Source organism: Nymphaea colorata, chromosome 6, assembly GCF_008831285.2.
Source record: "Nymphaea colorata isolate Beijing-Zhang1983 chromosome 6, ASM883128v2, whole genome shotgun sequence".
Classification (NCBI taxonomy): Eukaryota; Viridiplantae; Streptophyta; class Magnoliopsida; order Nymphaeales; family Nymphaeaceae; genus Nymphaea; species Nymphaea colorata.
Genome location: NC_045143.1, coordinates 5,581,214 through 5,640,559, shown reverse-complemented (window position 1 = coordinate 5,640,559; position 59,346 = coordinate 5,581,214). Strand labels below are relative to the sequence as shown.

General features: G+C 39.3%; 8 protein-coding genes, 3 non-coding genes and 1 pseudogene across 18 annotated transcripts in view; 2 read left to right on the top strand and 10 right to left on the bottom strand.

Moving 5' to 3' along the window:
• Positions 1-1,534: 1,534 nt before the first annotated feature.
• On the bottom strand, positions 1,535-8,033 carry LOC116255529 (uncharacterized). Its single transcript, XM_031631385.2, has 13 exons — positions 7,663-8,033; positions 7,487-7,560; positions 7,265-7,345; positions 6,643-6,768; positions 6,480-6,566; positions 5,939-5,992; positions 4,807-4,897; positions 4,646-4,716; positions 4,480-4,549; positions 3,526-3,578; positions 3,308-3,401; positions 2,977-3,074; positions 1,535-1,867 (listed from the first exon to the last, which is right to left on the bottom strand). Exons 1-13 carry the CDS (start codon positions 7,928-7,930, stop codon positions 1,772-1,774), a joined length of 1,263 nt encoding a protein of 420 aa, XP_031487245.1. The 5' UTR covers positions 7,931-8,033; the 3' UTR covers positions 1,535-1,771.
• Positions 8,034-11,002: 2,969 nt separating this feature from the next.
• On the bottom strand, positions 11,003-19,506 carry LOC116256507 (protein tesmin/TSO1-like CXC 5). Its single transcript, XM_031632888.2, has 8 exons — positions 19,021-19,506; positions 17,315-17,428; positions 15,751-15,928; positions 14,475-14,834; positions 12,718-12,827; positions 12,515-12,609; positions 11,866-12,267; positions 11,003-11,744 (listed from the first exon to the last, which is right to left on the bottom strand). Exons 1-8 carry the CDS (start codon positions 19,152-19,154, stop codon positions 11,530-11,532), a joined length of 1,608 nt encoding a protein of 535 aa, XP_031488748.1. The 5' UTR covers positions 19,155-19,506; the 3' UTR covers positions 11,003-11,529.
• Positions 19,507-21,765: 2,259 nt separating this feature from the next.
• Positions 21,766-24,809, top strand: LOC116256401 (uncharacterized). The gene is made up of 3 exons (XM_031632760.2): positions 21,766-21,982; positions 22,055-22,173; positions 24,617-24,809. Exons 1-3 carry the CDS (start codon positions 21,846-21,848, stop codon positions 24,634-24,636), a joined length of 276 nt encoding a protein of 91 aa, XP_031488620.1. The 5' UTR covers positions 21,766-21,845; the 3' UTR covers positions 24,637-24,809.
• Positions 24,810-24,973: 164 nt separating this feature from the next.
• LOC116256087 (TOM1-like protein 9) lies at positions 24,974-29,248 on the bottom strand. 2 transcript variants are annotated; one of them, XM_050078238.1, is made up of 6 exons: positions 29,215-29,248; positions 28,334-29,140; positions 27,140-27,221; positions 26,870-26,958; positions 26,495-26,680; positions 24,974-25,791 (listed from the first exon to the last, which is right to left on the bottom strand). In XM_050078238.1, the coding sequence occupies exons 2-6, from the start codon at positions 28,519-28,521 to the stop codon at positions 25,689-25,691; spliced, it is 648 nt and encodes a 215-aa protein (XP_049934195.1). In that variant the 5' UTR covers positions 28,522-29,140; positions 29,215-29,248; the 3' UTR covers positions 24,974-25,688. The 2 variants fall into 2 exon arrangements, with proteins under 2 accessions (XP_049934195.1, XP_031488118.2); XM_031632258.2 differs by lacking the exon at positions 29,215-29,248 and having other exon boundaries at positions 28,334-28,480; positions 29,027-29,141.
• On the bottom strand, positions 25,036-25,135 carry LOC116256935 (U6 spliceosomal RNA). The gene has a single exon (XR_004173255.1). It is a non-coding gene; the product is annotated as a U6 spliceosomal RNA (small nuclear RNA).
• A 1,544-nt stretch (positions 29,249-30,792) lies between the features above and the next one.
• Positions 30,793-41,149, bottom strand: LOC116256086 (inositol polyphosphate multikinase beta-like). Of its 4 annotated transcripts, none has more exons than XM_031632255.2 (3): positions 32,443-32,627; positions 32,286-32,348; positions 30,793-31,944 (listed from the first exon to the last, which is right to left on the bottom strand). In XM_031632255.2, the coding sequence occupies exon 3, from the start codon at positions 31,887-31,889 to the stop codon at positions 31,005-31,007; it is 885 nt and encodes a 294-aa protein (XP_031488115.1). In that variant the 5' UTR covers positions 31,890-31,944; positions 32,286-32,348; positions 32,443-32,627; the 3' UTR covers positions 30,793-31,004. The 4 variants fall into 4 exon arrangements, with proteins under 4 accessions (XP_031488115.1, XP_031488116.1, XP_049934194.1 ...); XM_031632256.2 differs by having other exon boundaries at positions 32,447-32,627; XM_050078237.1 differs by lacking the exons at positions 32,286-32,348; positions 32,443-32,627 and adding an exon at positions 41,106-41,149.
• LOC116256947 (U6 spliceosomal RNA) lies at positions 35,144-35,245 on the bottom strand. The gene has a single exon (XR_004173266.1). It is a non-coding gene; the product is annotated as a U6 spliceosomal RNA (small nuclear RNA).
• On the top strand, positions 37,146-38,682 carry LOC116256088 (uncharacterized). The gene has a single exon (XM_031632259.1). It carries the CDS (start codon positions 37,904-37,906, stop codon positions 38,396-38,398), a length of 495 nt encoding a protein of 164 aa, XP_031488119.1. The 5' UTR covers positions 37,146-37,903; the 3' UTR covers positions 38,399-38,682.
• On the bottom strand, positions 39,460-40,551 carry LOC116256089 (inositol polyphosphate multikinase beta-like; annotated as a pseudogene).
• A 3,429-nt stretch (positions 41,150-44,578) lies between the features above and the next one.
• LOC116256948 (U6 spliceosomal RNA) lies at positions 44,579-44,678 on the bottom strand. Its single transcript, XR_004173267.1, has one exon. It is a non-coding gene; the product is annotated as a U6 spliceosomal RNA (small nuclear RNA).
• A 174-nt stretch (positions 44,679-44,852) lies between these two features.
• On the bottom strand, positions 44,853-54,188 carry LOC116256085 (TOM1-like protein 9). Of its 2 annotated transcripts, none has more exons than XM_050078235.1 (10): positions 54,121-54,188; positions 51,984-52,062; positions 50,868-50,966; positions 50,671-50,784; positions 50,001-50,146; positions 48,788-48,869; positions 48,516-48,604; positions 48,141-48,326; positions 45,479-46,185; positions 44,853-45,342 (listed from the first exon to the last, which is right to left on the bottom strand). In XM_050078235.1, exons 1-10 carry the CDS (start codon positions 54,141-54,143, stop codon positions 45,029-45,031), a joined length of 1,839 nt encoding a protein of 612 aa, XP_049934192.1. In that variant the 5' UTR covers positions 54,144-54,188; the 3' UTR covers positions 44,853-45,028. The 2 variants fall into 2 exon arrangements, with proteins under 2 accessions (XP_049934192.1, XP_031488114.1); XM_031632254.2 differs by lacking the exon at positions 54,121-54,188 and adding an exon at positions 53,357-53,855.
• Positions 54,189-57,350: 3,162 nt separating this feature from the next.
• LOC116256191 (D-amino-acid transaminase, chloroplastic) overlaps positions 57,351-59,346 on the bottom strand; it is a 6,126-nt gene continuing 4,130 nt past the window's right edge. For all 3 annotated transcript variants that reach the window (XM_031632465.2, XM_031632468.2, XM_031632467.2), the window contains exons 5-6: positions 58,644-59,317; positions 57,351-57,847 (exon numbers count right to left, since the gene is read on the bottom strand). In XM_031632465.2, coding sequence (XP_031488325.1) covers positions 57,753-57,847; positions 58,644-59,317 — 769 coding nt within the window. In that variant the 3' untranslated portion in view covers positions 57,351-57,752. The remainder of the gene's footprint in view (positions 57,848-58,643; positions 59,318-59,346) is intronic.

Here is a 59,346-nt window from a genome sequence, read left to right as displayed (position 1 = left end):
ACGAGAAGTTCCCAAGCAACCCAAAAAGATGAAGAGAGTTACGATCTTAACTTTAACTTTATGAATTGAAAAAATACGAGAATCGGTTTCCTTTTGGAATATTTGATTATCCCGGAGCTTAGATCTGATAGTCTTTGACAAGGAATTCACTATAAAAGCATGGTTCTAATAAATTGTAGATTTGAGAATAGTGGATTTAAGAACACCATTATGCCTCCTCCATAGATCTCAAGTCAGATGGAAGGGAGTTTGACTTGAGCTCATGGATTTCAAGATGCAAAACCTTATAAATCTTTAATGTAATGTTACATCTTTCAACCACTAAATCTCAGTTGGATCTAACATTATAAGATCTAATATCCCAAGATCTTAGATCACCTCGAAGCATAGCTAGTTCCAGTATATACTGGATTTTAAGTCGCCAAATCCAACGTGTATCATGGTCTGTTTATAAACCAAGTATAAATAGCCGAAATGCATCAAATTTAGGATAAAGAAATACGTTATTTAAATTAATAACATAAAATAAACAGACGATTTTAAGTCCATTTACGAGATTGGGTATAACCGACCCTATGTGTGTATGAGCAACTCACTTGTAGATCGAAAAAAGCCAACTGAATGACTACAATATTACAATCTTCAATGCTGGGGCCTTTTCTGCTGGAGAAAACATTATATAATCCAAAATTTTGAATTTTTTCCAATGTAAAAACACTCAGTTCAATATATAAAACGCCTTCAAACTAAGGTTGGGCACCGGGCCAGACTACCGACGAGTACCCGGTACTCGGCCCGACTCGAGTCTGAGCCCGAAAAAAAAGGCACCAAGTCGGCCCAACAATTTATCGGGCCATTACGGGTGGCCCAATAAGTCTTGGTGGGCTTGATAATTTATTTTATTAATTTATATATATATAAATATAATATTTTATTACAATTAATTATATTTATATATTATTTTATATTAAAATTATATACTTTTAAATTTAATAGAGTCAAACCCAAACCAAACCCGGGTTTTAATAGTTGGGTCGAACCCGAGACCAAGTTTTAGGTGTCGGGCCGGCCCGGCCCGATGCCCAGACTTCAAAGACTTCAAATTAAAATGGTGAGATATTGGTTGAGAGCCATTACGGTTCACACAAAATGCAAAACCTTACTTTTCCCAAATGCATGGCTACATTTTCAAGCGTTCTACAATACTATTCACCATCGTAAATCACACAACTGTACTTTTGCTTCGCGGAAAGAGCAAAACCAAACTCGGATTTGATAAAGAAGTAATGACCTGCCTAGAACCAATTATCTTTTGGAAAACCACGTCCAAACTTTTCAGCGAAGGCTTGAAAATCAAAGCGGTTCTCTTCCAGTAGAAGTGCTGGAATCAAGAGACTGTTTTGAGGCGCAATTCACAATTTAGTGGCTTCGAAAGGCAAAAAACCTTGTAAGAAGCACAAATTTTGCTATTTGATAACATGCGGGCAACACGAAAAATGCTATCCTTACAACATAACATGGCAGTAGTTTGAAATGAAAAAAAACAAGGTCTTACACGTAGTTTTTTATTTCTTCATTTATTTCCTCATGACATAAATAAAGCACTAGCCACCTCATTATTACAGCCACTAGAATTTTGTATAGTTATTCAGGTGGACTAGCCAATTCAAGCTGCGGTGAGTATATAAATAAACGCCACAAACCAAGGGCGACTTACATTCATATTCCAGTTTGACAAAGACAAGCCTAACCAGCTTCAAGAGAGAGTAGGCTACCAACTTACATTGAGAAACTTATCAAACCAATTGCTTGCTTCTTTAACCATCTCCACTGTCATGAGATGCTCAATTCCTGGTTGAGCTATGAACTGGCAAAAGCAAGAGAAAGAAGGAAGACATGTTATGCCTTAAGCCTCACATGAACTAGAAGATTTTGAACTCACTTTTGGGATGTATATATATATATAAGAGAGAGAGAGAGAGAGAGAGAAACTGAACCATGAATCCGGCATTTATTTGTCGAAATGACAGTTGATCTGAGTCGTCCGATCTTGAGATGGGATGGCTGAGATGCTGGCTTCTTTTATATATATATATATATATATTTTTTAACATTCCCTCTCTCCCCAATGCCTCATTTCATCTACAAGTACCAGCAGCCGCCAGCCCCTTTCCTCGACATAGACAGGCCCACCGGTGAGGCGTAGTGCGGTGGTGGTGGAGATGGGTGGAATAATCCACCCATCTGTTTCCTCCCTCCCTCTTCCCACTAGATTTGGGAAGGAGAGGGAGGTGGCCTCCAACGCCTTTCCCCAACGGTGTCAGGGAAAGGCGCCAGTGCTTGTGGATGAGGGAGCGAGGGAAGGATTGATAAAATCATGCCGCCGAGGAGGGGGGTGAGGAGATGTTAAAAAATATTAAAAAAAAACACATAAGACAAGAGCCAGCATCTGAGCCAGATCGGATGGCTCAAATCAGCTGTCATTTTGACAAATAAATGCCAGAGTCATGGTTCAGGTTTTTTTCTTCTTCTCTCTCTCTCTTTACATATATATATATATTACATATACATATACATATAAGAAAATGATCTACTAAATCCTCATATACAAGCTAGGCCATTGATTGCAAGGAGATCACTTAGTGGAGATTAAGTTACAAACATAGAAGGCAAACTGTTTTTTTAAGAATCCATATACCCCTCAAAAAAAGACAAGGAATTTTGTTTTTTGTTTCCATCTCTCTCTCTCTCTCTCATCTTTTGAAGGGTATTTTGGACTCTTTCAAAAGCAGTTTGCCTTCTTTATTTGCAATTGAACCTCCATCATCCGATTTCTTGAATTGACAGCCTAGATGATTTCCATCAAGTCCACATATAAGGGTTCGATAGCTCTCTCTCTCTCTCTCTCTCTATCTATATATATATATATATATATATATGTATGTATGTATGTATGTATGTATGTATATGCACAACCTTGAAATTATGTGGCAACTTTGCATCCTCATAAGCCTTAATGGTCCTTGAGATAGGCTCTTGTAAGCCTCCAATAGGGCACCGTGGATCGTCTTGACCTGCCACAGGCATAAAACCAAATTCACAAGGAAGTGACCACCTTTTCACCTATTTCTATGGTGTCTTTGATTAAATAAACAATTTCACAACCATCAAAGTGGTTGAAGAAGAAGGAATATTGATCTTCTGCCTAATTATCGTAGACTTTTTTTGAAAAGGAGAAGAAAATGAAAGGATCTTTCAACTGTCTGCATCCTTGTACAAAGAAGCAAAAAGATTTGAAAATAGATACCATTTAGAATGAGTAGAGGCCGTGGTGCAATAACTGGAACAGAATCAGGTGCATCAAATTGATGAGCTAGACCTGGTGCAATTCGGTCCCATACCTGAAAGGGGAAACAGGATGGTCATCCAGAACCCAGAAATGAAAGTCAAACACAATTTGATAATCGACATGAATGAAAGCATAACGAAATAAATATGCTTGCATCATCTTCAGTGAGAACATACCTTCTCCACCACTCCCCTATCAATTGAAGGTTTACCTAAGTCAACACGTGCTTCTGCAACCAGGAAAAGTGGCAGATTAGATTTCCTGAAGCTAAGAGTCCAAGTATATTGATACCTAGTTTGGAATGCATGCACCTAACAGATCTTTTTGGGTACAGATATCTATCATTTGGGAAAGAAACCAAGAATGACAGACAGAAGTCTGAAGCACACATAGAAATGATGATATTATCAACAATGAAAAGGAATAAGTGAACAAAGAAAGAGAAATACATGAGAAAAACTTAAATTGCAAGCTTCAGCAACTACCATGTTGCATCCTCAATTACAAGCATTAAAGGTTTTCTCTTGCAGACTTGTTTTCTGAATAAGAGTACGTGAAGAAAAAACCAACCAGTTCTAAGCAACAGCAATTATGGATCCTGCATGGTTAGTTGAATAACGTACAGGAAAAACAATGAATGTCAACATGAACCAAGAACCAAGTCATGCATCTTCTTCGTATCCATGAAAGATGAACAAGAAAAACAATGAGCAACAACATGAACCAAGAACCAAGTCATGCATTTTCTTTGTATCCAGTAAAGGATAATTGGATAAATGTAAAAGAACATCATACTTAAAATTCAGCATCATGATAAAGAACAGTAAAGAAGAAAGAAAAGTAAATTCAATGAGCTGGAGATATCCTATGATAAATATTTTGAAAAATCATGGTGAAAAATGTCACCAACAACCGCAAAAAAATAACTAGAAAATTATTTTCCTGAGTTATTAGATAAGAACAAGACAAAAACTCCTACAGTAGGCAACCTTCCAATATATAATCATGTTCAATAACAGTTAACAGATTAAAAGCTAAGGCATGCAAGATTTTGGAGAAAAAACTGAACTTATGCTCATGCAACTTAACACCCATTGGAGCTAAGAATTAGCAAGAATACACAAGCACACCTTCAAAAACAGGCTTTATACTATCAACTCGGGCTTGCCATTTGTCATTTTCCAATGCCCAATGAAATCCCTGTGTATTCCTGGAAAAGTGTTAGCATTGTCTGGAATACAGTGTGACCGGCAAACTATTGCAGACATATATAGGAAGAAAAACAAGGGTTTTCACCTGAATACCAATTATTGGCACAACCACAGAGTACCTGGAATCAACTGCAGCAGCAAACCATGCATGCATTCCTGTAGCCTCAAATCAATGTATAAGTGGTATATTTTAATTGCAAATGGTCAATAAAATATTAACAAACTCCAAAAAGGATCATGGTCTACCTCCAAGTGATTCACCAGTAATGCCAATCTTAGATGAGTCAACATCTACCCTCTGGGTTAGATAGTCTGCCAATTTTATCAAGTCCCAGACCTTCGTTCATAAACACAAAAATGCAGATGAGACGTGGAAGCATAAAGAATATCATGCAATAAATGGACTAAATACTTGTATAATGTCCTGGGTGAGATATTGTTAAAACCAAAGGAAATTAATTCTTCTTTAGCGGGCCCGTAAGCAGGAAAGTTTAGTCCATTGTGATACAAGGGATGTATGACATAATTCTGTCCTGAAGAGTCATACAACTCTACCACTACTACTTTAAATGCAAGCCCTTGACCAACTTTCAGACCAATGTTGCATTGACATTAGGAGTTTCCATATCCACAAAATAGATAACAGTTAGGCACCACATCACTTGAGAAAAAATTTAGAGCCTGAAGTTTATTGTATGTACTTTGTTTCTGTTCCACATAGTACCACTATCATCATTCAAATTGTTCTTTTCTCCCTTCAAGATGACATTTTAGTTTTCCCTGTAGCTGAAGCTAGCAGCCCATCAAACCCAGCACTTAACTTGAATCCTTCATTGTTGGCATTCTTTCCTGTATTAACTGTATTTCATGGTCTCTGCATGAACCATATAAAATTCTTCTTCTTACTTTCATGGGTCAAAAGGGGCCTGAGCATGTTGTGATGCACAACTCGTCCTACTATCATATCAATTTACAAGGTTTTATTTCAGCAAAGGTAAACCTAATTTATTGACATTGTGCCAGATAATGGACACCAGTCACAAATATTAAAGTCAAGAGAACCAGCAATGGGCTGGCTTACAAGGCTTCCAACAAATCCCATGAGGATTTGGCAGGTTTCTGGCATTTTAACAAACTAAGACTTTGAAGGATGTAAAATACTGCCATCACTCCCCAGTCCCAAATTTTTTTACTTTAATGGGCTAAGCAACCATTGAAGGCCAGTTTAATTTTGATATATAAGTATATAACTATTTGTGTCAGTATAACATAACTCTATGCATCACTTCCCACGGTCAAACTTGTAACAGAAGAACAACAAGAACAGCCGCAAAAGGGAAGAAATATAGACAAAGCCATTATAAAAACATTTCTATACCGTGTCAAACAAGAAAGGCATGGTGTCACCATGTTTCCAAGCAGATATAAGTGCCTGCATGAAGGAGCATATGAATTGAGGGGAGATAAAGGAAAAATATACTCTATGCACATTTAAATTATAGATCTGCATAGACAGTGCAAGAAATGACACTTTTGTAGTCTTTTACGAGCGTTATGCCTCTGCAGATACATTTAGCAGGGTACATTTCTCAGAAAAACCTGTTTTTTCTTTGAGAAAATCTAACAGAAAAAGCACGACTTTGGAAACCTTAAAATTTATGAATTTTTGGTCATTTTTATTTGAATTACATAAATGGCTAAAAATTCACTGATAAATTAGTTCATGACCCCTATAAAATAAATCCCACAAACTGTACCTGCATGGTCGATTTTTGAATAAAATGGTAACTGAGAAAGAGACTGCAGTTTCATCCACATAAAGAACTGGCAACGCCAACTCAATAAAAATTCTGCTCCATCAGAATCAGCAGGCATCCATAGGAAACCAATGGAGGAATAAAAGATAAAGAATACCATACATCTCGGTAATAAGTTAAAGTCTTCGCCCTTTCACCATGATAGCGTGCATCCACGGCAACAGCAACATAGCCCCGTGAAGCATAAGCCTAAGCATGCACACGGAATAAATGGCCATACTACTAAACCATATAAAGAACACCAAATCAAAGGGAGGAAATTTACCTCCAGAAGCGGTCGCACCCATTCCTTGGTTTTGTAAGAGCTATGAAGAATCACAATAGCGGGCATTTTCTCCGTCTTATCCCTCAGTTTCAGAACCAGCACTGGCATTTTCCCCTGTTCACCTGCCTAACTACCAGAACAAAAGCAACGCTTTTGTCCATGAGCATGACATAGCAACAAATAGCAAGGAACCTTTCCATTTTTTAGCAAAAAGGACAGCAAAAACCCCCTCCGGAAGATGGACAGCACTCAAAAACATTATGGAATAAAATTGACCATATATGCAGCATATCCATCCCACATTGAAGACGCTGGTTATAGATGAAAAATTGAACTCACTTAGACCATTTTCACTTAGATATGTTGCAAAAAGACCAAATGTATCACATTGGAAACTGAACTGAAGAAGTCGAATATAGATTGGATTGAAACCTCAATGCGATAACACGATCGAGATCAAACAGCAGAAAGTAAACTCTACCTTGTAAGCTCGTCTTGAAATCGGGCCAGCTTAAGTAAAATCAATAAACTAACCATCTACCTTAAGAAAGTTCACCTCAATTTCTTCAGTATTTTAAAAAGTCCATCAGTGAATAAGGCGCGTCCGAGTTAGGAACTTTACCTCCGTGAACAAGTAAAAATTTTCTTCCACAAGCGCAATCTTTGGGTCTCCCACGTCCTTCCTAGGACAAGACTCCATTGCCTGCAAATCATCATTGATTTCTTAAGCAAATACAGGAAAGTATGCGATGAACGAAATAAGAGGACCACAAAAAAATTTGAAATCTCGAAGACTCGAACAATGCACAACAATTTCCAGGTCTAAAGAAAAATAATTTCCTACCACCCGTGGAAACTGAAAGCTCCCCTGGTAGTTCGGATCAGTCACGGGAGCAGCGCGCTCTACATGAAGAGGAACTAAGAACAAACAAAAAATAAAAGTTTCAGCAATTTAGATAATAAAATATGATGAACTTCATGATAGAAATTCTGGGTTTTGTGAGAGAGACAAGGAATTGCCTTCTCCAGTACGTCTGGTGCGCAGCATTTCCATGAAGTCCGTTCGGAAGCTTTCAGGACTCAACGCCTCCATCGTATGGGCTAGGCAGACCAGTAGAGCAAGTCTGGGTAAGAGAAGCGACCTCGAACCAAACTTGAGGCTGAAAGATCCCGGACGGAGAATTCTGCAGAAGCGGCGGCCGGCGGTGAACGAAGGGAGGGACGCTATGGTGCGCACGGTGCCTCCCGAGAGGGACTTGGAGAAGGAGAGGAAACCGAATGCTTGCATGACTTCTTTCCGTCGTTTCTCTGCGCTCTTCCCGAGAGGGAAGGAATCGCGGGAGAGCTCGAATCCCAACCGTTGCTTGTCCAAAATGAACGGTTTAGCTGGTAAACTCGCTTATCCAAGTCATCTAAGATCGGACCGACCGTCAACCACTTACATATTTTTTAAAACAATTGCATACCGCCGCACACAATTTGGTCTAATAGCAAATCGCCTCCCAAAGTTTTTCCATCTATAAATCACCACTCATCTGTTCCCCAAACCTCTCAAAAACCCTCCTTCAATTGCCGCCGTTATTGTAACCAAGGTTAAACACAAGTTAGCATAACGTTTCAAGGTGGCGTTTGATTTCTTATAGATCTTAGATCCGTGGGGATTTAAAATCCACGATAACTGAAATCCACAGTTGTATCACACTTTAGATTTCAGCATCTACTTGCAACAACACTATACTGTAAAAAGCATAAATTTGAGAGTTATGGTGAAATGCGGAGGCTTGATTTGTGGAGGAGCAATCTTTTTGCGGTGTTATGTTATTTGTCCAAACGTTGATCTGTGATATGTAATTTTTTGTATTCTTTTATCGCATGTTGCTGAATGATTTGTTATTTTTAAATTGTGAAATACCATTGAACTTTAGGGAATATACGTAAATACTCATTTTTTTTTTTTAGTTGGTGAAAAAATATCTTATGAGATACACTATAAAAAAATTATGACCTAACTCTATGGAGTTGCCAAGTTATCTTTGATCCAGTGACCCAGTCTTCATCAAGTCGAGTTACGACTTTGCCAATCACCAAAGTGAACTTTTCGTGTTTGGTCACATAAACGGAATAGTGGATTGGCTCGGGTATATATATATATATATATATTGTTGGTTAGTGAGAGAGAGATAAGGAGATGGAAAAGCACAATCCAAGGTTTTAATACCAGATTTCAGTGTCTACTTCCCACAGTTTTACATTGATTGGAAACCAATATTAGATAGAGCACGTTAAAATAATGTAGCAAGTTCCTCTACCTAGATTAGCCTTTTCATTACTAAAGGCCAAAATGTTGCTTTAGCCGAAAATAAAGAAAAAACTAAAAACATAAAGTGGTTTTCTTCTTTGGAATTGAAAAACTTAGTAAGTTGGTGATAGAAGCAACCATCGTCCAATTGTGAATTTTGTATACTACTTGCAGGTGCCCTTATTTTGCATACTGGTGCTTTCTTTTTGTAGCACAGAAAGTGAACGCCGCAAGTTCGAAGCAAACACTGACTGCCTATCGACCTATGCCCCATCCATTGCGCCTATATCCTTAATGATAAATACGTATACCATCATTATGGAAAAGCAAGGGCCTCTAGTGCGTCTCTCAGTGGCTTAATCGCATCGTCTTTCATTTTTATTGTCTCTCGATGATACTTTATGAAATGACTTTGTGAAAACTAGGATTTATGACTTGGTTTCACAACTATTTTTTTGTGCAGTTTCTGTGAATTCTTCACTCCTTTTTTCAAAACGTTTTGTCGAAACTGAATCTTTCACAAACTCAGATCTGACCATCATCAAGAGACGTTTTAAATGCCATTTGGGAGACAAAACGACCTTCGTCCTCCAAAACAGCATTTGGTTGGAAGATTCAAACTCAAAAGGAACAAAACTGAGGATTACCCAAAAAAAAAAAAAAAAAGTTCACCGAATTTCCTTGTTCTTGTAAATTCAATCTCACTTTTCAACTCTTGGTATGTTTGTTCTAATCATCAACAGAATTTCCATCTCACCCACAGGATGATCCGACATTCAACGCTGACATCAGTATTCTTAGAAGAAAATTAAGGTCGCAGCCGTGTCACAAGTATTGGGCAGATATTGTTTATTGTGGGACAACTGGGACGCGCTGACGAGGAATGCAGTGGTTCCATCACATGACCTGCGCGAACCAATAGATAGCACGCCCCTGTTCACTAATCTCAGAGAACTCATGGCTGAGATAGCCTCATCACGCGAGGGGGTTTGAGTTTCCTATTGTGGTAGTGGACAGCGCCTGTTTGACAGACATAGTCCCACACTCGTGAGAATCCCCACTCCAGTAATGCTGAAAACGTCATAGCCGTCGTAAGTTCAGGGGTTTAGGCCACCCAGGCCTTGGTGCAATTCCTTCTTGTTGCTAAAAACTGAAAAAAGAATCAATGCAATGGCCACACCTATCGGATCCAGTTCACTCTAACAAGAAGCACGCTGTACTACAGATTTCTTAATGGCAGCTTGTATAAGACCTGAGATTTATATTTTAAAGCTAAGTTCGGTAAGACCTTGTTTCATGCTCGAAATAAATGGAACCCTTAAAGTTAATATTCGCTCCAATGGAAAACTTCAAATAGAAGCAGACACAGAAGAGATGGTGATGCAAAGTTTCTCCACGTGGTGCATATGACAAACCTAAGAGCAACTATGCTTGGCAATACGCGAAGAATTTACTTCTAGCAAGTGTATCTGCCGTCCCCCGAAGCCAATTCGTGGTAGCTGCTGACTTCAAGAAATCTTCAAATTAACCGACAGAAAGTTCGCACCTTGGTCTTAATCAAGTTGCTTGGCTTCCATGATATGACCAAGTGAAGAACAGGCTGAAAGGTGTCAAAAGGCCGGAGTTTCCAACTAAAACTGCCGTGGCCCAGACGTTTAAGCGGCGGTTCATGTTTTTTTTCATCCGCATCAAGTTTTCGGAGAGTTCATTCTAAGACTTGTGCGAAAGGTTAGTAATCAGAAACTAAAGGCTCTGGTTTCCCCAGCATATGCATAGAATAAGACAAAAAAAAAAAACCCTTCATCATTTGTGGATGACGGGCATAAAACCGCGTGAATTGGGAACTTTATATCTGATTGATACATAATCTGCGGAAGAAACAGCTGCTTCTTAGAGTGTACGTCTGCCGTAACTAAGAAAAGGAACAAAGTTCCATTGCAGGAAGGGGAAGAATTCTACCTCCATATTCCTGTCCTGTACCCATGGCGCCAGAAAACTTGCATAATTGACCTTAAAATCAACACCCATCCTGTTTGCCTGTTTGCGAACCAAGCAAACTGATGGGAAAAATCTAGAAAATTTGGAGAATTTCGACCGAAAGTAATTACATCTGGTGCTTAGATTTCTCACCAATTACAACAAAATCGAGGTAATATATATCTACTCTTTTGGCGCCTACAAGAGCTATGAATGACCAGCTGGGAAAAGCCTCTGAGCAGATAATGAATCTCAGATAATGTACATATATGGTCATGGTTGCCGTGGAGGGTTCACCTGCACGTCCATGGTCAGCGTTGCAACTCAAGACACTGTCCTGCCCAGAAATGCGATACTTCCGGAGGCCAAAATTAACCTCTCAGCAATTTTGATCCAGCACCTTAGCTAAGTTTATTCAAGTAGCAGCCTAGCAGGTGAAGATTGAAATGTAAACCCTGAAAGAACCACATAAATACATTCATGATGATGATGGGAGAAAAAATGGCGCCCGAAAGCCTTCAGAAATATCATTGGCTTATCCTGTGTCAGTTGCTGAAAACCTCTGCAGCTTTAGCTAACAGGAGACCGCAACAAAATTGATTAACAGATCCTCATTGCTCCATAGTCTCCACTTTTATGTGAGCCTCGCCATTTTCAACAGGATGCCCAACCTTAATGGGCAAACCATTACTGTGAACTGCCGTAGCAACTGAATTTGCTGTTTGGGGAAATCCAGCACTTGTTGGTGGCGCAGCTCTTGTGTTCCCTGATTCTTGATGACTCCCATGCTGCTCCGACTTATCCATGTTCATGGAGTACTGTATCTCTGAACAAAAGTAGTAAGGTGATATCTGAGCAACTATTGCCTAAGACAAGAACCACTCCAAGCCAAAATAATTTCAAAGCAAATCGTCTTTGCAATTTTACAAAGCATTACTGTGTTTTACCTCTCATTGTCCCAAGCGTTATCAGCCTCCGAAGGCAATCTCGGAGCTCAGTCAACACACACCTCTCCTGCTCCATGTACAGTTCTGATACTCCAGAGTTGCACGGAAATCTTGAAGCCATCCTACTGCTACAGCCTGGAACTCCAGATGGGGATGCTGATGCCATCAACATTGTATCTTGCTCATCACACATAAGTGCTAGCGTTCCTGGCGACATAGGCCTACTCCTTTCCACATCCGCATCCTCTGAGACTGACTTATTTGCTCCCATTTTATCTGGTTGGCTTTCATTTGAGACTTCTGCGGATTCGGAACAACCATCCTGTGTTTCCATGGCCAATTCCTGGGGCTTCTCAGACTGACCACCTATCTCTATCTTTTCTTCCTTTTGGCTATTTTTCCCTGGAAGAAAGAGATTAATTAGTAACTTGCAAGACTATGACATAGCTTGAACAACCATCAAGGAAAACTAGCACAATTTTATAGAAAGTTCAGCATTACATTGCAAAATTATCAGTTTTTTTTGTAGTAAAGGCAAAAAAAAAGCCCTTTTCTAAATTATATAAAAAATATTAAGCTCTTCTGCACATTTTTCAGTATTCAAACAATCACATTTTTAAGATGAACCTACAAAGAGCACCCAAAGTACCTCTAAATGCTTTATCAGCTTCTGCTGAAACTACCACCAGGAGCTTACAAAGCTCCTTCACGTCCTCTGGCTGCACAACGTCTGCTAGCAGAGACCTTGATTACAGGCCAAGACAAACCACATTTAAGATAGCATAAGAAGAGATATGAACCTCAGGATCAAAATTTTCCAAAATTATAACATGGACGGAAAAACTAAGCTACCTGTATGAAAATTTCGAAGAACCCAAAGCTGTTGGCACCACTGAATGAGAAACAGAAAGGGAAGCTAACGAAGATGATGGCACTGAAGATGAAGCTTTCAGTTGACTTGCCTGAATAAGTTAAAAAAAAGAAAGAAATAACTTGCCAGAATCTTAAACAAATTGATGACTCAGACATTCTGATAACAAAGGAAGGTCATTTGAGAAATGAGTGCTTATCAGGTCACTTGGGGTTGTTGCTAAGCTTAGCAATGTGAAACATCAGCAGAACTACTCATTTCATGGTCAACAAGCATCAGTGTGGTGACAAAACCACCAAGTCGTAAATAAATAGGCATCATAACTGAGTCTCTGGCAAAGCAATTCTGCTTAAATAAAAAACTTCACTCTCCTGTATGCAGAAGACACATTCATTGATTCAGTGCCTATTGCAAAGATCTGGCTGGTATGAGGTGGCATGGCAGTCTCACAAATGCACACGCGCTACTAAATCAAGGAGTTATGGACAAGTGTTTCAGCTACATTGAATTACCACCAGTTATGCTCCAGATATTTAACGTCAGCATAGAAAAATAATTAAGAGAGAGAGAAAATCCTCATATGCATGTTGGCAGTCGATCTAAATGACAACATAAAACAAGATACAAGAAGGCACATCATCATTCCAATCATTCCTAAGACAAAAATCTTGCATTTTCAGGCAACTATCTAAACAGTGGAATACAACTTGATGACTTTGGGCATGATGAAAATGCTAATAATCTTCAAAGGATGAGCACTTTAACAAGATTCTTGGTTGAGTTAGATAAAGCTTGCTTCCAACATGCAACATCTATACCAAACTACCAATGGGGCCATAGGCTTTAGAACAAGGTGATTGTCATTCATGAGCCTTCTAAATTGTTTGACAAGTTTACCAAGTTGATATCAACAATGTGGACCAAAAGAGAAAAAAAAAAGGAAACCTGACTTAATATAGCATGTCAAATTGAAAAGATCCTGTTTTGTTGGGTACAAGGTACAGTACAGACGATATGAAGGAAAAGCCAATCACCATACGCTTCTTCTGCTCCAGAAATGTTTCTGGAAAAAGGTCTACCCACAGTAAAAACAATGTTACGGTACATGTGCCATTCAGAGGCAGTGGGCTTACTGTAAAGCAAATTATCAAATTAGTACAACTAAATCCTGATTTCATGTTTTCAGTAAGTGCAAATTTTGCAGCCACTATTCTCTGCAAAAAGGACAAAACAGACTGCCGGTCCTTTTCAAGAACAAAAATACACTTCCATCACATAGTATATTTAAATTTCCTATCAGCATCTAAGATAGCAAACACCATATTGAGCGGACGCTTGGTAGATTGCTAGGTCATTGCCATCTAAATCTGAAACTTTTTCCCTTCCCTTAGAACCTTTTGTGCAACTAATTTCTTCCAAAACTTGCTTCATGCTTGATGCACCAGAAAAGGAAGGTAAGACAAATAAAAAAACTGAAATCACCCCTCAATATGCAACACTTTTTCAAAAGAATGGGGATTTTGAAAGATTTTCTTAATAGAGAAATTTTCATAATATTTGAATGGGACCATGAGGATTAGGAGAGAGACCTAGCTGTCCCATTTGTTGGAAAAGGAAGTCAACCTCAGGCCATTCAGTTTCCTAATTACTAATTGGCCAACTTTTAAAGATAACAACATCAACAAAGAAAAGACAAAAGAATTCATACATACGTCCGTGAGGGGCAGCAGGCTCATACCTGAGGAAACTGAGGAATCCTTTGACTTGAAGGATCCTTAGCAGCCATGGTATAGAAAATTTCTTGGTTTCTCCTTTTCTTGTTCAGTGGAGGAGACGCAAAACCTGATGATCCAATAGCTCCGTTTATGGCAGCATTTGCTGCTTGCTGGATATAGTTCAATGCAATGCTAGGATCAGAATGGCAGAGAGCTCTTCTCTCTTCACTACCTTCAAAGTTCTTACAGTCAATGCATTTGCAGTTCTCAGAGCACAGAACACTGGCTTGGAAGCACTCACAGTACTTTTTCAGACAACCTGACTTTTTGCAATGGCAACCTTTGTTATGCTTTCCCACTAGGGGCAGCTCCCCTGTTTCTTCCTGGATTGATAACAGTCCACGAAGCATCTCAGTGCAATAACATTGATGACCAATGTTTGATACATGTCAAGTAATACCTCTATTTGATAATTAGAGTTACATGGTATCACAATACAAATATAATAACAAGCACAAACAATAAACAAAACAGACACCTGGGTCTTTAGGAGGATGAGATGGGTATGCCACAAGTAGGCAGGTTGGCTGAAATACAGGTTTTATGCAGTTAAGCATCTTATTCTCTATGCAGCATTTCAGTGTATGATGGATTTACAATGTTTCACTTACTATTACAATTTGTATCAAAGAAATTTAGTTATAAAATGTATTTTTAGAAGCAGAAGAAAGTGAAAGTTCAAATTGCACAGTAGTATCTAGGCATCTTACACCAAATTTTCAAGCAAAACACTTTCTTACCTTTAGTACATAAATCTAGTAAATTCCTTATTGTTGGTCTACTAGAAAATATCTTCCTAACAACTGACAATGTATCATCAACGCCAGTTGCTTAAGCACATATGCAAATGCCCATGCAGACATGGGAAAGTGCACAACGCACATGCATAGTGGCCAACAGTAATGTTGTAAATGGCAGAATCAGTGCCATATTGGTTTGTCAACCGATACATCTTTATCATCGACTCATATCGCACTGTTTTATTATCTTCTAAATTAAACAAATAATTATTTCAACTTGAGTTTAAAAAGAATAAAATATAAACAAATAACCTGTATGTGTATTGTATTGGTGAGGAGCCAATTACGTGTCAGCCAATAAGCTCCAATCTGAAGTGTCTTTCACAACACTGGCCAGTATATATATGTGTGTGTGTGTGTTGTGTATGTCTTGCTACAGAAAAAGAGAGTTAAGCAATTATCACTGATAATATTTTGAAATTTTGAATATGAGGAATACCCGACTATCCCTAGATGCAACAGGACTGCTGGCAATCTTTGGTCTAAATGCATGTGGGTTACGCTCCAGTGTAGCTTCAACAGCTTCAAGTCTGACAGCTTCATTTTCAACATTATTGCAACAGTTAACACAGTTGCATCCATCACAATATATACCTGCTGCAAAGCACTCACAGTACCTGCCCATGGGAGAAAGTTATAGATCAGACTCAGTCCATATATAATTCAATAAGCCTAAGGCAACACCACACTGACATTCCAAATTAATAACAAGACAGGAATCAAAAAGAACACATGACTAAATCTCTCGGAACATAAAAGCAGTAGCAGCCAAATGCTTCACGTGGAAAAAGAACACAGAACTGATATTTCATCAATTGGTAGCTAAGTCACATGGGTAAGGGTAAGGGGAAGTGGGTATCGGTACAGCAAATTTAGAAAATTTGGGTATGTTGGTACGGCAAAAAAAGGTATGCATGAACAAGATATATATATATATATATATATATATATATATACACACACACACACACACAAGAATGAGTGTGTGCGTGTGTATGCAAAATTCCACAAAAACACAAACATAAAACAAAAATCATACTCTGATACATCATGAAGACAATGTTTAGAACTTAACAAAAGAAAAAATAGTGTTTTGGATCGGTTCCAACTTGAAACCGATCCAAACATACCATGGACATACCCACGTACCAGTACCGCCATATTGCTACTGGTACTTGGGCAAAACTGTTGTACTTATGTGACTTAGACTGACAGACAATGTCAATTATACTTACCACATATTCGATATACAATTTTCCAGCGCTACGATGGACTTGACAAAGATTAGTCTACCAGAGAATCATGAGTAGAGGGTAGACCACTCCTGAATATGCATAATCAAGGGAATAACATAAAAGCATACCTAGTGGTTGCAAATGAACATACTATAGAATGCACTGGACTCACACGGATAACAACCACAACTAGCATACTTGGACGAAATATGGAAAGTATAAGTTATCCAAAAGAATTAGCAACTGCACTAACTTTACATGTACTTCAACTCACAAGCACATTAATGCAAAAGGAGAAAGAATTGGCAAGGTTTAAAAGTTAGATTCTGCAATGCGAAAAATGTGACCATAAAAAGAACAGCATGTCTCTAAATGAAATTATCTCTCACAAAATTGAAAAATGCCTCTATTGAACAAGTCTGCATCCTGAAGGGTGAATGAATCCAGTTCCTTCCTGAATCCCCATTCCTGTGACATGTCTTGTTGCATTGAACAAACCAGGTTTTCCAAATCTTTCTTGAATATGAAACCCAAGGGCCGAGGTCATCAAATGATATCTCAAAAGAAGATTAAGAAGAATACGGATTAACTCTCAAGTCCCAAATAGTCAGATTCCGTGGCCTCTAAATTCTCTCACTTTCTCACATGCAGCATCTTCAACTGCTTGTCTTTCAAAATTTTCACAGGGAAAAATAACCTATATCTTCATAAAATGACAAACACCACAAAAACAAATTGAACAAACATATCAACTCATATGGCACTTACAATTTCAAGCATTTTGAATGCTTGCAGTTGCACTGCTTTGGTTTCTTAGGAGTGCCATCTTTTGAATCAAAAATTGAGCGGGGAGGTCTTGAAGACCTTGGTGATTCTGGCTTTCTGTATATAAAAAAAAACAAAAAAAACAAAACAAACAAACAAACAAACAAAAATCAGACAACAATACCAAATGATAGGTTCATGAATATCAAACAAAAAGAGAAACATCAAGAAAATAGCAATTCTTTTTTTTCACTTAGTAAGCAAAGAAATTAACTGTTAACATCTTCTAAGTTCTATCTTAGTTCCAGGAAGAAAACAACCAACAGCCGGCTACTCAGGGAAAAGGAAATAACATTCACCTTCAAATTTCAATGCAGCATTACGTAAAAAACTTATGAGATAAGTAGCACGGAGAGTATGACCCCGGCAATCAGATAGCATTTTATGTACTCCACCAAACAAATCAAGTGAAATATGATGCAGTTTAAACTGCAGAATAACGTCCAAACCTTAGAACCTTATCGCTTAAGACTGTGAAACGTATTCTGTATTTTCTCTTTATAGAAATCCGACAACTGTGTACCGGGATCGTGGAAAAAGAACAGACTAAAGATGTACGAAATGTAACACCTAAAAATAAAACAATATTAAAAATAAATATAAAACTTATGTAAAAGATACAATGTAAAAAATCATCTCCTCTTTGCCCAGACATAAAAAAAAGACCAATAAATATATATTTAAGAAATAATTATATAATTCAAGTAAACTATAATTTAAAAAAAAAACTCCCTCCCCCTTTTCATGCATTCACTCAATAGATACTCATTGATCTTTGTAGGTCAACTACGATAGAATATTTCAACTGTATCATAGTTATAAATAAGTGGGTGTTTCTTTTTCTACATATGGTTCCGACGCATGTATAGGAAGTATACTGCGTATAGTTTTAGTAAAGAAACTGTAACCGAAGAAGGCAAAAAGCGACAATAATAAAGAAATCATTTCTAAACAGGACATGTTCATACAGTTACAATCTCCAGGTGCACTGCTGCATAATTCACCATGCATTTTAATCATTTAGGAAATGCGTTGTTTAGTTAAAAAACAAAAACAAAATGAGAAACAACAAGGAAGAATGCTTGCAACTAAAAAATAAGTCATTTAAAACTCATACCAAAAGAAGACCGAAAAGAACCGTTTTGCCCAGATAGAAGACCAAAGCCTTCTGAAATTGGCTAACTCTTAAGTCTTAGCGCAATAATTTCCAATACAAAAGAAAAAAATTAAAGAAAGAAATTTTCACACAGTAAAACGGAGAACGTAACGGAAGAACAAAGATCTTCGTCCAAAACGCAAGCTTTAGGAAATTTAACAACAAATTTCCGTCAGTCAGTTTCAAATTTAAAGCCAAGAAGAAACTACTGAAATTAAAATTGTATTCTACAGACGAAATCGCCATTATATACAAGAAATCGGACTACAAATCCACGATCCTGAAACGCCTGTAGATCAAAAACGTTTAAAATTTAAATTTTCTCCCAAAAAAAAAAAGAACTCGGAAAGGTAACCAAGACATGCATCTTTGGAGGACTTGCGCAACAATTTTTTGAATCGGAAAAATTATAAAGGAGTTCCCGTGAACCGAAGAATTGAAGACACAAGCAACAAATTGAGCGGGATGAAGCCGGGATGATCTTGACACTCACAAGACAGGAATCGCTGAGGGGCGGGGCAGACTCTCGGCCACAGCTGCGGAGGTGCTGCATATTCCGGTGAAATCTAGCTGTCTAGCGGCCAGCTTCTTCCCTGCAAAATCCGCCTGCTGGAGCCCTTGCTCCATCACCGCCTCAGCGGGTCCAAATTTTCATACCAGGAGCAACGATTCTCCTGAACGTTGAGGAGAATTTACCGCTCAAAGCTCAGGAACCTAAACACGTCAAGCGATTCCACGGAGCGATCTCCTCAAAAGTACGAGGTCGATGTAGGCAACAAAATTCCAGCGGAACAGCTAAAGCCCTTCACCGGAATCAATGAGGACTGAGGCCGGAAACGGGCGAGAAATAGCGGAAGCTGAGGGGTTCCGATCGAGGGAGGGGCGTGGCGGGAACGAAAGCGAGGCGATTTCGCTTCAAGAGGTGGGTAGGGGAAACAAAGAAAATAAAAAGAGGAACGAGAGAGAAAGCAGCATCAGAGCGTGCCTTCTCTCCTCCCTCTCTGCCTTTTGAAATTGAATTCGTAATATTCTACGGTGGGATCGCGGTCCTAGTGCCCATCGGACGGTAGCGCTTGCTGGAATCGATCCGACGGTCAGAATTCAATGGTTCTCCCGGTGGTGAACCCTCCGCCGTCGGTCTCGGCACGACATCTTCCGCTCAGAGAGGGTGACACCGTGACTGGATCGAGTTTATGTTTATCCGGATCGAGTCGATCTCTCGAGTCGGTTAAACCCGTCCAAGATGGGTTCTCGGGTCCGGGTCAGTATCTAAACTTTATTATTTAAAAATCGAGCTGGTTCTTCGGATCTTCTAATCTTAAACCTGGACCTGTTTCTTTCCTACCCGAATTTTATTTTATATCCGATCCATATGTATCGATCCGTTTTATGTCCGATTTGCGTTCAAAACTTCATTTTTCAACCACCCTGAAACGGTCACATCTGATTTGTGTTGCATTTAAAGTAGGAAACAGAAAATGAGTTGCATCTCACAAGAGTTTTGAAAAGATTATGAACAAAATACTGTTTAAAAAAGTGTTTGGCTTGTGTCTTTGGGATACATGTTCTTAAAATACATGACACCATGTTTCTATTTCACAAAACTTTTTTTGTGGAAGTCCCTTTTCGCTTGGTTTTGTGAATGTTGTCGCTTAGACCTGGGCATCGGGCTGGCTCGGCCCAGTAAGAGCCGTGTTTGGGCCGGCTGATGTCCCAAACCCGAGTTCGGGCCTGATACGCAAAACCTGAGCCTGGTCCCAACCCAGTTACAATAAAAAAATACTTTTTTAATATAAAATATACTTTTAATAATAAAATATATATTGTTAATAGAATTAAAAAAAAAATAAAAATTATGGGGTCGAATCGAGCCCCGTTCCAACGAGCCCAATCCAGCCCATTACATTATCGAGCTGAGTACCAGGTACCCGTGGGGTACCCGGCCCGATGCCCAGGCCTATTGTCGCTTGACCGAGTATATCAAAATATTTGCTCCTTGAGCGCAGATCAAGTCATATCCTAATTTTGATGAATTTTATCATTTATCATTTATGGGGTTCATATTGTTGAGTGTGTTAAACAAAATATGGTTTCGCGCCAAAATTTTCACTTAATTTGCTTTGTATTTAGCTTTATGCCCTATTTCGATAGAGAGGAAGGAAATGAAAGAAATAGATAGAAAGGAAGGAAAGGAAATAAAAGAAAAATGAATGAGGAGAGAAATTGGAGGAAAGAAAATGAAAGACCACACGTCTAAGTCGGATCATATTCATATTCAAAAAAATGATATCCGATCACATTTGGGTTCAATTTGAATTCAATAAATAATCAAATTAGGATTTGAATTTGATCCTGTAGAAATATCCGATTAAATTTGAACTCACATACAATTTCAAATGATATCACATATAACATCCATATATTTCGATGGTCAGTTTTTAACATATCACAATATGGTTCGCGATCAATTGAGTATTTAAAAGTAAGTCCAAATTCAGATGCGAACATCAAAGTCAAATTCTGATTGTGAATTTTAAAATTTGATTCCAATAAAGTATTAGACCCTCTTTTATTTGTAATCGAATTTAAATCAAATCAGAATATATGACATTCAATAAATCTACATTCAATTCGAAGAAACCATTGGCATCCCTATTAAATGTACATGTAAATTTTAAAAAAAAAATCACTCATCGTATATAAAAATTTTGAAAAATGATATTTTGATTATTATTAAAATTTATAAACATTAATTCAGCCCCACTCATAAAAAATTTTTATAGTCTTTCACACTCATCCCTCTTATGGGGTAACACACAATTCGATTTTGGAACAAAACAACCTACAATAAAAAGGCGACTAGATGTTAAAGGATATTATATCGTCACAAGTAACATAGCAATAGCAAGAGTGATGTTCGTCTCAAATGTTGATAGAGTTAGAATTTTTTTGTTGAAGGATCAAATTATAGTTTCAAAATTTTAACATGACCCAAAATATCATTTTTAAATATTTTTATATAGATTAAACTAATTTTTTTAAAATTATTATTATTATTATTTTTAAAGTATGAGAGGAGGGAGGGGGAGGGCTGACCACTGCCTCCGCCCCTGGATGTGCACTTCATTTTCTGTGGTCTTGGGCAAATGCTGCGCATTGGAAGCACCATAAAGAATTCTGGACCTCTGAAAACAAGGCTGTTTCAGCTATTTCAGGTATAAAACAGGCCCAGATTGTAATTTTCTGTCACTGGGAAACCCCTAAGTCTCACTCAACTCGACTCTCTCTCTCCCGTCTTGTTCCCTTTCTCCGGCAGCCATGGCGACCACCATGCTCTTCAGGAGAGCAGCCGCTAGATTGAGCTCTTCCGGGCTCGTCCTCTTCTCAAAGACAGCAAAACCCGTTTCCCCAGCTCGAACCTCTATGTGCCGATCCCACTTCTCCTGCATTTCGAGGTGAACTACCCACCATTTTTTTTTTCTTGTGGGATCTTTTGGTTCTGACTTGACATAATTTGTATGCGGTAGATTACCGGTGGAGTTGAGCTGCTCGGGCTCGATGATGCCTCTGCATAATGCAATCGCGTCTGCGCTGTTGAGATCGAGACTGGCTTCGGAGTCGCAGAGTTGGGGATTGGTCCCACAAGGTGAACAGACTCCCACCCATTTTATTCCCGTTTCCTTGTTCTACTTGAAATATGAAGAAACTGAGCTTACTTGATCTTTCGTTATTCTGGTTTCATGGTTCATGGTAGTTTTCGCTTCTTATTCCAAAATTTTCGGTATTTTCTTAGTATCAGCTTTAAGAATTGCCGGATTTATTACAGTTCATATGCTGGCGCTCATTTTCAATTTTCCATCACTTGTTGATATCTGTGTAGTCAGCAACAGCAGTCGATTCGTTTTTTGGGTTTCAAATGATGGATTTTGGTACGTGGCCTTAGCAGGCGTCTGTAATTTGTTTAGATTTTGTTAGGTGAAAATCATTCCATTCCAATTGTCCATTAGTCAGTACTAATGGCATTGGTTGATGGACAGCACATTTTCTTCCCTTTTCCAATTCATGTGCAAAATTCCATGCTTCCTTGGGAATAGCAACGGGGTAATGTTAGCGATAATCGTCGTCTCCCAGTAATGTATACATGGCGCGTTCATTTTTTTTCTCTTCCAGTTTAGTATATGATGCTCTATACATTTACAATGTAATTGCAACAAAACTTATCTACGATAGCATACAATGGGTACTCCATCTAGAACAAAGTTAAAAAACTATAAGTTGACCGCTTACTGTTGCAATCTAATTTAGATATCTCAAGGAGGGAAAAGATTTGAACTAGAGAGATGCTTGGCTTAACAGTTAAAAGGATCTAAAGTGTTAAACCAACAAGATCCTTCCCTCACACTTATGTGCTGGCAATTGGGCTAAGACGATGAACACGTTCCCAGGCCTGAAGTGAAGATCAGGGCGTAAACCATGCCCTATTGGACTATTCTGGACTTGCAGTCCACCATGTTCTTCAATTTGGAACTTGGCATTTGCTGACCAAAAGCATGAGTAAATCATCAATTAGGTCCTTTTTTATGTGCATCTGTATTTGTCTATGAGATTCAATAACATAACAGAGCATCTTACATACTGGTAGAGCAAAAACCACAACTGTACATTGTTTTAACAGCAAACCTGACCAAAGATGCCTTGTGACAGGAACTATAATCTAGTCAATCAACTCTAGTCAATCAATGGTAAAATAAATTCTTGATTGAATCAATGATATCAACAAGCTTACGTTGTCTTGTCTCTTGTCTGCATTGAGCTCAAGGACATCCATGACATATTGCATCACCTTAGGGGTTGCAAAGGTCAGTTGGCATGCATTCTTCTGCACACATTAGCACTTTGTCTGTCTGATTACATCTCACTGTAATGAGAATGTACATAAATTGTCGAGCCCTGCCATCCACATCTTTAAATTTGGAAATACATGCATGTCCACTTGTCCAGCTGGTCATATTGTTGAAAAAAATATGAGCTAATAAATAATCGTAACTTTATTTGCTGACCACAGAGCAGAGTAATTCCTATTTGAGAGCAATTAATGGACAATTTACTCTTCTGAGAATTATACAAATAAGCTTGAATCAGTTTGATTTGGTCATTTGAACCTTGTGCAACTGTGTACATGTTCTCCTTAAGTCGCATGAGTGTGGGTGCAGATGCATGTGCAAGTGCACACACACACACACATATATGTATATATATATATATATATATATATATATATATAATTAAACACATTCAAGCAGTCCCATATTGAGGTTGGTTTTACCAAACATCATTTTAAACATTTTTTGCTCATTTTTTCTGTCAGCTTTCTTATAGTTGTGATCTTAACATCCAAAAAGTTAATAATCTATTCTAAAATCAACAGTCTGAAATGTTTTAGCTTCTCAAACTCATCTTAAATATTAAAAAAAACTGATTTTATGTTGATTTATGTGTTTTTAGACATGCATATTGTATCTGTATGGCTATTTTAAAAATGAACTCTAAATGAAGGGCATAGTCAACCAGTTTAAAATCGGATTGGTTTCACACATTTCTTTTGTATGAATAAAGTTCCCGACTTCTCCAAATCTTGTTAACTGGCTTCTGTCCGTATCTCTCTCCTTGTTCTCTCCATTCAAATCATATTTTTGATAAGAGAGATAAAGATAGAAGCCAAGGTTGTCAAAATTGGTCGTTGTGAAAATATTATGTCCCATACCTTATATGTACAATCTGAAATGAAATTTATGCATTTCATTAAAGCCTAAGTTAACAACTGCACCAGCAGTACATCTATTCATGAATGTGTGCAAGCTACTACTAGCGCCATTTGGGATTATGCATGTGTGCTTACACATCTTCTAAAGCTTCTTCACTTGCATAGCGGCAAACTCTGAATGCATTGGCTTGTTTGTTTCCATGGGTGTTGACTATTATCCGCTGTGTGTCTTTTTCTTCATCCTACCTTCTCTGAGCAGTGGTACGATTGCAAGTTGTTGGAAGATTTTTGATATATTTCCCCTTTTTTTTGATGTTTTTGGCAGGTCTTTCATTGCCTTTATGACCATCAACGAGCAGAATAACAACCTTATTTGAATGGCAAACGAAATTTTGATTAGCCTTCGATTACTGTTCCTTAAGCCTTAAATGTAAACTTCTGGGGCGTTGTCTCTGTTCCTTTTCCAGCGTTTCTGTTCTTGTATCGACAAAAGATCAATTCAATTCTCTCTCTCTCTCCATCTCTCCCACCTATATAATATATATGGCTTGCACATCACCATCTCTTTTACAGTTTGAGCCTGCCAGACTCTGTTCATGCTAGAAGATGATAAATGTTGCCAGGTCGAATCTAGGCGTGCTTGGCCGAACCGTCTCCCTCTTCAAAGCCATAAAAGTTAATGAGGCGGCATCCAGATTGCCTCCTTCCTATCTATTCGGCATCAACGTCAACGTTACGTCCTGTGTACCTCTTGTAAGTTTAATATTTGTGTCATCCTTATGCAAGGGTCATGCTAATTTTCTCTCCATATCGTTCCAATTTTATTGGATGTCTCCAAAGAGACCTAAGTTCCATATCAGCTAATCATGTTGCTTGAAACTTTGGGACACTGAGGACAGTGATGGAAGTTCACGCCTAGACCAAAAATTACATCAGGTGGAAAAAGACGCCTGGCTGCACCCAACTACACACTTGAACAAAACAAAGTCCAGAAACCAGCTCGACGAAATGAAACAAAAGCTGCACTCTGACTTTACAAGGAACGGTTACTAAAATTTTAAAAGAGTATATGGGAAAAGAATATACATCGCTTCAATAAGTGGACATATGAATGGAAGGCACAATAGGCCACCAGAACCAGGAACTAGAAGCTGCATGTCATTCAAAAGTAACATGAGCTTTCCAGTCAACTAACAGAAGCAGAGGGTTTGGATTTTGTCTTCGCAATGTTTACAAGATCACCAAAGAGTTTGTCCTCAGGCTTAGCTTGATTCTTGGGCTGCAAGTAAGATTCAGAAGTCTGGTAAGGACTCGCGTATCTATTATCTTGGAGTGAAAGGCCTCGTGCCCTTTGAGATAAGTGCTGCGCTGTAGCAAACTAGTATGCAGTCCTCTGGTCAGGAAACTGCAACCCTGGCTGCTGGATAAAAGCAATGGCCGTAGCTTGAGTCTGGATGGGCTGGACATCCCAGGGTGCTGGAGGAAGCCTCTGTGGGGCGCCTGTGAAATCGTACAAAAGGAGTAAATCAATGAGACATAAGCACACATCATCTACTTTGTAAGATGACAAAACTAAAGAGTTGGAAAGAGATGGAATCCTCGAATTTCTATCAAAACAGAAAGACGCTTATCATGCCATAAATGGCATTCTGCTGATGCGGGCTCAAGTTTGCAAACTGTGTGCTCCAGGCAGTTTGATTTACATTCACCCTTTGTAAGTAACCGCCTGATCATAGTGGGGTGATCCCATGTTTGGCATACCCCCATTTGGATATACCGCAGGCTGCATCTGTGCCTGCAGCTGTTGAGGTGCTCCCATTGCTGTTGAGACTAGTAATCAGTATAAGTTCAGCTAAATCAAAGTAAGTGACTGGATAATAATAGAGATAGGTTTATGGGAATCCTCATTCAAGGTTTACGGGAATCCTCATTTCAAGGCATGCAAACAACTGCTCGGAATTGAAAAAACAACTTGGATCCCGATGGACTTGGTCATTGTCCTGACCAGGATGCTACAAAGACACTATTCAAAGTCATGAACTCATGGCTAAGTGCACATTGTTCATGCACATGAATGGCCCTAAAAAATCATTTGGTCACGTGCCATTAAATCACCGCATACAATAACAAGGCAAAGAGAAGACAATAGCACTGCATCATCAAAAAGCTGGAAAAGACAGAAATTCAAGAAGTATCATATTACCCCTTGTTCATCTTTGCTGAACTAGTGTTACTGACACCTGACCCATCACCAATGCCTAAAAATGCTGAAGTAGTTTTTTTCGTCTCAGGATGAACTGCAATACCAGAAGAAATTACATCATGCTTAGAGAGAAGCCTTTCCAAATCATCATTCAGTGATAAGCCCTGACAAAGCAATTCCTCGTCTCTGTGAATAAAAACAACTAACATCAGCAATAGTTGCAATTCATACAACCCAGAAGCCCAGTCCATGTTGAAAATTGCAACAAGATTTACACAAATACTAATAATTGCAATTCTGCATATCATTGTTGTATATTATAATTGAGTACACACATTTATTTTAATAATACAATAAGGAAGTTGGAATTCTTACGAAGTAGTAGTATTCACAAGCTGAACAACTCTCTGTTTATAAGAACGACACTGTTCAACCAGGTCTACAATTACCTCTTGTTTGAGAGCCTGCAAAGTAAAACAGCGTTTCAGCAAGCTGCAAAACTAAAGCAACTTTTATCCTTTATATAAAGATTTCAAAATATGGTTATTGCACGTCTAATTGTGAGGGCTGGAAAAGTTCCCAGATTAGAAAAACAATCTAGATTGAACAGTTAAAAATACACTATTGGCTTGTCGACCACATTACCTCCTTATTTCCTGGCTCTAAAGCATTTAACATTTCAACAAGAACATCCATTATACCGCGAGCATTCTGGATTTCCGTAAGGCTAACAAAGGAAAAAAGAAAAAATGAGGAGGGAAATTGATAAAAGATTCGGTTCATAAAGGTGCAACCATATGCAGATAATCTATTTTTCAACTAATTCATCACGATTATAGATGACAACTTGGCACACATTGACAGAAAAAGAACGAGACAATGCCTAGGCAAGGTCAGGATGATCCTAAAATCATGAGACAGCTAGCTTGACATTGTTTGACTCAAATTTATGTTAAATCAAGAGTGAGCTGTTACAGAGCTACTATCATCCAATAAAAGGACATTCAAGCTACAGAGAAAAAAAATCAATTTTCTTTCTGACAAAAAATTATGTCAGTGAAAGCATCCTGTTGAGAAAGACAAATCGGCCCATTCTAAAGTTGGGTTGCAAACATTATCATGTAAGTGGACCAATTGTCCAGCAATTCTTCAGATTCATTAATAATGAAGACTGTTGACAAATAGCACAGAAACACATAATAAACAAGTCGAGCAGGAGTTTGTTGTAACTTGTAAGTAGATCAAAACCTGACATTTAGAGCTATCAAAATTGATCTTGACAAAATATATGTATGTGCAAAGTAAATACATACAAAATTTACAAGACATCTGAACTCCACATAACATTATATAGAGTATCTTACATATAACACAAAATGTGATGTATAATATGTAATGCATATATTAATGAGATTATATGAGCCAAGACAAGTTAAGCAACCCTTGCTGGTTACGGAGACATTGATGGCAACCATGAATAATCATCTAATGAGTCAAACTGACCCTGTACGCTGATTGTGTGTTTCTCATCCCTAACTCTCCGCGTGATAGCAACAACTCCTAAGGATTATATATTTACTTCATTTCTAGAAATAAAAAGTAGCATAAATGCAATATTTGTACATCTAGAGGAACAAGGCAACATAAATTGAACAGATCTACAAGAAAGTAAAACATAAACCAGTCACTGGAAAACCTAAGTTTGCCCCACTACTTTCTTAAGGATGAAAAATTAGGGTGAAATTATCAAAATAGTTGTGTTATGAATTAAATGAGATCCTAGGCTACAAATTTATCCACTGTGAATTTATGTCGCACATAAACATAACTTGCCTCTACCTCAAAGTTGGAAACTCTGAACTGATTGCTCGCTGATAATCTGGGCCAGTCAAGGATTGAGTGTAACTTGACAGAGGCTGTGTTTGAGGAGGAGTGAATATGGGAGCAGCTCCCTCAGATCTTTTTGGAAAATACAGCACCTGCACTCTGGAGACAAGTGAATTGCTAGAAGCATGTAGATGAAACATTTTGTCATTTGTTAATCAGGTCAAGGAAGCCATGGGATCATTCAAGAAGTCATAGTTGCATGTGCCATTTTCATATTCTGAATCTTCATATATTTTTGTTGATTCTTGACTACTCAAAGGTGCTTCAACTTGAATTATTTCACTAACTCTCATTTTCAAAAGATCTAGAAGATTAGAAGGTGATTCAGGCTGCTGATTTTTGGGTGTCTAAAGTGCTAAATGTTCCATATCTTATAAATGCATTCCACTAGTATGTTGCTAATACATGAATAGCTACTGCGAATGTTATTCTGGGAGACACTGGAAAAGGCTCTTGAAGAAACGGGAAAAAGCTATGCTGCTTTATGTGCTAAATGCTGTGCGATACAAATAGGTGAAGCGTCCAATCAAATATATGAAAATTTTTACATCACTCCTACGCATGTCCAATGAACCACTTGGAGTGTGTGTATACAAATATATATATATATATATATCTTTCACCAAAAAGGAAAATGATATCTACCAATAATTCTCGGTATGCAGCATAATATTGTGGATATCTGGCCCTTGGCCCACCAAAAGCTTCTTGCCAGGTGTCAACAAGAGACAAGATCTTCTCCCTGACATGCCCAACAGGCTGCAAACAAACATTGAAAGTTAGAACCAAAAACTTCAAGCACTGGATAGAGCATAGCGCAAGAGTCAATTTACCCTTTTTCTAACAATCTTCACCATTTGATGTAGAACGTCCCTCTCGGCTACATGCATGTGGACAACGTCACCACAATTTTTCATCAACAATCTTCATTCTCAGTGCTGATATATGAACCATGTGATCATCCATTGGGATTACCATTACAGCTGGGTCTGTAGTTATGCCACCAAAAATGCTGGAATACATGACTAAGAACTGCTGTTTTGACTGCCTATTTCACTGATTCTCAATCAATCTGTCAAGGACCTTAGGAGCCAACAAAAGCCAGTAGCTTAACAAAATTATTAACTGAACGAACCACTTAAGAAAGCATCATGACATAAGGTGGAAGCTGCAAGCTTATACAACAATGCACATGAAATAATCCTAAAAAAGAGCCAAAACCCTTGTATTTATGAAGATAGTCAGGGTATAATGTACAGGACAATAGAGAAGGACAACCTGGCTGTATAAATTTAAGTTCTAAAGTATGTGGACGGGACATGCATGAAGCATTACATTTTAGAAACTTTTATTTTTTTTTCAGAAGGAAATTCACAAAAAAGCCATAACTTGGAGAGCAATCTCATTTAACACAAACACTTTACTAAAGACATTGCAAAATGTATCCACATGATCCAAACTTTGTCTTCTTGTGCGGATGGGCTATTCTGGTTGGATAAAAACTTAAAACTAGAAAAGTTGCATGGAAAATTTAAGTCTAAACCGACTGTTACTAAAAGGCAATTTGGACAGAGAAAAAAAGAAAACAGTATCATGCATTGCTGCTGCTAAACAACTTTTTCCAAGAAAAGGAAGAAAAATATTGCCAATGTAAGAAACACTACCTCTGATGTTCATAGAAGGGGAACAATGTATCTAGGAGCGTTGGTACACAAATCTACTGGCAAGAAATACAACCAACAGTGGGAGGTTCAGTAGTTTCTCCATTCATAATATGCATATCTTACCCATTTAAGAACTATCAGCGAAGGATACTCAAAAGTAGCAAACGATCAAAATATGCATATATGCTAGCTTGATTGCCTCTTCATTTCAAGTCGACACCACTAAAAAAATAATTAAAAAACTGTCTTGACAATTCTCAGAATTACTGGATACTCCATGACTGCTTCTCTGTTACACGCCTATGCCAGTAAAAGTTAAATATCATAAAGAAATTAATTATCTTCAAAATTATTGAATACCCTGCAAACCCATACACAGGGAGCTGGTGACTAATTAAATGGGACAAGAAGGAAGATTTAAACCCTTTTGTGCTCCACTATGCAAAAGGTTTTCATGTCCTAACTTATCTAGATAATTTGGTGTATAATGCATGCAGAGTCCCCTCGGACACAGGGCTTCTGGATGCATTTAACCGTTGAGGATCATAAGGTGATAAATGCTCCAAAATCATGCTCCACAAATCTCCGGTGTAACTTAACAAAGCGGTCAACGTAAGGTGAGTGCTACTCCACTATAAGCAATTTCAGCAGAACCACGTGCAAGATATGGGATTTCAAGTTCAGTCCACAATATCCAGCTTGTCTTGATAATTGGGAGCCGGAGAAACCTATCTTATGAAACTTACAGAAAACAAAGAAAGTATTTGCTGGGAATAGAAATTCCAAGAAAGAGGACAAAGAAGAAGACCAAATACAGAGACGTCGAAGAAAACGTCAATCGCCAAACATCCAACTCTTGAAAGTTTCCTACATATAATATTCAAAAGAAAGCATGTAACCACTTAAAGCAAGAGTCTGTGATCACACTAAAATGCAGATTCTAACTGCGTTTGAGTATATCAATCTGCTGCAGACCCAAGTTTGCTAGTCCAAGCCACACTACCATCAACGCTCTCAAGTATATCCTCCACAAACTTTAGCAACGAACACAATCCTCCCAAGAAGTTGTGATCAATCACTCCTTCCCCATCCACAACATGCGCGAAATCCACGAGCTTCACAGAAGCCGCCACAGGTCGGCTGCCGTTGGCCTCATCCTGGCCATACATCAACAACACCGACGTCGAGTAGAAGTGGTAGAATGTCTGCTTCTCGAACCACTGCTTCAATTCCAGCAACTGCGCCAGAACTCCGGTCGGACCGCCAAAGATGGCGAGTGCATGCCCGCAATCTGGCGAACTCGAAGAAGCGTTCGATGAAACGAACGTCCTCAGGACCGATCTGACTTGATCAGCACTGAGAATGGCCTTCACCCAACGCCTCCCAGGCTTCCATAAACCCGGTTCTTCACTCTGATACACCTGCAACCCAGAAATCCTAAACCCCAGTTTCAAACTGGTGGAATTCCTGTCCTTCTCCACGCATTTGTCCACGTACTCATCCGACGCGCCGGGATACCACGTTCTAGACCCGATTTTGACGTCAATCACAGAAGGACGATAAAGGGATGAGACGACGTCGCCGATGACAAGGTGCTCGCGGGGACCGGAACCATCCGAAGCTTCTAGAAGTTGGGTACCATAGAAGGACGGGAAGAATCGATGGACATTCGGTGGCAACTGGGAGTTCGACCAGAAGGATTGGTAAAACCCCACCTCCTTCGAACCCCGATCATGGTCTTGCAGCGGCTTGAAGAAGCGGCCTGCACCGTCGACAAGGGGTCCGAGATTTCCTTCGGCCGCTTGGTGGCCGGCGACTTGGTGCGGCGGGGCTTTCAGCAACATCTCCTTCCAGTTCTGCTTCCCTCCTCCCTCAGGGGACGTTTAATGAATTGGACACCTGAAATTGGAAAAAGAATTAAAATAAATTTCTTAGAATAAAGGAATGAAAAAATATTTGCAGATGTGTGTGATGATGAAAAACATATTTCCAAAAAAATTGTTTCTGATATAAAAGAAACATATTTCTAAAAAAGTTGTTGTGCTGCTTAGTGTGAACCCTTTCCCAAGCTTAGATTTTATAATAAAGACAAAGAAACCAGAAAAAGTGTGCACTCGTCTCTAACAATTAAGCCAGCCAGCAGAAGCAAGAGATAAATAGAATGAGAAAGACGTTGTCTACTGCTACGACGAGAGAGAGAGTTGTTGAAGGAACTTCTATCAGACAATGAAAACCCCCACCTGATTGTTTTTCAGCCCATGCAACGAGTTGACAATGTTTCCTGTGCAACTCAAGCAGATCCACTGAGCGAGCAACAAGTCTGTGTTATGGCGGATGGCGGAAGAGAGAGGAACGCAGAGTCAGCGCAGAGAGAGAGAGACAGAGAGAGAGGATTACCTACACAACAGGAGAGTGAGACGGCGAGAGAGACGACAAGGGGTTTTCCTTTTCAGTGTTGAGGCTGCGGTGGGGATTGAGGCAGCGGCGGAGGACGACGACGAGGAGAGGAAGACGAGGGGAACCCCAACCGACGTCTTCCATGCTTCCTTGGGAATAGCAACCGGGTACTGTTAGCGATAATCGTCGTCTTCCCGTAATGTATACATGGCGCGTTCATTTTTTTTCCTCTTCCAGTTTAGTATATGATGCTCTATACATTTACAATGTAGTTGCAACAAAACTTATCTACGATTGCATGCATACAATGGGTACTCCATCTAGAACAAAGTTAAAAGAGTATAAGGTGACCGCTTACTGTTGCAATCTAATTTAGATATCCCAAGGAGGGAAAAGATTTGAACCAGAGAGATGCTTGGCTTAACAGTTAAAAGGATCTAAAGTTTTAAACCAACAAGATCCTTCCCTCACACTTATGTGCCGGCAATTGGGCTAAGACGATGAACACGTTCCCAGGCCCGAAGTGAAGATCAAGGCGTAAACCATGCCCTATTGGACTGTTCTGGACTTGCAGTCCACCATGTTCTTCAATTTGGAACTTGGCATTTTCTGACCAAAAGCATGAGTAAATCATTAAATAGGTCCTTTTTTATGTGCATCTGTATTTGTCTTTGAGATTCAATAACATAACAGAGCATCTTACATACCGGTAGAGCAAAAACCACAACTGTACATTGTTTTAACAGCCAACCTGATCAAAGTTGCCTCGTGATAGGAACTATAATCTAGTCAATCAATGGCAAAATAAATTCTTGACCGAATCAATGATATCAAGAAGCTTACGTTGTCTTGTGACTACTGTCCGCGTTGAGCTTAAGGGCATCCATGACACATTGGGTCGCCCTAGGGGTTGCAAAGGTCAGTTGGCATGCATTGCCTTACCACATTGTCTGTCCCGATTACATCTCACTGTAATGAGAATGTAGATAAATTGCCGAACCCTGCCATCCACATCTTTAAATTTGGGAATTCATGCATGCCCACTTGTCCAGCTGCTCCTATTGTAAGAAAAATATGAGCTAGTAACTTTATTTGCCGACCAAAGAGCAGAGTAATTCCTATTTGAGAGCAATTAATGGACAATTTACTCTTCTGAGAATTATACAATTAAGCTTGGTTCAGTTTGAGTTGGTTCTCTGAACCTTGTGCACTATGTACATGTTCTCCTTTGTTTTGGCCAATTTAAGTCGCATGAGTGTGAGTGCAGATGCACGTGCAAGTGCGCGCACGCGCACACACACATATATATATATAATTAAAAACATTTCAAGCAGTTCCATATTGAGGTTGGTTTTACCAAACTTCATTTTTAACATTTTTTGCTCATATATATATATATAATTAAAAACATTCAAGCAGTTCCATATTGAGGTTGGTTTTGCCAAACTTCATTTTTAACATTTTTTGCTCATCTTTTCTGTCAACTTTCTTATAGTTGTGATCTTAACATCCAAAAAGTTAATGATCTATTCTAAAATCAACAGTCTGAAATGTTTAGATTCTCAGACTCATCTTAAATATTAAAAAAACATGACTTTATGTTGATTTATGTGTTTTTAGGCATGCATATTGTATCTGTATGGCTTTTTTTCAAATGAACTCTAAATGAAGGGCATAGTCAACCAGTTTAAAATCCGATTGGTTTCACACATTATATGAATAAAGTTCCCGACTTCTCCCAGTCATGTTAACTGACTTCTATCCGTATCTCTCTCCTTGTTCTCTCCGTTCAAATCACATTTTTGATAAGAGAGATAGAAGCCAAGGTTGTCAAAATTGGTCGTTGTGAAAATATTGTGTCCCATACATATGAAAAACCTTATATATACAATCCGAAATGAAATTTATGCATTTCTTTAAAGCCTAAGTGAACAACTGCACCAGCAGTACATCTGTTGTGCACCGGACTGAGGTGTTAATCCCACTTGTAGCACCCGTGCGCTGGTGGCCAATGGGATCCTGACATCCTATGCAAACTTTTGAAATCATTTGGTGTCTTATTCATGAATGTGTGCAAGCTAATACTAGCGCCATTTGGGATTATGCATCTGTGCTTGCTTACACATCATCTACAGCTTCTTCACTTGCATCGCTGCAAGATCTGAATGCATTGGCATGTCTGTTTCCATGGATGTTCACTCTTATCCGCTGTGTATGTCTTTTTCTTCATCCTACCTTCTCTGAGCAGTAGTGCGATTGCAAGCTGTTGGAAGATTTTTGACATTTTTCTTTTCCCTTTTTTTTAATGTTTTTGTCAGGTCTTTCAATGCCTTTATGACTGTCAACGAGCAGAATAACAACCTTCTTTGAATGAGAAACAAAATTTTGATTAGCCTTCGATCACTGTTCCTTAAGCCGTAAATGTAAACTTCTGGGGCGTTAGCACTGTTCATTTTCCAGCGTTGCTGTTCTTGTATCGACAAAAGAACAATTCAACTCTCTCTCTCTCTCTCCCTCTTTCCCCACTATATAATATATATAGCTCGCACATTACCATCTCTTTTACAGTTTGAGCCTGCCGGACTCTGTTCATGCTAGAAGATGGTAAATGTCGCCAGGTAGGTGTGCTTGTTCGAACCGTCTCCCTCCGTCTTCAAAACCATAAAAGTTGACGAGGCGGCATCCACATTGCCTCCTTCGTATGTACCTCTTGTAACTTTCATATTTGTTTCATCCTTATGCAAGGGTCATGCTAATTTTCTCTTCGTATCGTTTCAATTTTATAAGATGTCTCCAAAGAGACCTAAGTTCCATATTTGAAGGGCAGGTAATCGTCTTGCTTGAAACTTTTGGACACTGAGGATAGTGATGGAAAAAGAGGTCTGGTTGCGCTCAACTACACACTTGAACAAAACAAAGTCCAGAAACCAACTCGACGAAATGAAACAAAAGCCGCACTCTTATTTTACAAGGAACCGTTACTAAAATTTTAAAAGAGTAGATGGGAAAAGAATATACACCGCTGCAATAAGTGGACACATGAATGGAAGACGCAATAGGCCACTAGAACCAGGAACTAGAAGCTGCATATCATTCAAAAGTAACATGAGCTTTTTAGTCAACTAACAGAAGCAGAGGGTTTGGATTTTGTCTTTGCAATGTTTACAAGATCACCAAAGAGTTTGTCCTCAGGCTTAGCTTGATTCTTGGGCTGCAAGTAAGATTCAGAAGTCTGGTAAGGACTCGTGTATCTATTATCTAGGAAAGAAAGGCCCCGTGCCCTTTGAGATAAGTCCTGCGCTGTTGCAAAGTAGTATGCAGTCCTCTGGTCAGGAAACTGCATCCCTGGCTGCTGGATAGAAGCAAAGGCCGTAGATTGAGTCTGGATGGGCTGGACATCCCAGGGTGCAGGAGGAAGCCTCCGTGGGGCGCCTGTGAAATTGGACAAAAGGAATAAATCAATGAGGCATAAGCACACATCATCTGCTTTGTAGGATGGCAAAACTAAAAAGTTGGAAACAGATGGAATCCTCGAATTTCTATCAAAACAGAAAGACGCTTTATCATACCATAAAAGGCATTCTGCTGATGCGGAATAGGTACGAAGGAGGGAGCTACAGCCTACTGGTCGACAAATACAGAATCGGTATGCAAGTCATCAACACAGAGGTACACACCAAAGAAGCAGTGGAAAATGGCAAATTAACAGCACCTACAAGCCACTGATTTCTAAAAGCAACCAGAATTAACTATTTCTGTCGAACCCTCCCAAAAGAAAAGATAAAAGCAAAATAAATGGCTATTCAGTTAGGCCTCTCAACAGATCTAGCCGAATCTGAAAGAACGATCCTGAGCAGATAAAACACCCAGAAAATAAAAAGTTCCCCACGAATCAATGACGCTCAAAAAATGAAGACTACAGCAAAAGAGGACTCAAATAAGATGAAGAGACACACAAACAGTAGGGGCTCCGGTCCAAGGGACAGGTTTCAGTGAAAAACCAAGAAAAAGTAATCAATAAAACTCTAGCATGGCGGCATCCACAAAAGAGGGCAATGCCTGAAGAGTAAGACCACCTAGGATCTGTTTTCAACCAAAACAACAGCAGAGGATTACCAGGAACTTGCAGAAGGAGATGAAACTTTACATGGGTGCTTCCTCCGCGCAAGCACCTCTGTTCATGGGTTTCAGACTATAAAAGGAATAGTGAGTGAAAGACGAAGAAGAACAAGAAAGAAGACATCGTGGGCCTGTGGCATATGCAGGTTATGATCACAAGAAGAAAAGCTAAACATCCATTTGAGTGAGCATTGACAATCAAGGCTAATAATAAGGCCACTAGATTGAATCGACTTTGGAACCAGCAGATTGAAGAAGACAAAGTCCAAATCTATAAAAACCTACCACCTGGCAAGCTCGCTCGATAGTTTTACATTCTGAGTTATATTGAGATAATGTCGAACCAGAAAAGAAGAAGCATGGTGACGACAAAGAAGAGCCCATCAACAATAGCAACCCCGAGCAAACCACCCTATCAAAAACTCTAAAAATCCCCACACCTGAGAACCAAACCTCGCGCTCTCCAACTCAAAATCAAAAGAAGAATCGCATAAAAAAGAGGGAAATGCAGGAATCGAGAAACGGGAAAGGGGAAGGAGCTGATTCCAGAGCACAGGCAGAAAATGAAGAAATTAGAACCTGACGATGACGACTCGACCAGCGAAGTGGACCGCCTTTCCTTCCCGCACCGGCCTGCACAAAAGTCCTTCACTCTTCCAGCGTCACTCCTCCGCCTTCACAGATCTGCACAAAAAATTGGCTGCTTTTCACGGCAGACGAACAGCGACGAGATTGAGAGAGAAAGAGAGATGGTTAACTATGGTGGAGAGGCGGAGATGCACAGATCTGATGAGGATCTGATCTATGGCGGCGAGCAAGATGCGGTCGTTCCGGCGAGTGAGACGAGGAAGGTAGCAGGAGAGTGAGAGGGCGAGAGAGACAACGAGGGGAGAAGGAGACGCAGAGGGCGAGAGAGACGACGAGGGAAGAAGGATAGAAACATTTTTCCGGAAACAAAATTCCGATTTCCACGTTAACGGTAATGCCCCACCTCTCTTTTCTGAGTCTCCGAGTGCTCCGCCCCACCTCTCTTTTTTGAGTCTCCGAGAGCTCCGCCCCCACCTCTCTTTTTTGGCGCTCCGTGTTATCAATCGCCACATTCACAAGCTGTCTTCCACTCCCGACGGAGTGAGAAGACGCACCGGGCGACCGTCGGGCAGGCGAAGTTCCGTTCCTCCCCACCCACTTTCTCCGGTGATGGTCGAATTCTGGAGGGCATTGGCCTTCTCCTAGGCCCCCATAAAAAAAAGACGCTCACCCTTCTTCCCATCTCTCTCCCCTTCATAAAAGGACGAGTCCTGCCCTGTTGGGAATAGAGAAGCCGGTCGATCGTGGCCTTGGGATGACGCAGCTGGCGCGCCGGCCGACCGACCGGCGGCAGCCGTTGTTAAAGAAAGAGCCGCCGATGTGCGCTCATTTCGCGGAGGTTGCCGGCGGAACCACCGCCGAGTGCGCGGCCGTCTGCTGCTGCTGCCCATGTGGTCTCGTCAACCTTTTGGTACTCACCGTGGTTAGGCTGCCGGCTGGTTTGTGTAGGAAGGCCCTCAAGAAGAAGAAAAAACGGCGTGTAGCTGGCAAGAAGAAGATGGCGCTCCTGCATGAGCGAAAGCGAGAGGATACGAGGCTCTCGCAGGTCCACCCCGCGCCGCCCGACTCCGCCGCCGCTCCGGGCGCGTGTCTCGACCAATTGCCGAAGGCGGACACGTGTCTCGACCAATTGCCAAAGGCGGAGGCGTTTCTCGACGAATTGCCGAAGACGGAGGCGTCTCCGATAGACGATGAGGAGTGGGTTAAGCTCTATACGGGCTTCTGGAGGAACCCCTCCGAGAGAGAGTGATCATCTTTCCCTCTTTCCATTTCAAAGTTTTCATCCATTTCCCTCACTATTTTGTGATGGTGGTTGTGGTGAAAATCGCTTCCCTCCTCCGTCTGCATCTTTGTTCATTCTCTTCCCGCAGAAGACGAAAATGGAACGACCAAAACTGAAAGCTGATGACTGTTGATTGATTATTCACAAGGTTTAAATCTTCCTTCTTGTCCCGTTTAACAATGAGTATCAAGCAACAATAAATTTCATCTTCAATTATATTATAAATAATCATCACCATTGTGAATAATCAATCAACAGTCATAAGATACTTGTCTTTGTTTATGATATTTAACTTTTACTGGCACAGGCGTGTAACAGAGAAGCAGTCATGAAGTATCCAGTAATTCTGAGAATTGTCAAGACAGTTTTTTAATTATTCTTTTAGTGGTGTCGACTTGAAATGAAGAGGCAACCAAGCTAGCATATATGCATATTTTGATGAAAATTTGGTTTGATCGGTCGCTACTTTTGAGTATATTTCGCTGATAGTTCTTAAATGGGTAAGATATGCATATTATGAATGGAGCAACTCTTGTGGATACTTCATGAAAAAATTAATTATCTTCAAAATTATTGAATACCTGAAAACCCATACACAGGGAGCAGGTGACTAATTAAATGGGACAAGAAGGAAGATTTAAACCCTTTTGTGCTTCACTATGCAAAAGGTTTTCATGTCCTAACTTATCTAGATAATTTGGTATATAATGCATGCAGAGTCCCCTCGGACACAGGGCTTCTGGATGCATTTAACCGTTGAGGATCATAAGGTGATAAATGCTCCACAAATCTCCGGTGTAACTTAACAAAGCGGTCAACGTAAGGTGAGTGCTACTCCACTATAAGCCATTTCTGCAGAACTACGTGCAAGATATGGGATTTAAGTTCAGTACACAATATCCAGCTTGTCTGGATAATTGGGGGCCGGAGAAACCTATCATATGAAATTTACTTAAAATAAAGAAGGTATTTGCTGGGAATAGAAATTCCAAGAAAGGAGACAAAGAAGAAGACCAAATACAGAGACGTCGAAGAAAACGTCAATCGCCAAACATCCAACTCTTGAAAGTTTCCTACATATAATATTCAAAAGAAAGCATGTAACCACTTAAAGCAAGAGTCTGTGATCACACTAAAATGCAGATTCTAACTGCGTTTGAGTATATCAATCTGCTGCAGACCCAAGTTTGCTAGTCCAAGCCACACTACCATCAACGCTCTCAAGTATATCCTCCACAAACTTTATCAACGAACACAATCCTCCCAAGAAGTTGTGATCAATCACTCCTTCCCCATCCACAACATGCGCGAAATCCACGAGCTTCACAGAAGCCACCACCGGCCGGCTACCGTCGGCCTCATCCCGGCCATACATCAACAGCACCGACGTCGAGTAGAAGTGGTAGAACGTCTGCTTCTCGAACCACTGCTTCAATTCCAGCAACTGAGCCAGAACTCCGGTCGGACCACCAAGTGGTAGAACGTCTGCTTCTCGAACCACTGCTTCAATTCCAGCAACTGAGCCAGAACTCCGGTCGAACCACCAAAGATGGCGGGTGCATGTGCGCAATCCGGCGAACTCGAAGAAGCGTTCGATGAAACGAACGCCCTCAGGACGGATCTGACTTGATCAGCACTGAGAATGGCCTTCACCCAACGCCTCCCAGGCTTCCATAAACGCGGTTCTTCACTCTTGTACACCTGCAACCCAGAAATCCTAAACCACAGTTTGAAACTGGTGGAAGTTCTGCCCTTCTCCACGACGCATTTGTCCACGTACTCATCCGACGCGCCGGGATACTGGACCCGATTTTGACGTTAATGACGGAGGGACGAAAAAGGGATGAGACGACGTCGTCGATGACCAGGTGCTCACGGGGACCGAAACCATCCGAAGCTTCTAGAAGTTGGGTACCGTAGAAGGATGGGAAGAATCGATGGACATTCGGTGGCAACTGGGAGTTCGACCAGAAGGATCAGTAAAACCCCACCTCCTTCGACCCCCGATCATGGTCTTGCAGCGGCTTGAAGAAGTGGACTGCGCCGTCGACAAGGGGTCCGAGATTTCCTTCGGCCGCTTGGTGGCCGGCGACCTGGTGCGGCAGGGCTTTCAGCAACATTTCCTTCCGTTCTGCTTCCCTGGAATTGAAAAAAGAATTTTGAAAATAATTTTTTTGAAATAAAAAGATGGAAAAAAAAAATTCAGAAAAATTGTAGTGTTTGTTCAGTGTGATCCCTTTCCCTTATAAAGAGGATAGAAGCTTAAATTGTATACTAACGACAATGAAACCATGCACTCGTCTCTAACAATTAAGCCAGCAGAGTTGGAGAATCCTATAGATCCTCATGCGGTAAAGATCTCCTAAGCCAAGCCATGCGAACCTAGCCACCTAAGCAATGATAACCGATTAAGGCAGGAAAGGGCAGTCAAAAACAGCAACCGAAAATAAGTGCCAAACGTATCACAAAATTAGGCGGTCTTGAAGATCATTAATTAAAAAGGAAAAAAAACAATAGAGAAAAAGATGGAAGAGAAAGATGATCAGTTCCAGGAAGCAGTAGAGAAGAAGACAACGTCAACTAGTCAAGGAAAAGGAATGAGAAAGTCGCTGCCTATTGCTATGACGAGAGAGAGTTGTTGAGGAAGCTTGTATCAGAAAATGAAAACCCCCACCTGATTGTTTTTCAGCCCATGCAACGAGTTGACAATGTTTCCTGTGGCAACTCAAGCAGATCCACTGAGCGAGCAACAAGTCTGTGTTGTGGCGGAAGAGAGAGGAACGCAGAGTCAGCGGATCACCAGCAACACACGAGGATTACCTACACAGCAGGAGTTCCTTTTCAGTGTTGAGGCTGCGGTGGGAGTTGAGGCTGCGGTGGGAGTTGAGGCAGCAGCAGGGTGAGGCAGCGGTGGAGGACGAAGATGAGAAGACGAAGACGAAGACGAAGACGAGGGGAGTCCCAACCGACGCGAAGAGGAATATTTCTGCAAAAGCCTTCGACGGTTACTTTTTCCTTCCCTTGTTTGAGCTCTTCCGAGCTCGTCCTCTTCTGAAAGACAGCAAAACCCGTTTCCTCAACTCGATCTGCCGATCCCAATTCTCATGCATTTCGAGGTGAACTACCCACCATTTTTTTTTTCTTGTTTGGGATCTTTTGGTTCTGACTTGACGTAATCTGTCCACCGGTAGATTACCGGTGGAGTCGAGCTGCTCGGGCTCGATGATGCCTCTGCATAATGCAATGTTGAGAATCTTGAGATCGAGACTGGCTTCAGAGTTGCAGAGTTGGGGATTGGTCCCACAAGGTGAACAACCTCTCACCCATTTTATTCCCGTTTCCTTTTTCTACTTGAAATATGAAGAAACTGAGGTTACTCGACCTCTCGTTATTCTGGTTTCATGGTTCATGGTAGGTCTCGCTTCGTATTCCAAAATTTTCGGTCTTTTCTAAGTATCAGCTTTAAGAATTGCCGGATTTATTACAGTTCAATAGTTCATATGTTGGCGCTCATTTTCAATTTTCCATTACTTGTTGATATCCGTGTAGTCGGCAACGGTAGTCGATTCATTTTTTGGGTTTCAATGGATTTTGGTACGTGGTCTTAGCAGGCGTCTGTAACTTGCTTAGATTTTATTACTATTTTCGTCCCTTTTCCAATTCATGTGCAAAATTCCATGCTTCCTTGGGAATAGCAAGGGGGTAATGTTAGCGATAATCGTAATCGTCGTCTCACTTCCAGTTTAGTATATGACGCTCTATACATTTACAATGTAATTGCAACAAAACTTATCTACGATAGCATGCATGGAATGGGTACTCCATCTAGAACAAAGTTAAAAGAGTATAAGGTGACCGCTTAATGTTGCAATCTAATTTAGATATCTCAAGGAGGGAAAAGATTTGAACCAGAGAGATGCTTGGCTTAACAGTTAAAAGGATTAAAGTATTAAAACCAACAAGATCCTTCCCTCACACTCATGGGCAGAGGGAGGGGGGCCCGCCTGGGCCATGGCCCAGGTGATCAATTTTTTTTTTTGTTTGGCCCGACTCATCGCTTCTCTTTGGCCCGACCTGCAGATTGTTTGACCCGCCCTTGAAAAAAATCTCGGCTCCGCCACTGCTCACATTTATGTGCCGACAATTGGGCTAAGACGATGAACATGTCTATGAGATTCAATAACATAACAGAGCATCTTACATACCGGTAGAGCAACCACAACTGTACATTGTTTTAACAGCCAACCTACCAAAGATGCGTCGTGACTGGAACTATAATTTCTTGATTGAATCAATGATATCAACAAGCTTACGTTGTCTTGTGACTCTTGTCTGCATTGAGCTCAAGGACATCCATGACACATTGCATCACCTTAGGGGTTGCAAGGGTCAGTTGGCATGCATTTTTCTGCACACCTTACCACTTTGTCTGTCTGATTACATCCCACTGTAATGAGAATGTAGATAAATTGTCGAACCCTGCCATCCACATCTTTAAATTTGGGAATACATGCATGTCCACTTGTCCAGCTGCTCATATTGTAAAAAAATATGTGAGCTAATAAATAATCGTAACTTTATTTGCTGACCACACAGCAGAGCAATTCCTATTTGAGAGCAATTAATGGACAATTTACTCTTCTGAGAATTATACAAATAAGCTTCAATCAGTTTGAGTTGGTCATTTGAACCTTGGGCACTATGTACATGTTCTCCTTTGTTTTGGCCAGTTTAAGTGGCATGAGTGTGGGTGCAGATGCACGTGCAAGTGCACACACACACACACACACACACATATATATAATTTAACACATTCAAGCAGTTCCATATTGAGGTTGGTTTTACCAAACTTCATTTTTAACATTTTTTGCTCATTTTTTGTGTCAACTTTCTTATAGTTGTGATCTTAACATCCAAAAAGTTAATAATCTATTCTAAAATCACCAGTCTGAAATGTTTACCTTCTCAAACTCATCTTAAATATTAAAAAAACATGACTTTATGTTGATTTATGTGTTTTTAGACATGCATATTGTATCTGTATGTTTTTTTTTCAAATGAACTCTAAATGAAGGGCATAATCAACCAGTTTAAAATCGGATTGGTTTCACACATTTCTTTTATATCAGTAAAGTTCCCGACTTCTCCAAATCTTGTCAACTGACTTCTATCCGCATCTCTCTCCTTGTTCTCTCCGTTCAAATCACATTTTTTGATAAGAGAGATAAAGATAGAAGCGAAGGTTGTCAAAATTGGTCGTTGTGAAAATATTGTGTCACATACATATGAAGAACCTTATATGCACAATCCGAAATGAAATTTATGCATTTCATTAAAGCCTAAGTTAACAACTGCACCAGCAGTACATGTGTTGTGCACCGGACTGAGGTGTTGAACCTACTTGTAGCACTCGTGCGCTGGTGGCCAATGGGATCCTGACATCCTATGCAAACTTTTGAAATCATTTGGTGTCTTATTCATGAATGTGTGCAAGCTACTACTAGCGCCATTTGGGATTATGCATGTGTGCTTGCTTACACATCATCTACAGCTTCTTCACTTGCATCGCTGCGAGATCTGAATGCATTGGCATGTCTGTTTCCATGGATGTTCACCCTTATCCGCTGTGTATGTCTTTTTCTTCATCCTACCTTCTCTGAGCAGTAGAGCGATTGCAAGCTGTTGGAAGATTTTTCGATATTTTTTCCCTTTTTTTTGGTGCTTTTGGCAGGTCTTTCAATGCCTTTATGACCGTCAACGAGCAGAATAACAAACCTTCTTTGAATGGTAAACGAAATTTTGATTAGCCTTCGATTACTGTTCCTTAAGCCTTAAAAATGTGAACTTCTGGGGCGTTAGCTCTGTTCCTTTTCCAGCGTTTCTGTTCTTGTATCGACAAAAGAACAATTCAATTCTCTCCCTCTCCCCCTATGTAATATATATAGCTCGCACATCACCATCTCTTGTACGGTTTGAGCCTGCCAGACGGAGTGGTGCTTCTGTTCATGCTAGAAGTTGCCAGGCCGAATCTAGGTGTGCTTGGCCGAACCGTCTCCCTCCGTCTTCAAAGCCATAAAAGTTAATGAGGCGGCATCCAGATTGCCTCCTTCGTACCTATTCCGCATCAACGTCAACGTTGGCTCCTGTGTAACTCTTGTAACTTTCATATTTGTGTCATCCTTATGCAAGGGTCATGCTAATTTTCTCTTAGTATCGTCTCAATTTTATAAGATGTCTCCAAAGAGACCTAAGTTCCATATTTGAAGGGCAGGTCATCGTCCTGCTTGAAACTTTTGAGACACTAATGCTAGTGATGGAAGTTCACGCCTAGACCAAAAATTACATCAAGTGGAAAAAGAGGCTTGGCTGCACTCAACTATACACTAGAACAAAACAAAGTCCAGAAACCAACTCGACGAAATGAAACAAAAACCGCACTCTTATTTTACAAGGAATCGTTACTACAATTTTAGTAGAGTAGATGGGAAAGAATATACATCGCTGCAATAAGTGGACATATGAATGGAAGACACAATAGGCCACTAGAACCAGGAACTAGAAGCTGCGTATCATTCAAAAGTAACATGAGCTTTCTTGTCAACTGACGGAAGCAGAGGGTTTGGATTTTGTCTTTGCAATGTTTACGAGATCACCAAAGAGTTTGTCCTCAGGCTTAGCTTGATTCTTGGGCTGCAAGTAAGATTCAGAAGTCTGGTAAGGACTCACGTATCTATTATCTTGGAGAGAAAGACCACGTGCCCTTTGAGATAAGTCCTGCGCTGTTGCAAAGTAGTATGCAGTCCTCTGGTCAGGAAACTGCACCCCTGGCTGCTGGATAGAAGCAAAGGCCATAGATTGAGTCTGGATGGGCTGGACATCCCAGGGTGCAGGAGGAAGCCTCTGTGGGGCGCCTGTGAAATTGGACAAAAGGAGTAAATCAATGAGGCATAAGCACACATCATCTGCTTTGTAGGATGGCAAAACTAAAAAGTTGGAAACAGATGGAATCCTCGAATTTCTATCAAAACAGAAAGACACTTATCATACCATAAAAGGCATTCTGCTGATGCGGGCTCAAGTTTGCAAACTGCGTGCTCCACGCAGGATGGATTTGATTTACATTCACCCTTTGTAAGTAAACCGCCTGATCATACTGGGGTGCTCCAATGTTTGGCAGACCCCCATTTGGATATACAGCACGCTGCATCTGTGCCTGCATCTGTTGAGGTGCTCCCATTGTTGGGAAAGCTCCATTTGAATATACTGTAGGCTCTATCTGCTGCAGTGACTGTGTGGCCAGGGGGACAACTCCATTTGAGTAGAGGGTATGCTGCATCTGCTGTTGCTGAGGTCCCACAACATAGGAAAGACTTTCATTTGGATAAAATATAGGCTGTGATTGTTGCTGCTGTGGTGGTGTTTGTGACAGATTCTGAACCTGGGATGTCTGTGATGTTGGTACATTCATCTGGGAATCAAGGGAAGTGGTAGTAGGTGAATCCTGAGCAAATGGTTCCGAAAGCACAATCAAGTCCTGTGACAACTGAGGCTGGGGCCGGGAGGCAAGCGCAGATGGTTCACCAACAGGAACTAGAGCTCGGATATCATTGCTGGAAGGTGATTGGTAGTCGTCACCACTTAGAAGGTCCATCTTAGGATCGATAACGGGACTAGGAGCTGTGGCTGCAGCTGGTGGTGCAGGTAACAGTAGCTGCTGCATGGGAGGTTGATTTGCAGAGCTGCTTGACGAGGACCTACACTGAACAGTATCACTTCTAAAACTGCAGCATGCAATATTCAGCTTGAATGTACATAAACTTAGAAGGAAAACAGGACAGTCTAAAAACTCGCATGCAACATTTTGGCCTACTTCTGAGGCACACGTTTTGTGAAATAAATCAGAAGCAATTTTTTTTAAAAAAAGCTGCAGTAATTGTAACTTAGATTGGGTTGGCAGGCTCATCTAATAACTAAAATACTATTCTTGGCCTTGTATATGACTCGGATTTGCAAGGCTACCTGCTGCACAAGGTTTTGGTTTAAAGTTTTATTTGCACTCCCCAAATTTTTAGCAAAAATCCTTGCCATTCCTGTTGGACTAAAATTTAGATGACAATGACTTAAACAATCATTATCTCCATACGGCAACAAATCTCCACCTTTTGCAAAAGCAACAAAAAGTGGGGATTTGAAGATTTCTTCTACTATATACTAGAGGTTCCTATATTTTAAGTTCAGATTTCAAAACTGCATATCACCTATTTTAGTTAACAATTTATCTGCATTAAGAAACATTCTAAACAGTAGGTGCATCTTTAAATTGTACTAAGACCTCAAATGCTAACCCAGAAATAAGCTGAAAACACAAGGACAAGACCAAAACAGCCCTAAGAGATGAACGGCAAAAACTTGTAAAATCCAATTCTCCAAAGAATGATGGCCATTGTTTCAATATGAAATGACACTGCACACAGTTTGCCTAGAGGGCCTGCTAGTTTGTTTAGGTGAATAGATAATTATATTCTTTTATATAATTGAATCATAAGATGACAAGGCTGTTTCTTACAATCTAGATTTATAGGGTGCTCCGCTGTGTAACATCAGTGAACTTTTCATAAAGAAGCCCTGAGGTTGAGCCACTGTCTATCACCCTCATGTCTGTCCTTAGCAAGAGTCGATCTAAGTTACAACAGCCATGACACAGTTATCAACTAAGTTGTCCAAATTGGAAGTTGGACTCAGTTTATTCAAGACCATGAAAAGACTATGCAGCTTCACTCAGTCCATGTTGATCGACTATATATATATAGACAAACACCCACATATATATATAAAGAAGATGTGGATTCCTACAGCCACTTTTTGGCTGTGTGCACCACACACATGGAACGTGCGCGTTGCAAAGCTCCGCAACACACATGCCAATCACAAATACGTGGTTTCACGAATTAACCTTCCCAATATATATATATATATATATATATATATATATATATATATATGGTCATGGATTAGTTGCCTGACAAATAACTAGGCTGACTGGTTGACTACTTTGATCAACCAGTTGCTGGTTGGGCAACAGAAGCCAGTTCATAACTGATTCAATCAACTAGCTGGACTAGTCAGGATTTCAGGTACTCAGCCGAAAATGCAACATTGTCAAATAAGTATGTTGTAAGTATGTCATGAACTTATGGGTTATCAGGTTGACGACCAAATAGATATGTATAGGTAGAATGATCCGAAAACAGTGTATCTACAACTCAAGATTGCGAAATTGATGATAATCTCTTGAACTTAGGTTTCAAAAGCAACGGAGAATATTAAGCAGACAGACTAGTAATCAATTTAAGTTCAGCTAAATCAAAGTAAGTGACTGGATAATAATAGAGATAGGTTTATGGGAATCCTCATTCAAGGTTTACGGGAATCCTCATTTCAAGGCATGCAAACAACTGCTCAGAATTGACAAAAAAACTTGGATCCCGATGGACTTGGTCATTGACCTGACCAGGATGCAACAAAGACACTATTCAAAGTCATGAACTCATGGCTAAGTGCACATTGTTCATGCACATGAATGGCCCTAAAAAATCATTTCATCACGTGCCATTAAATCACCGGATACAATAACAAGGCAAAGAGAAGACCATAGCACTGCATCATCAAAAAGCTGGAAAAGACTGAAATTCAAGAAGTATCATATTACCCCTTGTCCATCTTTGCTGAACTAGTGTTACTGACGCCTGACCCATCACCAATGCCTAAAAATGCTGAAGTTGTTTTTTGCGTCTCAGGATGAACAGAAGTACCTGAAGAAATTACATCATGCTTAGAGAGAAGCCTATCCAAATCATCATTCAGTGATAAGCCCTGACAAAGCAATTCCTCGTCCCTGTGAATAAAAACAATTAACATCAGCAATAGTTGCAATTCATACAACCCAGAAGCCCAGTCCATGATGAAAATTGGAACAAGATTTACACAAATACTAATAATTGCAATTCTGCAAATCATGTTTGTATATAATAATTGAGTACACACATTTATTTTAATAATACAATAAGGAAGTTGAAATTCTTACGAAGTAGTAGTATTCACAAGCTGAACAACTCTCTGTTTATAAGAACGACACTGTTCAACCAGGTCTACAATTACCTCTTGTTTGAGAGCCTGCAAAGTAAAACAGCATTTCAGCAAGCTGCAAAACTAAAGCAACTTTTATCCTTTATATAAAGATTTCAAAATATGGTTATTGCACATGTCTAATTGTGAGGGCTGAAAAAGTTCCCAGATTAGAAAAACAATCTAGATTGAACAGTTAAAAATACACGATTGGCTTGTCGACCACATTACCTCCTTATTTCCTGGCTCTAAAGCATTTAACATTTCAGCAAGAACATCCATTATACCGCGAGCATTCTGGATTTCCGTAAGGCTAACAAAGGAAAAAAGAAAAAATGAGGAGGGAAAATGGATAAAAGATTCAGTTCATAAAGGTGCAACCATATGCAGATAATCTATTTTTCAACTAATTCATCACGATTATAGATGACAACTTGGCACACATTGACAGAAAAAGAAAGAGACAATGCCTAGGCAAGGTCAGGATGATCCTAAAATCATGAGAGAGCTAGCTTGACATTGTTTGACTCAAATTTATGTTAAATCAAGAGTGAGCTGTTACAGAGCTACTATCATCCAATAAAAGGACATTAAAGCTACAGAGAAAAAAAAATCATTTTTCTTTCTGACAAAAAATTATGTCAATGAAGGCATCCTGTTGAGAAAGACAAATCGGCCCATTCTAAAGTTGAGTTGCAAACATTATCATGTAAGTGGACCAATTGTCCAGCTATTCTTCAGATTCATTAATAATGAAGACTGTTGACAAATAGCACAGAAACACATAATAAACAAGTCGAGCAGTTTGTTGTAACTTGTAAGTAGATCAAAACCTGACATTTAAAGCTATCAAAATTGATCTTGAAAAAATATATGTATGTGCAAAGTAAATACATACAAAATTTACAAGACATCTGAACTCCACAGAACATTACATAGAGTATCTTACATGTAACACAAAATGAGATGTATAATATGTAATATATATATAACAACATATATTAATGAGCTTATATGAGCCAAGACAAGTTAAACAACCCTTGCTGGTTATGGAAACATTGCAACCATGAATAAGCATCTAATGAGTTAAACTGACCCTGTACGCTGATTGTGTGTTTCTCATCCCTAACTCTCCCTGTGATAGCAACAACTCCTAACTCCTAAGGATTATATATTTACTTCATTTCTAGAAATAAATTGAAAAAGTAGCATAAATGCAATATTTGTACATCTAGCGGAACAATGCAACATAAATTGAACAGATCTACAAGACAGTAATACATAAACTAATCACAGGAAAACCTAAGTTTACCCCACTACTTTGCTAAGGTTGAAAAAGAAGGGTGAAATTATCAAAACAGTTGTGTTATGAATTGAATGAGATCCTAGGCTACAAATTTATCCACTGGAATTTATGTCGCACATAAACATAAGTTGCATCTACCTCAAAGTTGGAAACTCTGAACCGATTGCTCGCTGATAATCTGGGCCAGTCAAGGATTGAGTGTAACTTGACAGAGGCTGTGTTTGAGGAGGAGTGAATATGGGAGCAGCTCCCTCAGATCTTTGTGGAAATACAGCACCTGCACTCTGGAGACAAATGAACTGTGAAGTGCTAGAAGCATGTAGATGAAACATTTGTCATTTGTTAATCAGGCCAAGGAAGCCATGGGATCATTCAAGAAGCTATAGTTGCATGTGCATTTTTCATATTCTGAATCTTTATATATTTTTTTTATTCTTGACTACTCAAAGGTGCTTCAACTTGAATTATTTCACTAACTCTCATTTTTAAAAGATCTAGAAGCTGATTCAGGCTGCTGATTTTTGGGTGTCTAAAGTGCTAAATGTTCCAGATCTTATAAATGCATTCCACTAGTATGTCACTAATATATGAATAGCTACTGTCAATGTTATTCTGGGAGACACTGGAAAAGGCTCTTGAAGAAACGGGAAAAAGCTATGCTGCTTTATGTGCTATATGCTGTGCGATACAAATAGGTGAGGCATCCCATCAAATATATGAAAATTTTTACATCACTCCTATGCATGTCCAATGAACCACTTGGTGAGTGTGTGTGTGTATCTTTCACCAAAAAGGAAATGATATCTACCAATAACTCTTGGTATGCAGCATAATATTGTGGATATCTTGCCCTTGGCCCACCAAAAGCTTCTTGCCAGGTGTCAATAAGAGACAAGATCTTCTCCCTGACATGCCCAACAGGCTGCAAACAAACATTGAAAGTTAGAACCGAAAGCTTCAAGCACTGGATAGAGCATAGCCTAATTGGTGCAAGAATCAATTTACCCTTTTTCTAACAATCTTCACCATTTGGTGTAGAACGTCCCTCTCGGCTACATGCATGTGGACAACGTCACCACAATTTTTCATCAACATCTCGAGAAGCTGTAATGCACAGCAGCGGTAAGGCAAATGTAGGTAAAGCAGGTAATAACTTGCATTCATGTGGTGAACTTTCCTAATAAAAGAAGTACAAAAGAAATCCAGGAAAAAAAAACATTTTTGGAAAGAAGTCTCAAGTCCCAACAGCTAATAAACTAATAAAGCGTAAATTTTCAACATAAAAGTCACGAGTTTAGAGACACTAGAACTGAAAAGTAAATTATAACTTTCCACTCACTGCATGCGTTAGAATATTGAGTAACACAAAGATATACCATGTATGTAAATAGGAGCTCTTTCAAGCCCCTCTAGGCATGAACACATTTCACCTACTCACCTGTGGAGCCTAAAATGAACAAAGCGTCAACCAACTTGGCGACTCAAGCAAATATTAAGAATGCAAATACTTGTCTGATGCGAATAACAGCTATATTATAATCTTAACAAAATCATTCAGATGGTAGATAGTTGACGCACAATAAGCATTTGTTTAGTTCTCAAAGTGAAAGAAGGTGGGGACCTTACTCACTGAATTTTGTAAAGTAGGGTCACCATTAATTTAATCAATTGGTTGAGTTTCCATAGTGAACACACATGTACAGCACATCACAAGAAAAATTGCATAATATATACGTTTTCACTATAGGCATCACCAACCACACATGGTGACTTAACCCTCAACCCAGAACCCCATAAGTAAATAATTGTTAAATGATTTAGCATGTATCACTGCTAAGTTTCTTTTTTTTTTTTTGAAGGAAAAATAACTTGAAGAATACATGGCAATTAAACTAGGATATCAGGATATCATTAAATGCATTGCTACATGGCACAGATAACCCATTAGTCCATTTTGACTACTATATTGTTCTCCATACATACAAAACATATTGAAAATCTTAAAAGAAAAAAATGCAACGAACCTTTCTTCAGCCCCTATAGGATACTTAGACTTGGAACTACATACCAGAATAGACATTAATGGAAGTGATAACTGGTACAAGCTTATGACATGCTTACCATGAGGGAAAGAATCTGAACTTTAGCATTTTTACTTCCAAGGCGTTTCTTAAGTCCTTTTACAACATCCTTTGCTTGCCTGTTCATACAACATATCCAGAGAACTATCAGAATCATAGATAGCTCCAGCTGCACAGTTCACACTTGGGGCCTGGTGCCAAATTGATCATAACAGATTATAAGGTGAAATAATCAATGGACATTTTCTGTATGATTTCATATTGCTCTTTTTGTCTGAACAAAATCATAGTTTAGTTCAGATAATTCAAACTACGGCCCTAATTTTGCATCAAAATAGCACCTAAAATTCCTATTTGCTGTTGATTGCTAACTTACAAATAATGTACTGAATTCTAATGTTTTTCCAACATTTTAAAACTTACAGTTTTGCAAGATTTCAATATTTACTATGAAACTGCTCTGATCTCTCTTTTGCCTCCTTACTGAGGTATGAGTATGACTAAAGCCTGGCTACACTTCATTGGCTGTCGCATTATTGCAAAACAGTTTTACTAGTCAAGAACAATCAAGAGGACCACAAATTCACCTTTACAAAAACAATGTCTCAGACAGATAACCATAAATCAAGAAAATATAAATGAAACCTTCTAAAAACTGAAGAAGAACTAGGACAGAGAGTTTCTTTCACATTATCACTCTGTAGGATTAATAATTTAATAGGCTCACAAGCTAGAACTTGGCACAGAAACATCTTCGTTTGTTTATAGAATTACCATCACGTATTCCGTGCAATCTCTAATCGTCATGACTAACTTGTTATATTGTCAACAAGAAGTTTAATTTTACTATAACCTTTAATGTAGTTTCCAATAACCCACCAACCTTGACTGCCTTGGCACAGTAGAGAAACATCAAAACCAACTATTTATGGACCTCGCCTTGACAAGGAAAAAAAAGTCAAAGCGAAATAATAAATTCCATGTGCATATCAGGCCAATATAGTAATTTACATGAAGCAACTGCGCCTTTCTTGCAAACAAACCCCAAAAGGAAACAACAGAAAGAAAAAACAAAATCTAACCTGAGGTGATTTAAAGAAAATGTCAAAGGGTCTTTCTCAAAATCAACATAACGGCAGACGTGAACAAAAAATTTTGAAGACACCCCACAACCCAGCACGAACGCAGTACTCAAAACAGAAATTCCGCAATGAATCATCCAAAACAGATTCCAATTCTTCACAGTATAGGAAGACCAAATAGTTAAAGTTGATTCTAGAAATTCAAACTAACGGTAACAAAAGTTCGACATACGACTATCAATATCAAGTAATCAACCATCGAAGAAAACAGACGAACCACACCAAGAAAACTAAAAGAAGAAACTGTGTTCAGAAAAGGGAAGACCAGTACCCAGGGTCGTTGTTAAGGATATCGCAGATCTCGAGGTTCAAGGCCCAATCAGGACCAACGAGCATATCGCTCGTCGCCCCCTCCACCAGCGCATTCACCATGTCGCTCTCCCCTCCCAGACGACGATGAAACGAATTTTCCCTTCTATGAGCAAGGGAGAACCGGTTATCCGACGACTTGGGTTGACACTAAAACCCTAGGATAGCTAGCCTGAATGGAGATTTTGCAGCTTCAGACAAAGTCGGAAGAGAGGGAGAGAGAGAGTCCCTACTTTTCCTTTTGTTTTCAGAAATGGATATTAGATGATCATTTATGTGGGGATAATGAATCGAGGAGATGTAGGCTTTGCCTTTTTCTTGTTCACACTTATGCCTGCGCCGCATCAAAACAAGCAATCACAAATTCTCTTTCACTCTCTCCTCTGCGCTTTCTCCTACTAACTAATTTTTACAGCGCTGACCGCCGCCTATTGACGGCGGCCGCCTGTCAATTCTTCGCGTGACCACGTGTCCTCTCTCTCCTGCCCTATGTGAATTTTGAGATATTTCCCAGATGTATCTGGATACGTTTGTAACCAGTGTGGGCATGTGCGTCGATAAAATGGGATATCACCTTCGGGAACAGAAACCGATATCCTGGTTTTTCACCATTCTCTTGAGAACGAGAAAAGATGGGAAATTGAATAATTGAGCACAATGGTAGCTTCTTCAATTCGTTCGTGGAGAACATTGAAACTTCCTTTTTCTTAAAGAATGGAAAAGAACCTTTTTCTGTGGAGCTCGCGCATGATGTGACGGCTTGCTTCATGGAGGAGAAAGCATTTTGGGTTTGGTTGAGCCGATCTGCTTCGTCGCTTCGAGGACGAATCGGTCACGTTAGGTTCTATTTGTTTACCTTTTCTGAATGTAACAGAGAATCTTTCATTTGGGGACCGAAATTTTGCCCGAAACATGAAACTCCGGTCTCATATTTGCGAATTCCTTGATATGTGCAACACATTTTACAGAGAAAACATGGATTGAAACTTGTTCACGAGTTTGCAATTAGTAACATCACAAGGGCATAGTTCAAACGGACGCACCAATTCGATCCATGCGGCAATGCTCTTGCAGTAAAAAGAGGATGAGTCCCTACATACAAGTGGAAATATATGGATATCGCACCCCTTGGTACTGAAGTAGCTTTAATAAATCTTGTTGGCAAGGGAAGAAGAAGAAGCTTCGGCTCTCGCTTAAGCCGTAGGATAATCTCAACCTCACCCAACTCCATGAACAGACGACAAAGAAACTTTATCATTTCTTATTCATTTGTATATCAGCTACAGTACCAAGATGCTTCAGATTATGTCTGTAACGGTACCTCCACGACCAGCCGACTTCAATCTCAAGGCATCATGCTACCAATATCTATAGTTGGCATTAATACTGTTTGGAAAGAATTACAACCAATAATTATTATTTGAATACCATCCAAAACCCGTATACCAACAAGATCTTTTGGATCTTTCCCTTCTTCTTTTCTTCTACGATCGGTCTTACATGCAGGCTGATTTCTGACACCGACTGCGTTTTCTCTGTTGAATCACTGGTCAAACGAAAGAAACCAACTTTCTAGAATTACAAGGAAGTTCATGAAACAATTGTTGATTCATACGTTTATTATATTTCTGAGACAAATCCGCGGTTTTCCATTGAAGACCGTGTGAAAATGAAAGCTTCTGTCAGATAGCATGGCTTTCCATTTAAAAAGCAATTCTGGAATTCAAAAGGTTATGAAATCATTGCTGACAATCTCCTTAGTGGAACTTTGTGGAGTTATTCAGTAGTGCAAGAATCTGCCGGTCCAGGTGTTATTGGACCGAATCCCGTAGATCCCAATGAAGCATGAGCCAAACCAAAATGTTAAAATCAACAGTCAAAGTATCGGCGACTGGAAAAAAAATTTCAGGTGTTTTTTAATTAGAGAATTTCCACACTATATTCAGGGCCAAACACTGAAATTTTTTTTTTATATACATTTTTTCCATTAACATCTTTTATGCCTTTTAAATTTCATCTTATCCTCACAATAACCTTTGAGTTTTCTTTGAAAAATTACGACCACCGAACTGTATGATAACTTATTCTTATTTTTCCATGGAACACCCCCTCAAGAAAATCAAAGTGTAGTCTTACATGGAAGATTGATTAAATTTCATAACCAGATTCATCGCTATTAGAAATTTATCCAACGTATGGTCTCTCAAGTATTTGATTTGGCCGGGAAACAAATAACTTTTCTTTGAATTTCTAGTTTGGAAACACGCTTTAAGCACCATCTAAACAATGTGGTTTGGGTTTGGAATCCATTCTTTCTAACTAAATATAATTGAGCGAAGACCCATATCCAAGTGAGTTCTTATTTAGGTCCAGCCCTAGTTCATTTCAACATCTCATCATGTAACCGGGGTTTACCTCCTTCAAGTTTAAAGTGGTATAAAGAATAGGACGAGTACATTTTGGGTCAGGACAAAGAACTGCCAACTTAACCTCTAACTTTTAATAACAATTTAACATAGTAGCTAAGCCATGATTTTTTTAGCTGAGACTCGCATAGTCACAAATAACGTATCGAAGTTTTAAACGGCAAGGTTTTCTCTGGTATAATACGGTGAATTTGAAAAAAATGCAATAGATTTTTAAAAAAATAAAAAAACTAAAAATGAAGAAAAAACAAAATAAATGAGAAACTAATAACACAAACTTTAAAAGATAATTAAAAGATAAGTAGATTTGCAACAAATAAAAAATAGAAAATAAAAAGAAAACTGTTTGACATTAAAAAACAAAAAAAAGTGAAAAAATCGAAAAAATGTGTTTTTTTCGTTTTTAATGTTTTTTTTTTAAAATATGTTTTTTTAAGTTTCAAACTGCCATTTAATTTATCACTTAAAAAAAACGCGTTGCGTTTTCTGTGACTATGGCTGATAGATACTTTAAATCACTAGACCTGTGACGGCACCTTACCTAATTTTTGAGTTATCATGTTATAATTTTAAGCATTTCAATGAAAATTTTAGTGGGCTGGTGGCCCACACAAGCTCCATGTATCTCCACCACTGATTTGACAACGCTGTACTCAGCCAATCTAAATTTCGCTGCAATATACACTAAAACAATAAATTAGAGAAACTTGGCTGGAACAAACCAACGGACGGATTAAAGTATCCATACTTTTAGGGCATCTGGGTAGTCAATCTCGTGCCTTTATATTATCCATTTTGGCATTCTCAGATCTATGGCCATGCATATGAGACAGTGAACAAAGGAAATTGTATGATAGAAAGCAGTTCACGACGAGGACTTGTTTGGACGGTTGAATTAAAAATAAATTTTGTTAGGCATGCCATATTGTAAAATATTCACAGAAAACTCACTTGAGAATTTGGTGATAATAGATAATGCACCTAACCTTTTTATATTGTTAAAAACAGCCCAAGTAACTTTCTTTTCCTTTTTTCAAATAGCCTAGGTTATGATAAAAGTCACCAAAATAAGATAAACTTTGAGTTAGTTTGCGTGGAGCTCTTCATTATACCCAATAACATCAGTAAATGGTTAAACACATACACGTAAGTCAGTAGTTTATTAATATTTAAATCAGTTTGGTGATTTTTTTTTTCTTTATTAGGGAAAGAAAGTTACCCAAGGGAAACTTAAATGTATACATGGGCAAAACGGCGACTCTTTATTTTATTTAACAATCTAAGTCATAAAAAATTTGAAAGACCTTTATTATGAAATATTGAAAACCTAAGCGTGTTTCTCAAAATACTGAAAAGTTGAGTGCGTTTTTTATTATCGCCAAACATCAGATGCATCTTTGAAAATTTCCCTTTCTTTTAAGTACAGGAACCCTCTAAAGGGGGACCACTTTGATCCTGCTACTTGAAGAAAAAACACCAGATAAGCCAAACACCGATGAAAAATGGACATAGAACCAGTGCACATATCAATCAAAGTCAAACTGGTTATTATGTTATTTTCATTACTGCGAGCTTAGGAATTGAAGAACTTGCATTACGTGTCTAGCTTTTCAAACCGAAAGTCTAGTCGCCTGACTCTCTAAGGCCGACTCAATTTCCTTGGAGTTCATATCCTTCTTGCCGAAGAAAACTGCCGAGACCTTTAGTTGACCAGCAGACTGCTTAGAGGAATAAATAGAAAATAGACGCGGCATTTGCTGCCCAAATGAATTGCAAGGCGACATGTAATTAAGATACCATCATCCTTGTCTTCATAGCTCCAGCAGGCTTCAATGCCACATGATTATGAAGGGAGCTTTATGACCAATTGTTTGCATAAGTGGGAACACTAGACACCAGCGTGCAATTTCTATACAAAGTGAAGCTACTTGCTCAATAAGGAACTGGTATGCGAATTGAAGTAGGGGAATTTTTCATATCATCCAGCAGAAGATCCAAAAGAGCTGAAGCTATAGGCCCTCCTTCCCCTGTACACGTAGGAAACAGAAAAAGGGACTTGAGTTTCAAAATTCAAGGCAAATATATGTTTCTGGCCAGAGAAAGCATTCAAATAAGTGCACCGGCAGTAAATCGCTTACTGCAGTGAAAGATGACAAGGGAGGCACATGAAAGTCTAATCATCGAGGCAAAAAACTGATATGCTTTTTCCTTTGAAAAACTAATAGAACCACATACCTACATTAAAAGATTTTTGCCAGTACCACAAAGATAAAAGAGCAGCCAACAGTCCAGAGTCCCAGACGTACTTAAACCTGACGGTATGGTTCATAACCACAATTTACTAAGAGAACTTGATGCCACATGGATACGGATGTGGATACAGGGATGTACCACAGCATCTGACGTTCATAGTATGATTCATAAAGGGACACAAAAGGAGAAACGTGGAGTTTCATGTGAGTTGAGAGTCTTGTGACATAGACCCAGAGTAATTACATACCTAGTTTACCTGAAAAAACTGTTAGGGGGTACCAGAAGCTTTTCACTAGTTACTTGACCAAACTAGTCATTGACATTTGCAATTACTCAAACATTAACCTGATCTAACAATTTCAAGTGATCCTCCATTATCTGGTGATATTAGTTAAAGACATAGTTTGACCATGAAAATGACAGGAGAACTAGACAAAGAAAGGTAGACCAAGCTCATTCTCGGTTCTGCTTAACATTAATGAAAGGCTTTGCTGAAATAAGGTCGAAGAGATAAGAACAAAAATTATAAATAACAAACAAATGAATGAGAAAGAACAAATATATTATTACCATTGCCTATGAGCTGTTCATCCCACTGTATGACAGGCCGTACCAGAGTACCACTGCCGATGAGCATCATTTCTGAGGCAGCCTTCCCCTCTTCAACTGCAACATTTCCCACTTTAATTCCATTAAGCCTTCCATCTTTTACCAACCTTTCTGCAAGAACTAAAATTCTTTTTGCTGTGCACCCAGAGAGAATTTTATCAAAACGTGGCATCAACAGCACTTTTCCTTCTGTGATAAATGCAACATTCATATTTGGACCTTCTGCAACAAAGCCTTCATCGTCTAACCAAATTGAGGCGAAAGCACCTTGATCCTCTGCCTCCATCTTTGACAGAACATTGGGCAGGTAATTTACACTTTTCATGGTTGCAAATTGTGGAGACTTTATCTGTGTAGTTGATGTTACAACTTTAACACCTCCATAATTGGGCAAAGACTGATCTTGGATCACAACTGCATAAAGAGAAGGATTTTCACGACAAGATGGAGACAAAAGGAAATCACCAGGTCCTGAAGAAAGCCAATATCTCAGCGACCCATTTCTACATTTAGAAGCACTGACAGTTTGGATGAGTATAGCTCTCATGATTGGTAAATCAAAGGGCAATGTAATTCTCGCCATTTTAGCAGACCTCAGGAAGCGTTCAAGATGTGAATCTAATTCATAGAGAAACCTAGACAAACATATTCATGAAAAGAATGT

Bases quoted from the DNA above. Each gene is read 5' to 3' on its own strand.
- LOC116255529 (XM_031631385.2), bottom strand. From the start codon at position 7,930: ATGCAAGCATTCGGTTTCCTCTCCTTCTCCAAGTCCCTCTCGGGAGGC. The intron at 6,567-6,642 runs GTAAATTTCCTC...GTGCATGCTTAG, and splicing joins GGGTGCGACCGCTTCTGGAG to GCTTATGCTTCACGGGGCTA. The intron at 4,550-4,645 runs GTGAAAACCCTT...AGGAATACACAG, and splicing joins TGCCAATAATTGGTATTCAG to GGATTTCATTGGGCATTGGA.
- LOC116256507 (XM_031632888.2), bottom strand. From the start codon at position 19,154: ATGGAGCAAGGGCTCCAGCAGGCGGATTTTGCAGGGAAGAAGCTGGCC. The intron at 17,429-19,020 runs GTGAGTGTCAAG...TTTTATATACAG, and splicing joins CCCTCAGCGATTCCTGTCTT to AAAGCCAGAATCACCAAGGT. The intron at 14,835-15,750 runs GTATTCCTCATA...TTATCAATCCAG, and splicing joins TTGCATCTAGGGATAGTCGG to GAAGAAACAGGGGAGCTGCC.
- LOC116256401 (XM_031632760.2), top strand. From the start codon at position 21,846: ATGGCGACCACCATGCTCTTCAGGAGAGCAGCCGCTAGATTGAGCTCT. The intron at 21,983-22,054 runs GTGAACTACCCA...TGTATGCGGTAG, and splicing joins CACTTCTCCTGCATTTCGAG to ATTACCGGTGGAGTTGAGCT. The intron at 22,174-24,616 runs GTGAACAGACTC...TGTTTTTGGCAG, and splicing joins TTGGGGATTGGTCCCACAAG to GTCTTTCATTGCCTTTATGA.
- LOC116256087 (XM_050078238.1), bottom strand. From the start codon at position 28,521: ATGTTTCATCTACATGCTTCTAGCAATTCACTTGTCTCCAGAGTGCAG. The intron at 27,222-28,333 runs GTAGAGGCAAGT...TTCCTTTGTTAG, and splicing joins TCAGAGTTTCCAACTTTGAG to CCTTACGGAAATCCAGAATG. The intron at 25,792-26,494 runs GTAATATGATAC...ACGATTTCACAG, and splicing joins TCAGCAAAGATGAACAAGGG to GCGCCCCACAGAGGCTTCCT.
- LOC116256086 (XM_050078237.1), bottom strand. From the start codon at position 31,889: ATGTTGCTGAAAGCCCCGCCGCACCAAGTCGCCGGCCACCAAGCGGCC.
- LOC116256088 (XM_031632259.1), top strand. From the start codon at position 37,904: ATGACGCAGCTGGCGCGCCGGCCGACCGACCGGCGGCAGCCGTTGTTA.
- LOC116256085 (XM_031632254.2), bottom strand. From the start codon at position 53,457: ATGGTGAATGCGCTGGTGGAGGGGGCGACGAGCGATATGCTCGTTGGT. The intron at 50,785-50,867 runs GTAAATTGATTC...GTTTGTTTGCAG, and splicing joins TGAAGATTGTTAGAAAAAGG to CCTGTTGGGCATGTCAGGGA. The intron at 46,186-48,140 runs GTAATATGATAC...TGTTCAGTGTAG, and splicing joins TCAGCAAAGATGGACAAGGG to GTCCTCGTCAAGCAGCTCTG.